The 60,998-nt window shown below is 35.5% G+C and overlaps 2 protein-coding genes across 2 annotated transcripts; one reads left to right on the top strand and one right to left on the bottom strand.

Annotated features, from left to right (window-relative positions):
• The first annotated feature begins 5,056 nt into the window (after positions 1–5,056).
• Positions 5,057–23,727, top strand: LOC109095251 (protein Dok-7-like). The gene is made up of 11 exons (XM_042759222.1): positions 5,057–5,591; positions 5,717–5,762; positions 7,299–7,529; positions 10,051–10,251; positions 13,605–13,724; positions 16,335–16,442; positions 18,398–19,233; positions 21,498–21,552; positions 21,916–21,996; positions 22,109–22,255; positions 22,608–23,727. The coding sequence occupies exons 1-11, from the start codon at positions 5,538–5,540 to the stop codon at positions 22,745–22,747; spliced, it is 2,019 nt and encodes a 672-aa protein (XP_042615156.1). The 5' UTR covers positions 5,057–5,537; the 3' UTR covers positions 22,748–23,727.
• A 101-nt stretch (positions 23,728–23,828) lies between these two features.
• Positions 23,829–28,351, bottom strand: LOC109095241 (alpha-2-macroglobulin receptor-associated protein-like). Its single transcript, XM_042759228.1, is given in 9 exon segments — positions 23,829–24,934; positions 25,106–25,282; positions 25,451–25,533; positions 25,628–25,783; positions 26,966–27,086; positions 27,208–27,332; positions 27,382–27,405; positions 27,784–27,928; positions 28,159–28,351. Coding segments are annotated over 9 exon segments (1,062 nt in total). The 5' UTR covers positions 28,321–28,351; the 3' UTR covers positions 23,829–24,865.
• Between the last annotated feature and the right edge of the window lie 32,647 nt (positions 28,352–60,998).

The following is a 60,998-nucleotide window of genomic DNA, read 5'->3' as shown; positions in this document are numbered from 1 at the left end:
AGCATTTGACATCATTGATGTCAGATCTGCGCATCAGATTTATGCCAAATAAGTCAAGTCTATATAGAACATGACATTGCTTTTTCCAATATATTTTTATGTTTGTTATTCATCAACATTCCTGCAAAAACTGTGCTCTTTTAATTAATATCTTAATATTTGCTCCTCTCCCCTTCTGACTATCCTTCCTTAGTGAAAATTGGTCAGAGAGAGAGGACCAGTGTTTCCAAATATTCCCACAGGAGGGCGCCCTCCGCCCCACCTCCCGCTCCTCCACCTCCACCTCCACCTCCCCCACCCAGGGTCAGAGGGGGCAGCAAGCGGGCTCCTCTCCATATGCGAGGTGCTCTTGACGTGGATGGGATCAGATGTGATGACCTTCGGAATGGAGAACTTGGAGGCTTGGAGAGGGTGGTTGGTGATCTGAAAACCAGCAAAGGAAGAATGAGAACAGGAGTTTACCAGAACTCAGGCCAAGCTGAACTGTTGCCTGTGAAAAAGTGTATTGATCCAAACCCAAAAACTGCAATTAAACCTTCAGTTAAAATTTCAAGCAAGAAGAATAGCCACAGCAAGAACAATGCAACTTTTGTCTGATCAGACAGTAAAGAGGTAGAGCTTGATAACAATTAACAATCTACTTCTAACAATACCTTGATAGATTTTCCAATGCAGCAGAAAACAGATGATTCAGGACCTTCACCTGCAATAATTTAAATAACTTTCAACATGGAGATTGTAGTGAATTTTCATGTTTGTTTTTGATTTCACTTACTGGGCTGGTATAATGTGCTTAAACAGCACATTAAGGTGTATAAATATGACCTGTGAGGAGCTGTTTGGGACTGAGCTGGACTGGCACGCTGTGGATTGCTTTAGGACTTCATCTGTTTTACTTATGGATACATTAATGTCAGGTCCAATGTAACAGCACTTATAATAAAGCATAATAAGGTGTCATACTTCTACTTGTCTCTTGTTTAATGTTTCCTCCTTGTTCTTCTACCAGTGAAATCTTCTATGCTGCTGTCTAGTTGAAACAAGGTGACGCTTGTGTCTCTAAAGTTCACACAGATAATTTTATTGGCTACTGTTCAGTGCTGAAAATGGCTGATTGACCTGTGGATGTGAAGGCACTGCTTGTTGCCAAGATGTATTTCAGGGATAATTTTAAAGAGGAAGGAGACGCTGAAAAGGGAAAGACTGATGGAAGGAAAAGATCAATACAAAATGCTGCAGGTATTCTAAGGACAAGCAGTGTTTTCATTTGCTAAACCACAAGCTAATGCACTGATGATTCCTGCACTCACACAGCAACTATCTTCAATAAATTTGAATGAATTTTCTGTCGCTGGTCAGTGATTTGAATCTCTGAATGTTTGTTGACTTCATTAGTATCAGTGTGCATTGAAGAATTTAAATTTCATTCATAAAAGAAGATCCTGAGTGCTGAGTGGCAGCGCTTTATTGGCATTGTTTTTCCTTTCCTTTGCCATTGTGTCCTTGAGTAAAACCTGATGAAACTGAAGTTCCCCCAGGGATGCTAAACATTGCACTTCTGTCATCCCCCCCCCCCCTTGCCCAGACAGTTCAATAAACAAAAAGGTAAATGCAACAGCAATTCATAGCAATTTTACATTTTGGTAAATTGATGGCTAATTTGTAATTTGTACGATCTCATTTATACATTTTCATTCGATCTGCTTGTGCCCCACAGATGGTTAGGTTTAGGGGTAGACCTTCATGCTTACGTTATCTTTCTAAAAACTGAATTACATTGTACAAATTAATATGAAACCTTAAAGGTTTGTAGAGTAATTCACAACAGCTTCGAACACGGCTCAACCAATCAGAATCAAAGACCAGAACTAGACACTCCGCTTTGCGTCAACTTGGCTCAACCAATCAGAATCCATGACCAGAACTATCCATTTTATAAAGAGCACTTTTTAAACAGTTGTGAAGAAATTTAATCAAAAGAATTACCCACTCAGAGAGTATGCAATTTTGGACATTTCATTTCCTGAATAAATGTTTTTTAACAAATTAGTTTGTGTGAATGATCAAATGACTCGACAATAAAAAAAGTTACTTTTCTTTTGTTCAATGAATCAGTGTGTTTGAACGAATCAGTTGAATAATGATTAAATAACACAAGTTATCTACTCGCAACCTGCTGGCATATCATGTAAAACTGTTGCATAAGTCCAACATTTACCTAGATTATTAAATAATATAAATTCTTGTTCATTGTTACTTGATGATACCGAATACATTAACTATGTCATATAATGAATGGAACCTTACTGTGAAGTGTTACCCATATACAAAATTCATTTAGGAGTGTTGCACAATTGTATCCTATAGGGGAGTAAAATGCTTGACATCCCAGCTTTCAACTGGCCCTACTGCTTCACGCTTCACAAAGGACAATCAGACTCTTTCTCATCCAGTAGTCTTCTCAGCTCCTTACAACAGGCTGTAGTCATTTTACAACTACCTACACTCCTACTAGCATCTGCTATTTGTCCTCTGGAGTGCATTCAAAATGCTTCAGCTTGACTTGTCTTTAACCTCTGGAATTCTCTCATGTTACGCCTCTGCTGCCTGCCAATACGACGCCATTTCTGACTTTTACACTACTGCCAAAAGCCTGACACCCACTACCTCCAATCTTTCATCTAAACTTCACCCCAGCCTAGCCTTGTCAGGCATCTGTGCTCGCTCAGCTCCCTCATCTCTCCATATGAAAGGTTACGGCTTGTCTAGGTGCAGACATTTCTCCATTTGTTGATCTCTCCATGGTAGAACAAAATACAAAAAAATGTCAAAACAGCAGATTTTTCAATACAAAGCCACAAAGGAACATATAATATACCCTTTAAAGTTATCTTCTCCTACATCCACATTCACCTTTCATAAATGTTTAAATACAGTGGGGTCTGAAACTCAGAGACCCCTGGAAATACTTCTATTTTGCATTTGTCTAGTTTAACAAAACTCTTTTCAGTCAAGTTCAAATGCATAAAACCTCATGTTCCATGCTATCCAGTATAACAAGAATGCTCAAAAGAGCATCTTGTGCTTCATTGGAATGCAATGCAATGCAAATCAGGTTTCTTGCCGCTAAGTACAAACATTTTGGAGGCAAAAGACTAAATATAATCTAAATCTAAATTAAATCCATACATAAAAACAAAAATGAATGAGAAACAGAGCCTATTTTCTTCCATTGTGTATGTTTATCTACGGCTGAGAAGAGAATGTTTCACATGAGCTCTACCGTCTTCTTTCCTACTGGCTGTTGCTCCCAAAAGTTGCTCTTCATTTGCATAAAGTTGAAGGATTCTGAACTTTGTCACGTCGCTGGACATGGCCCATCTGGTCGCCAATAGCCGCTGTTGCTCGTGTTGCCTTAAATCACCAGCTCTCCATTGAAATGAATGGGATTGTGTTGCTTTGCTGTTGCATGTCGCTTGTAGTGTGAACAGGGCTTCAGACTTTGCTGTAATTTTACATTTATTTACCACAAAAAAGCCTAGTAAACTACCATATATATGTTTTACAGTTAACTACTGCAATATGCACTGCATTATGGATATTTTATGCCATTTACAGTAATTTACTGTATATGGGAATTTGCCATACTTTACTGTTTGCTAAAAAGCAGTAGTGCTACTGTAAACTGTCCTGCAGATGAAAAACATGAATCTGCATTCTCAATTTAATGTCTGGGTAAGCCCAAGTGTGGTGAAATAAAATGATTAAAAAAATAAAATATATACACTCTGCTTACACCCCACAAAGTTTAAATGTTATTGGCGCGCAAAGTCCACGCAACAACCTGGAAGAGGTTATATAAACTGAGGCTTGTGTCGGGTGTGCGCATCCCGGGCTTCCCCTCTGAGTTAATCGCCAGAGGTCAAGAAAGAAAATGCATTATTTATTATGGCTTTTTGTTTGTTAATAGAAGCAAGGCCTCTTCAAAGTCAGTGTTCTCTTAAGTATCATATTTATTAATTTTTTTTTTTTTTTTTATAATCTCTCTTTTTTCAGTGTTGATTGTAAATTGATTGCATAAGTAATCAATCTAGCAGTCATTCTAGATCTATGATTTATTATGTTCATAACATATAGTGATTAGTCAATAATAACAGACGTAAAATAATGATTCTTCTTTTTCTCTCTTTTGCTTGTTTCAGCAGGAGCTAACTACACCCCAAGGGCTATTTTAGGACCTATATCTGTCATAACTAAAAAGTTACTTTAAAACACTGCCAAAAAAAAAAACAACAACAAAAAAAAAAAAAAAACAAGCAAACAACAACACCACCACCAACAACAAAAAAAGTTTAAGTTTGGCGAAAAGTTACTCTTTAATGTGATTGTACATTCAGGCAATTAATGGAGTTCCCTGACAAGGTTGTGCAAAAAAGCAATACTGTTTAAACAGTACTATACTGGGAATAACTCCTGTTGCAGAAGTTGTTACCTTGTCTGTCCATGAACAAATTTGAATGAGATAAACTCATGACCATTTCTCACACATTTCCCCTCTTTTTTGTTTCAGATCAGTTATCAGTGGTTATGGAGGCCATGCAGCCAAGACCAACTAGGATGCATGTTGTCATATTTCTTTTTGTTGCAATGTTGTCATGATCTCTGCTTTGATTTGTTGTTTTGAATTCAGTTCTCTATTTTTTTTTGTAATGTTCCAGAATAAAGCACAACAAATAAGTAATGGATGTACTTAATAGCGACAGTGAATAAAAAATATAGTTGTACGTGGACTCAGGTCACTTATTTGAAATTTTTATTAAATTCATTCATGTAAAATATTCAAAGTTTTTATAAAATAGTATAAAATAAATTACAGTAAAATTACTGTAATAGTATTATACTGTAAAACTAAGTTACAGTAAGGATATAAAGATATAGTACTGTAAAATTAAGTTGCGGTATTTTACTGTAAAATGAAATTGCAGTAAGGGCATTATACTGTAAAATTAACTTGCGATCAAATACTGCAAAGGGGGAGTTACAGTAACTTACTGGCAATAGTGATACCAGTAAGTTACCGCAAAAATACAATAGAAAGTCTAACATTATGCCCCTCTGAGTGCTACATCCTGTAGAGGGGTAGTTATCACCTTACCGTTTCATTTATGTGGTTAAACGGTTTTATCATTGCAGAGATTATCCACTAATGCCATGTTTGTTTACATGTCTCTTAAAGCACAAACTTGACTGTCTGAGCCTTGCAGGAATGCTTGGATCTCTTGGCCAGGTGTTGTAAATTTAATTGGCAGCATTTAACTTGCCAACTTGACCCAATGAACAACTGTAAAAACCTTTTTCTTGTAGTGTAGGTCTGTGTCAAGAGGGTGGGTGGCCCAATGCATGTGTGAGTTATGTGGGTGAAAGAGAGTTTGTGCGTGTTACAGCAGTGCAGACAGTTCTGGTGGTTATTTTGAAAGTGACCCCCTCTCTGCCGCGGACCGCTCACAGCTGTCGGGACTCGGGAAGCATGACACAAGATGACGGATACGGTTGTCGTAGAGGGACAAGTCAGAATTCGAGAGGGAAAAAAGGTGGTTAAAAGCAACCCAAACTACTTTTACTGTATCGCTCATTATTATTCAAAAACTCGAATCTTTGTTTGTTTGCACATACGAACAGTATTTCTGTTTGTTGTTTTGTTTCCCCGCGTTTACAGTGGAAAAACAGATGGGTGATTCTTCGGAAACCTTCGCCGGTAGCAGGTAAATAAATACTCGGAAAACTTTTACGCTGTTGTTTAACAGTGTTCAAATGATAAAAATGAATTAAAATTGTTTTGTTCCATAAACGTGCTTTCTACTTAGCAAAGACATGACAAAGCGCTGTCACTGTGTTTTTTTCTTCTTCTCTCTTCTCGTGACGGTATGTGAGGTATTGGCATGCATGGTCGTTATGAACGATATCGGAACGACACTCTCGACGCACGTGTCACGATGTCGCAATTCATTCTGGCTCGAGCTGTTTTTGGACCAACAGTAACAATGTAGCTTCAAAAGTGTAGTGTAGTACAAAGTTGTCACAAGAGCTTTCACTGACGGTTTCCCGTTACACAAATGCGTTGACAAATCTCTAGCTTTGTATGTTGCTTTTCAAACTTTTTTTTTTTTTGGTGAATTATATCTTATAAACAATCCAACAAACCAATACCATCATATTTTTTGCCATATGAATGTTGACCCATGTATTTTAAATTCTATACATTTATAAATGCCATTATTGGATAGTGAAATCAATAAATCCATATAAGCTCCACAATAACAACACCATTTACTTTTTGTTCTTTCATTCATTATTTTGTGTTTCATAATTGTTTTACTTTTTATGCTTCTTTTTCAATTTTGTTTAATTCAGTGTATTGTACTTTATTGGCAGGTTCAATTTTGACAGTTTTTGTTGCTAGTATAGATCCAAGGTGTTGTTCAACTAACTTTTTTCCTGGTTAATAATGTTTGAAAGCTTTTTAACATTTTAAAAATTAACTTACCTTTTTTATTTACATATATGCGTGGTCTGGAATTAAAACATCTAGACTTGATGTGTCCTATGATATCCATCAGCATTCATAATGCAAGTCATACCCTTACAGAACTTCTTTAGGTGAACTTGGCTAGCGGATAGGTCATTTTTGGATCTCTGCGGCCTGAAGCTGTCATTGTTTAATAGGTTAGTCTCCAGTTGCTTTCATGGATCTCTGTGTCTTTTGATGGGTGTTATGACAGCTGCTTGACTCCCTGCATACTGTTTTAGAAGTCTAGTGATGGGTCTGTTCTCTTGTACAGAAGCACAAAAACAAAACATCACATTTTCAAAACAGGCAACAAGTGGAGGCATTGTAGAGACTTTAATGCTGTCACACGCAACACTAGTTTATGGAACGAGACAGTTTTTATTATGGCTCAGTAATTGCGTCCCAGGCATCTGTTATTTTGTCAGTTGTAATTCCTGATGATTATGCAAATTATATCAACTGCTGTAACTGTAGTGCAACACAGTAGTGAAATGAAAAGAAAAAGTACAAAAAGTCTTTTTATTTCCTGAAAGCGATAGTATCTGAATGATTTTATGTGACATGAATGATACATTTGGTACATTTATAGGAATTCCAAAGAGCTTTGATGATATTGTGACAGTAAACATCCAAAAAAAAAAAAAAATCATTTTAATTTTTGATAGTAGTTGTTTGTGTAAGATGCATTTCTGATGTTTTTGAATGATTTGTAATCTTAACTCTGTCTCAGACTGCCTGTCCTTGCTGGTGTATAAGGGGCGTGGAGAGAAGAGTAAAGGACAGCGGGAGAGGAGTCGAGCCACGTTGAGGGATATCTGTGGGCTGGAGGCTCTTCAGGGGTTTGATGGAGTGAATTACGTGCTCAGTCTGCTCTGCCTGAGCCAGTCTGTCATGCTGGGCTTCGACAACAAAGCGTCTCTTCTGGCCTGGGATGCTCGTATCCGCTACAGCCTTGGAGAGGGTGAGAGGAAGAGAATGTGTGTGTGTGTGCACTGATCAGATGGAAATGGGCATTAGTTAAAATTCTGTCATCATTTACTCACCCTCATGTCATTCCTAACCTGCATGCTGTTATTTTTTATGTGGATCACAAAATTAGAATTTATTTGAAAAATCATATCATAGCCATCCAATGACTGTTCAAAGTGACTGAGGGCTGTCCAGCTCCCAAAAGGACAAAAACAACACCACAATATATATATATATATATATATATATATATATATATATATATATATATATATATATAAATATATATATACATTTATTAAAATTATATGACCTATATATATATATATATATATATATTTATTTATATTTAATTCTTACTTTTTAAATATATTCCCATAGAACTTTTTTGAATAAATGCCCCTCTTACTTTCACATTGTGATTTATCAGGAAACTGATAGCAGGTAATAACAAACTAAAATATCCCACCTCATAAGTACGTCTTCATTTATTAACACAGACAGTGTGGTTTTAAAAAATTTCTTTGGATAGATTTTATATGAATTTTTATAGTTTTATAATTTAAATACTTTGAATAAAATGAAATCTTTAATCCTTAATTCTTAGTTGAAAATTTGTTTTGATTTCTAACGAATATATAATCAGTAAATAAATAATTGTGGGTTGGTGGTGGGACTTAGAGGGCTACCGTTTGATCTCGCCTAGTGCACTTTATCAGTCAAGACTCTGTTAATCCAAGACACCCTCAAAAAACACGTACAGACATACACCTACACCCAGACAGCTGACTCTTTTGCTCTCACACTTACACATACGCTCTCAAGTCGTGCCCTTTGAGAAAGCAGTGAAGTTATAATTGGGAAGCTGTGATGTGTGATACTCCATAAGATTGCTCAGAACATGTCCTTGACAGAGTAACACATACTCAAAAACATAAAATGTAGTTTTCTGAACTTGGTTCAGATGACTTGAGGTAATTTCAAATGAAAGTTTTCATTTCCATTTATGCATCTAAAATGTTGAATGGCAATGAAATAGTCTTATTTACGACTGATGTTTCTCTCATTTGCTTAACAAAAAAAAAACAAACAAACAAAAAAAAACTGTGTGTTCAGCTCTTGTTTAGCAGCTGTTATGCTGACGATGCATGGGTCGTTTCTGCTCTGATACCTCCTCGATTTTTAGGTCCCATGTTTGTTTGTTTATTTGTTTTGCTTCAAGGCAATCAGAACGATGATAGATGGTGCTGATGTTTCATTCTGCTCTGTTGCTCTTATCAGTTTTCTTCTAAACTATCTTAACACACTGTTCTGTAGCAAGTGACCTCACATTGCTCATGACTGATGCATCAGTGACTTTACACTGCCTTAGCTTTGGTTGATTGTGGATAGAGATGTGAGAGCGTGTATGGAATTGATAAATCCTATAATATAAAACGTATTACATGATTAATGTGTGTATTGTGTGTGACAAGGTATGCAGTGGAATATGAGTTATGAGGAAAAATTACATTACACATCCCACTGCTGATGCAAGAAATATACACACATACTGTATCATTAATTATACCTGCTTGGAATGTATTGATTACTTGTCTCTATTATGATAAACTGTGGTATTTTTTTCCTAATGATTTGAACTCTATATTCTTAAATTATGACCAATAAATTATGTATTGAACACAAAATAAATTAACTCCAAAGCTGTCAGTGCCAAAAAAAGACAACTAAATATCCAATAGCCCTGATGATCTATTTAAGATTTCCACAGTAATGGACAATCTGGAAATATCAGGGAAATTATGTTTTTGTCACAATTTATAGTGAATGTTGATTCAATTCATCTCAGTGTTTTTTAAATGTAGGCTATTATCAACAAAATATCTCTCTTTGTACAGTAAAACTTTCTTGCAATCCATAATGTGGTTTGATTTGATTATGATTTGATCTCTTGAGTCAGTTATTGTAAAATAAAATTCATCTTAATGATTAATTGGCAGATTGAATCTAGATCGAACTTATTTTAACAACATTTTTCACCAGTGTTCATAAAGAACTAGAAAAACATTGGAAACTAATTGGTTGAAGGATCTGTTCATTCCTCACAGTGTAGTTTAAATGTATTTCTGATAGTTTCCAATTTGATTGATACTGTTAACTCTTGGTACAAAGAAAATGTGATGAGAAGAATATTGGATTATGAGACATATTACCAAAATCCAGAATATGTTAAAATAAATAAATTAATAAATTAATAAATAAATTATTCTACTACATTTATTTAAAATACAGAAATTTACTAAAACTGTAGAAAAATATATATTTTTTCCATGTACAGTACAATAAGTTTTTGTATTTTTAATGTACTCTGTCCTTATAGCTGACGGGATAAAATTAGGCCTTTCCAGAATGTCTCCAGAACAGCTGTTTTGCTTTAATTGCAGTTGACATGCGCAAATTTTAAGACCTTGTTCTGCAATAATAAGCTCCTTTTAAAGTTGTCTCTCTTTCAGTCCACAGGTTCAACGTCAATGTCCAGCCTGGCACCAAACTAGAAAGTGGCCCCGCCTCGCTGCATTTGTGCAACAACTTGGTTGTCATCGCCAGAGACCTCCCTCCAGCTGTCATCGGCCAATGGAAACTGTCAGACTTGAGGCGTTTTGGTGCTGTTCCGAATGGATTTGTCTTTGAGGGAGGGACAAGATGCGGCTACTGTAAGTTCAAGTTATAGTTCTTTTATTTATTCAGTGCTGTTCTTTTTTTGCTCTTTTCTTTGTTGAATCTCTTTGTCTCTTGATCTTTTTGAGATGCAAAGGGATTCTCTGAAATTATTCTCTGAGAAGAATCCCCTGATGATTGAGTTGAATGTGTGGCTTGTTCTTGAACAAAGTCGTCTCCTTTTCTGGCTCTTTTTCACTTGGTCTTAGTGATATTCCCTGCAGTGGAAGTAGCACAGAGGTGTCTGACAATAGTAAATGTGAAAATCAGATAACCTCATACTCAGTCCCCCACCTCTCCCTCATTTTCTATCTCCCCTATACTTACAGAATCAGTACACATTACTTTTGTGCACCCACACACAGATTGTGGTAATCTGTGATGTGCTCCAGTATAAGATGTTGCGTTAGCACCAGTGAAACCCAGCAGCTGCCTCTCTGGCAAATCCATCTGCAGCTGTTCTGTAGCTTCAGCAGCTTTAACACTCCATCTTATATGAAACTTCCTTACAGTGACAGCCGTGTCACAACAGAAAAAGTGTGTTTTATCGCAGTTATAATCAGGGTAATTAATCTGTCACTCCTAATGGTATTTAGGATGTTTGTTAGATGCTGTTTGAATGCACTGTGCAGGGAACTCTGGGCAGTTTTATGTGTTTAGACAGCAAGGCAGCATGTGAAAGGTCTCCTGCCAAGTGGAGAAACTTGAGGGGGCGGGATGCTTATATTGGACACCAGACTCCAAACGTACCTCTCATTGCTGTAGAAGTACATTAGTACAACATAAGTCACATCTTGTTCTGCACAAAACTGCACCTGCAGAACTTCACTAAAAGCTGTAAATTACAAAATAACTGTTATCATTTAGAAAGTTACACTTTCCATGCAGGTTCATACTAATATTTCAATTTTGATTTAAATAGTAATATTTAAATATATAATCCATAAGTAATTTATATCTTGATATAATTATATATATATCTATATATATATATTTAAATATTTAAATATTTTGATATATGCATTTAAAAAATTGCTAGATTTTATATAAACATTATATTTAAAAAATAAACAATAAGTATTTATTTTGAATATTATTATTAATAATGAATTAATTTATATAAATTAATATGTAAAATATGTTTAAAAATTAGAATTAGAATCTGCTTTAAAACCACTACGAACTCCTTATATGTTCTGAAAATGTATGGAAATCCATAAAAAACAGACAAGGGAACGCATACTAAGACTGCCAACTTCACATAATTATCTTGTCTGGAGTATGTATTTGTTACCCAGTGCTTCAATTCATTATAGTTTGGCAACCATGGACTCCGATTGGTCTCTGCCACACAGAGGTCGTGTCCCTCCCACTGCCATTAGTGTAATTTAGCAGTTGGTTGATCTGGGACAGAGTGAATTAAATTGAAAATATGGCCTTGTTGCTGTTTCTTGCGAGATTCAATGTCACAGGCCACACGCGGTGACAAAACACATAGTGGCATTGCAATTAGTGAGCGTGTCAGCTGTCTCATTTGATTCCAGAGAGTGAATGTGTGTGAGTATGTTCACTGGCTTAGTTTGTCAACAGACTTGGACAGATTGTAGATCACTGTTTTCACTGCTGTCAGGTAGGGCATTTGTGGAACATTTGCCTGGTATCAACAATGAAAAAACATGTCATGAGATTTAAAACAAGTTGAAACTGACAATGCAATTCTGTTTAGAAGCTTCTGCAAGTGTTTGAGCTTAACCTGATTAGAAATGTTGAACATGAGCCATACATTTAGTTGCACAACTTTTTACAGTTTTTTAATGCAGTATATAGTGTATTAGAAAATGAACTTTTTGGACTGTAATACTGGTTTATTTTATTGAATACTGTTAGTATATGGCTTACTATAAAAAAAAGCGAAACAGAATGCCTTTATGCAATGATAAATGTTTCAAACAGAAGTTGCATCAAGTTTGTGTAAAACATCTGGCACTTTATAAATGCAGGAAAATTCTAAAAACAGTGCTAATACTAACGATTAATTTGTAATGGGGGAAATGGAAGGTCTACTGCTTTGCATTGTGGGACATGTCATCTCATGCAATGCACTCTATTCAGTCCCACTATTATTTTTTTCAGATTTTTCATGAACCGTAAAAAAAAAAAAAAAAATATATATATATATATATATATATATATATATATATATATATATATATATATATATATGTATATATATATATATATATATATATATATATATATATGTATATATATATAAATATATAAACTATAGCTTTACAATTTTACTATAAAAATGCCTTTTTATTCTCTTGACATGGTAAATAGCCACAGTCATGGCCACATGTCTCAAGTATTAATAGCCTGCCAGTGTGTTTATGAATTATGAAACCAAGAGCTAAGGGTCTTATGGTTATTTTTATAATGGACTGTCACTCAGATACTGCTCACCGTCTACACAGTGAGGGATTTGACAGGACTATATTTACCTCCATGAAAGACTGTCTAAGTCTCTTTCCTCATCATGTCATACAAAGAAAAACAGTAATAATCTGACTGTGTATGAATCATTAATGCATCTTCCAGCAAATAAGGCCTTTGTTACCCCACTTTACCCATTGTAGTTGAAGGCTCTTTAATAGCTTGTGTTTTTCAGTAGCATTCAGTCATGCTTTTGCCAGCACTTATTTTAGTTTGAAAGGTGCTGCAGGCTTTGTAGATGCTATTAACATTTGTATGGAGGAGGTCTGGGCACCAAAGCAGATTTTCTTGGTCCACAGTCCTCCTCTTATTTCATAAATTATGCTCAATTAAATTTGCAAAAAAGAAACTTTTTTCCCCCTTGTTTCAAAGAGTGTACTTCTATTAGATATATAACTTCCATTAATCTGGATAATATAATCTAAAAACCTAAAGTTCTACAGCACACATAAACAAAATAATCAGTATTGTTCATAAAAAAACAATATCAGCCAGTCTTTAGTGATAAACTGTCACTGTCTTCTATTACCCTTTACAATGAACTTTAAATGTCTGATGCATTTGTTTGTATGACGTATGAACTCATACAGTTTTTCTTGGTTCCATTGTCTTGAATTAGCCTATATAATTAATTCATTCTAAATCAGTGAAATGTGAATGTTCTCATCTGCTCAGAGGAATAGCTTGATGTTCCCCCATTTGTAATAATCTTGTGGTCATTACTGAAACCAATCTTCTATTCAGTGCTATGGACAATTAATATCAATCTGAATTCGGAATGGTGCATTATGAGGTTTGATTAAAACAGGCTCAAGACATTAAGGAGCTATTTCTCTTCTCTCTGTCTCTATAGGGGCTGGTGTTTTCTTCCTAGCATGTGCAGAAGGAGAACAGATCAGTTTTTTGTTTGATTGCGTCGTTCGTGGCATATCGCCAAGCAGGGGCCCGTTTGGACTGCGTCCAGTCCTGCCAGGTGAGTTCATATTTTTGGAGGTATGTGATGTAAGATCTCAGTTCAGAGATTTCAAAGTTGCCATGTCCTCACTGTTGGCCTCATTAGCTTGATGTGCGTGAGCTGTCAGCTGTGTTTAAGCTCTATGTATGATTGATATGTGGTGTCAAGTTCCCCCTCTCTCGTTATCTCTTCCAGAACACTTATGTTCTGCTCAGATTGACTGTACTGGTTTTCTGACTACTGGTTTTATGTTTGGAATCCTAGAGACTCTAATTATGTTCATATAAAAATGATAATATTAATCATTAAATTAGCTTTTTATTTTCCTTGGGTTTAATTTAATAGGTTCCTCTGATCTAATCAAAACCCAGTAGGCAGGTATTATTGAAGATGCAGCCCTTTATTTCACCACACAGGCATACACTTTTCAGAAATGTGAAATTAAAATAAACAATAAATAATTAGAAAACTTTACTGATTTAGAATCATGTAATAAAAAAAAATCATTTCATTATTTAATGTTTTTGACGAGGCATTTGAAATGTGTTATCTAATTTAGCCCCTTGCAGATTTTTATATCTAGCTGTAGCAGGTTGTTGCAGTCAGTCATATTCATTAAGTTAAGTGAATTAATAAGTCTTACTTTGTAATAGCAGTCGCTTTTTGAATCTAGGAACTCAATGTCTCCATCTTGACGGAGGATAGTAAAATCTATGTGCTGCATGTCTTTTTAATGTAACCCAACATGACTTCCCGAATACTGAATTATTGTCCTAAAAAATCAATGTAAGATTCACATTTAGTTTATTGATCAGTCCTAGATAGATTTACCATGTAAGCATAATAGTATATTAAACCTTAATGGGTTTGACATATCATTTTATAGATTAGACCGCTACGTTGGAACACAGAGAATCGTTTAATTGAGCTGCTGAGCCAGTGATATTGAGCTAAAATAATACAGTCTAGCTGGAAGGTTGTGTGCTGTCATGATTTGTGTGAACAGAAACCTGTGTAGAGCTGACATACAGTCAGTAATATGAAAGAAGGATATGGATATGAAGTGGCTTAAAGCTTTTAGCTAAAATTAGCACAGTTGTGGTTAAAATGGCTTTCTAGATAGTCAGAGAGCATGTAGGATAGTTCAAACCCTACAAATATTGGTCCACGAAGCTCCAGTATTATGCCCAGGCTGCTCTGGGGCTGTTCCTTGTAATAAATGTACTGTGTAGCTTTGGAAAAAATTACTACTCATTTACATAGACTCATTTACAGAGGTAATCCATTCTGTGTGGCCTTTGTTTCGACAGGAGGGTTTTCCCCCCTTCATTACATTGATATTGTGTACCACAGCCTTAAATATATAATTATTCAAAAGTGGTAAAGATATTTTTGTATTTCTCTGTGGACCAACAACAAAGACACAATAATGTTATGCACAATGTTGATGATGATGATAATAGCTTGCTTTGTAATCATGGTGAAAAATTTTCCCCAGTACTTTTGTCTTCAATAAATTCTCCCCATTTCTGTGATTGCTGTAGGAAAGTATAAATATATTAATCAAAAGCCTTAAAGTTTGTTTACGTCTGTTTATGACAACACTTTTTCTGAATTCTCAGATTAATGTAATGCCACATTACAGTAAGTTCTCGTCTATCGTCCATCATACTGAGATGTCAGGGCAGTTGTTCTGGGTGTCATTAATTAAGTGCATTTGATGTTTTTTTAACCTTTGACATTCAGTGAAGGTTGTGCAAGAGTTTGCCAGTGTTAAATAAGTTGTACAAGTTACTCTTCTGTTTCAGCTTCTCACTTTATTCTGTATTCTGCAGAGGAATTTCACAGAACAGATCAATTGTACAATGACATACCTCTTTAAATATGCAAAAAGCAAATGCTCTTTCAGCTTTTTATCTTCACACTCTTAGGACTGTTCTTCAGCTTGCAATTTTGGTTTTGCTTGTTAAATATTGATTTTTCAGTCTATTTGCTGCCCATAGCATTACTTGAATGTTTGTTGCACTGTTAGATCAGCTTGAAATTGACTTTTCATGCTAATAAGATTCCAAAAGTATCTACCACTAAACTGTGCAAAGTCTGTGAGTCTTTATGCCTCCATATTAACTTTTCTATGCTTCTGCTGTTCCTTTCCTTTTTTTTGTTTCAAGTGTGTTTTTTCGAGACCCCTTCATTTATTTGTTCTCCCCTGACTGATTTATTGTCTGGGTACTTTGTGTTCAGTGTCCTGATAAATTCTATTGTGAGAGAGAATTATTACCAGCCTTCTGCCATATTCAATAGGAGGTCTCAAAGCTTCCCGTGTGTGAGTGTGGATACATGTGTGCATGAGTGCTTGTGTGAGAGATTATTGCTGTGAGGCAGTGTCTGTGATGTACCAGTGGAAACTGATAAATGTGGCCAGTGGCTCCAGTAATTCTGCCAGAAGAGACAGTGATACAACAGTGATGGATTATATATCTGCTCAGAGACAAATCAGTGCTGTCTGGTGCATGTTTGTGTTTCATTTGTATGTTCATGAGGATATATAATGGTGCATGAGTGTATGAATGATGAATGTTCATTGTATTGGTTTAATTAAAATTGAATGAGAATCTGTTTCCATAGACCCCAGTGCTAACCCGTCATCTAAAGAAGACAGGATTAGCCAGGAGGCCAGTGAGCTAGAGAGACGACTCAGTATGCTGTCGATTTGTAGTCACCACAGCAGTTCAGGTAACACACATAAATATACATACAAATATAAACACAGGGGAGGGTGTTTTATTTAAAATAAAAGTTTTTTTTTTTTTTTTTTGTAAATAATGGTTCATAAAAAAAAAAAAAAAAATCTGTAATGAGTTAACATCCTCATGTCATTCTATTTTTAGTGGATCACAAAAGATTAATTTTTGAAGAGTCTTTACATATTTCATTCCATACAGCAGCAGTACTGTCTTTCAAGGTCCAAAAGGACCATAAAAGCACTATAAAATGATCATAAAAGCATTCACATAAAAGCCACTCAAATGCTTTGTGTGGGGAAAAAAGACGGAAATTGAGGTTGTTATTTGTTATTATCATTATATGTCAGAGGGCAAGGTTTTATAAGGGATAATGTAGTCAAACTAAAGCCTGAAATTTCATCCTGAAGGGATTTATTTGATGACTGACTGGCTTTATACTACCGTTTCATATGGCTTTAAAGGGCTGGTCTAATGCTATTTCATGCATTCTGACTTATTTACACTGTTAAAGAGTTGGATCCTCATGCTAAACATGGCCAAAGTTTCAAAAACTAGCCTAGTTGGATGTATGACAGAGTATTTTTGTGCAAAATACAGTCCTTCAGGGTTGGAATAAGTTTCGGAACGTTTTTTTTTTTTTTTTTTTTTCCTCAAGTATGGCCCTGCATGACGTCATAAAGGGTGGGATTCCTTGAATGGGCACTTCTGCTAGAAGAGCGCACACACACATCAACAGAGAGCGAGAGCAGCCCATCAACATGCTTTATTCTGGTTACAGTAGTCGTCGGCAACTCTGCACAGGACTTAATCGAAAAGGATTTGTCATTTTGTTTTTAGACCATAAAATTGTGCAAGTGTGTTTGTTTGTGTTTTGGTGACATATGTTTTATAAACAAACTAAATTATAAGTCAATAAAGTTTTTGATTCTGTTTTATGTCGATGTCACAGCTTGCAGACGATCGCTACATAAAAGGTTTGTTGGACTTGAATCGGCACTCCGCAGATCGATCGTCGGGTGTTCAACATCAAGTACTGCAAGAGCGATTTGAAAGCATTGCAGAGCCGTCAGAAACGTGACGCGAAAACTCTGCTGATCACGGATTGGCCGGAGTCACTACCTACACCACTGAACTTGCAACACAAACACAAAAGAACCACCAAATTTAAATCAGCACAGCCAGCGAAGGATCGAACGCAACTGTTTTGAATAACAGCCAAATTAACAACCAAAAATGGTCTGTTTCGTTGTCTGTTGAGGAAGTACAGATGTTCCTCACACTGATAGCAGAGGTGCGGATCCAGTGAGAGCTTAATGGAGCGACGCGGAATGAAAAAGTTTTTCAGGAGTCGCGGAAGTAGAGGCGGCGCAGCTATAACAACATGTGAATAATCCCTCCAACTCTAAAGCAATACTAAACTGCAGTGGAAACACAAACCGAGCCAAGGTGTGGCATGCCATACTAAGCCATGCCGATCCAAATCATACCATGCAGCGGAAAAGCGCCATAGAGCTCTCGCGTTACTTTGATGTCATACACTGATCGATCTGTGCAGAACCGAGTGCTCGTGACTCTTTAGCTCCGTCCACGGCATGCCTCCAGGAGCTCGACTGTTTTCAGAGAGAAGCGTAACTGTATCTGTCTTTCATAAAGCTGATAAAACTAAAGACTCTTTGGAGATATGAAGGATGCAGTACTACTCTATAGGTATGCAAAATTAACATGAGGTTGGCAGAAACTGTGTTATGTCCCCTTTGAAAGACTTTATGCACATTATCAAAATGTGGTGCAAAGACTTCAAAAATTCTCCTTTGTGTTCCACCAAAAAATAACTGAACATCTTCATATAAAATTGTAATTGGTTTTTGTCTCACTCCCTTTTTGAAATGGATGCATAGTGCTAACATTTGGTAATCCCTATCTCTCTTTATCATAATTGGTCAGCCTCCACCTTCAGTTATGGCGCCTCCTTGGCAGGAGATGATCGGAGCATCTCCAGCTCCTCCTCTGAGACCAGCCATTCTGATAACAGCCTAGGAAGCCGCCTGGCGATATGGCCTGAGCCGGTCAGACACCCCACCCCTGTCGAACCATCATTATCATCATCCCTGTTAGGGGTTACAGGATCTAAGAGTAGAGCCTGTTCTGTCAGCACGTCCAGTGATGACCGTCTATATGGAGCGATGATGGGAGGGCTTCGTCCACCATCCAAACCTCCTCACCCTAGAGGCCTTCAAGAGGCGGGACGCCAAAGCTCAACAGACAGTGGTATCGCCACCGGAAGCCACTCTTCGTATTCTGGAAGCTTCTCCTCCTACACCGGTAGTATGGATATTGGGCATGGAGAGACTGATGAGTTTGGATCCTCAACAAGCCTCCCTCAAAACCCCAATTCAAACTCTAACTCCCTTATCAACACTCCAGTACCGACAATTCCACTAATTCCTGAGCACAAACCATGTGTTTGTCAACTCAGAGAGGCTGCTCAAATGCAGGCCACCGTGTACCAGGTACCCAACCCACCTCTGCAGCATTATGACATCCCCCGCAAGCTCCTACAACACCAATCATCCAATCAGGAACAGTTTTTGACTGTTGCAAGCCATGGACAATGGCCTGAATGTGGAGCCCCGGGACTAGAGGGCATCCATGCAGATGCCACCCCCAAACAAACTGTCCTGCAAAGATTCAAGTGGTGTGGCGAAGGAACAGCGCCCCCTGAAGGTTCCACCACACCACAATTACAGCCTGCCACCTGTCCCGACTGTGGGGGAGGAAAGGTAACAAGATTAGTTTTTTGTTGTTGTTGTTTTTTTGCTCTTTGTGTCTGAGCTGTTCCGCATTTTTCAGCTGATTCGGTGAAACACTATACTGAAATGTTCTTTTCAGAGTTTCTTGTATTACTAATTCAGAGGTGCTGCAAGACCCCCACAGAATCAACTGCATGAAACAGACAAATGTTGTTTGATTTCAGGAAGAACAACTCATATGAGTGTTTTTTTTAATTATTTTTTTATATAGTGACTTAGAAAACATACAGCGCAAACTATGGAAGCCAGTTTCCGCCACTAAATAAAAAATAAAACAAGGTAATTGCAACTTTTATCTCACAATTCTGACATTTTTTTTTCTCAGAACTGAGTGATATAAACTCGCAATTGCGAGTTATAAAGTCAAAATTGCGAGTTATAAAGTCAGAATTGCGAGATAAAAAGTCGCAACTGCGATAAAAAACCTCAGAATTGTGACTTGTGACTATTTCTCAGAATTGCGAGTTATAAAGTCAGAATTGTGAGATAAAAAGTCGCAATTATCTTGTTTTATTTTTTATTCTGTGGCAGAAACGGGCTTCCATAACAAACAATGTGGGCAGATCCCAGAATAAATGACTCTTAAGTTCTTTTTAGTGAATCAAACTTAAATCAGTGTAGTATGACAACAGACACATTGTTTTTTTTTTGTTTGTTTTTTTTTGAAGAAGGATGTACCCACCAATGCTGCATTTATTTAATCATACATATCAAACATTATGAAATATTATTGCAATTTATTTCTGTGTTGGAAAAGCTGAATTTTCAGCATCTTTACTCCAGTCTTCAGTGTCACATGAGCCTTGAGAAATCATTCTAATATGCTGATTTTGTGCTCAAAACACATTTCTTCTTATTTTAATCAATATCTAAAACAGTTGTGCTACTTAATATTTTTGTGGATACTGTGAATATTTTTTTCAGGATTCTTTGATGAACAGAAAGTTCAAAAGAGCAGCATTTTTTTGAAATAGAAATCTTTTGTAACATTTATAAATGCCACTTTTTATCAGTTTAATGCCTCCTTGCTGAATAAAAGTTACTGACCCCAGACATTTGAACACAAGTGTGTTACCACATTTTTGTTGGTTATGTGGAGTTGTTCAATATAAGACAATTATAGGACTGCATTAATGTCACCTCTTAAAGGACTGTGTAAACATGCCTTTTCCAAAATACAATGGCATTTCTTTTGTCCATTTATTCTTTAACACTTCTAAAAGTATCATTAATGGAATGGTTACAGAATTGGTATTGCTTAGGTGAATTGGAACCAGAATGGTTAAATTTATTGCTTAAATACTCCTAATGGTCTTTATAAATAACCTGTTAGCCCCCACATGCTGAAAGAAACTTAGTGAAATTAGATGTAAAGAAATTACACAGCAAATAATGCAAATCAGTAAAGCTTATCACTCCCAAACAAATGTGCTTTGATTAAACCGGATTACTGCATGGCTATTTCTTAGTGCATCTTTTGTCAAATTATGCAGACAAACTCTCCTCTAGATTTGGACTATAACTTTACCAACAAAATCAGACTTTTTCAACAGATCAGGGCAGTGTTGATTGAGCAGTTTTCAGTTTTTTGTTATGCACTCCTCTAATCACAGAATCCAGCGTTCCAGCACAAATCCAAAGACTGTTCCAGCCGTCTGTGTCTCTGGATCATGCTCAGCCATCACTTTGATGCATCAGTGGGGAGGCACAACCAGTTTGCAGAATGAATTTAAATGTGTTTGTCATCTCGCCACATGCTCCGGGTTGAGCTATAAAAACAGCCTGCTTTGACCAAACAGCAAACTAAAAAATCCTATCGTTTTCCTATTCAGGGCAATCAATATTTTGCACTGAAAAACATTCCACTCAGTATTGTGGCTAACAGCATTCAATAACTTTTTTTTTACAATAGTGTTAAAATTTCAGCTGCTTATTGTGGTCAGAAGCATGTCTTCAGGCTTGTACTTGGTGTTGGTGTAGTCAGTCAATGCTAGTTGTTTTATTTCGTTTGTATGGGTGTGGTCAGCTGGTGGTGAAGTGGTAAGAAATATGCTTGAGAAAAATGTTTGGTTTTCATATAAACAAATTTTTGGTTCAACAGTGACTTTGAAATATTTTTGTCATGTACAGAAGAAGCAGAAATGGCTGGCTCGGCCAATTTAAGAAAATAAATACAGCATTAAACAAGTCTGCTGCTGCTTTGGGATTTCCAAATTATTTTTGTGTTTGTGTAGGTGGAGGAGAGGAGCATGTGTGAGATGAGAAGCAGTTCTGAGGAGCAAACTGATGGTGAGCATTATATATTTATCTGGTTTAAAAAAAAAATATGATGGTAAAGGCCTCCGAGGACACTGTCCTTCAGGTAACAATACATGGATGTCATTTCATGCCTCACTCATCCCTGAGTACATAAAGCTTTCAACCAGACCTCTGTGTCTGTATCGACTGATAAAGTGATTCTAGTCTCAGCATTGTCATGTTATAGCTAAACATAGTAACCATGAGGAGAAATTGTGATGCTTTGTCACTGGATATCTTTTGTTTATGATTAAGAATTCAATGATTTGGAGGATATATGAAGCTAAGTGTGTTCTGATTCTAAATTAATGGCTTACTTGTGATTCCTTCTTGTTTTTTGTTTGTCCTGCTCAGCTGATCTAAAAGGCAATTATGAACAGATGGCATTCATGACTGATGCATCCAGGTGGCAACAGTTCAGAGCTGGAGAGTGTGGTAATTGAGACGCCCCTTCTTATACAGTTCATCACCATCTGATCGCTGCATTTTATATGCTCAGTTTCATTGGTAACTGTGCTTACATTGGGTTTGTGTTGTGGTCTTGCAGGAGAGACTGGACTGACAGTTATTGACAAACTTCAAGGTGATTCTGTTAACTATGTAAATATCCCCATCAGTCCTATGTCTAAACGCCAGCTGCACTACATGGAGTTGGATCTGCAGGACCGTCCAGAGTCAAGCCACACTGTCAGAGGTACACTGTGTTCCTCTCATATTCAATCAAACCAAAACTTATTCAGACACCAGATATAATTTTGGTATTTTTTTTACTAGTGGGTGCAGGACACTATAGTTCATTTTATGTAAGTGAGGATAGCAAAATAAAGTAAACTGTGACATATTATACCCAAACCTTCGTCATGCAGTGGACTACCAGTAAAATTTATAAAAATTTGGGACCAAAAATTATTCAGACACTTTGACCTGACCATGTTTTAGGTGCAAGGACTATTGACATAAATACAGCCTGTGGAAAATGAACAGAACTTGCACATTTGAAAAAATAAGTTGTTAATAAATGTTTTTTTTTAATTCTTTGTAAACAGCGGTTGGCTCCAGTACTAAATACGCCTACATTGACATCACTGCAACGGAGACAGCACAGAGGGTGGGAGCCCAGCATGCTCAGGGCCGAGAGGAGAGACTACAGAACCAAGAACAGAAGAGGAGAGGAACACTCACCTGAACATATAACAAAGTGGAGTCAAAACGTCTGAGACAACATTGAAAAAAATTCTTTAAACCTAGTTCTTGCATTTTATTTATTTATTTTTTTAAAGAAAAATGTATATATTAAATATGAAATATTTTAAGATGCTGTCATATTTTTAGGTCACTTTTGTGAATCATGAGAATTTTTTTTATTTATAATTTCTTCATTTTCTTGCATCCACTGAAGTACAAAATGTGGATCATCAGGTTTTACACAACCTTTTGGAGCAACTCCATGCCATTTGTCATTTTTAAATCAACAAAGAAGATACCAAATATTAAGAAATTAATAAATTCATATGCATTTTGCAGTTTTATATATATTTTTTTCTTAAATTATGCTGAAAAATGCAAAGTAGAATAATTTTTGGTAGTTGTTTCAGACTGCACTGGATATCATTGGTTCTCAACCTGGGGTCCAAGGCCCACTAGGGGGCCTCAGTATGAGTCAAATACATAGAATTTTAAGTTTTATAAATTTTATGTTAAAAAGAATGTTAATGTTAAAAAATTTTAAAACTCTAATCTAAAATCTAAAATGAGGAATTGGAAAATACATACAACCAAGATATAAACTTTTCATTCATAAAATGAAAAATATAGGAGGGCCTTCAAATATTTGGTTGCACAGTGGCCTTCAGTTGAGAACTGCTATACAGAATATACTAATTGTATTTCTGCAATGTAATCTCTGTGCAACTTTGTGGGTGAATGTATTATTTTCCATGATTAAAATTAGCATGGAATTAGAAAGGATATAAATTTGAAAGCAGACCCTAAATGCATCAACTTTGACTGGTGACTGTAAATATATACTTTCTTTTGTGACCAATTTTGTTCTGTACATTTACTCTTGTAATTATTTCATAAGAAACATAATTTTTTTTTTTCAAATATTTTCAGAAAATTTCTATATTCACTACAGCAGTATAAATAAAAATGATACATCAGTGACTAGAGCTTCTCATCCTTAAAATGCTTGATGCAACCATTTACATCACTCTATGGCAGCTCAGCATAGCAACCAGTTGACATCATGTCATAAAAAACACAGGTCTTGGGCAGTTTGTTTTATTATGAAATGTGTAAAATGAAATTAGTAGAATGTGAACAAATATTATTTTTTTTCACATTCCTGATAATTCATTACAATGCTGGATCAACATATTTATATTTTTAAGATTAAATCACAAACTAGTTAGTAGAAAGAGTGCCAAAGATTAAAAATTGAGTGCATGATTTATATTAGAATTTTTGTGACAAACGTCTAAATGATGGAACTGTTTAAACTGAGGATGCTGTTTCAAGTCTACCTTGGGACAACACTGTCAATCATATTAATGGACTTTGTATTCAATGCTATGTAGAGATTCAGTCAATATAATGGCTCACTCGAGGTCTGCCTTGCCAAATCCAGCTATTTCAGTGCTTGAGCTCTGCTTTTTTTTGTCTTTCTCCATTGCATTTTAGCCTTTTCAGCCTGTTCCACTGAAGCACACCTTTTTCCTGAATCTGCCAAGTTGAGCTGTTATCAAAATATTAAATCATGCATGTTTAGGGGTGGCACCGTTGTTCATGAATGAGTATTATTGAGCTTAAATCTTAGGATGCTCAGGACTGGGGTATAAAAAAACAGGAAGATTATTGAAATGGAAGCTTTTAACAGTTAACAGTTTACACTGAAAACTTTGAGCTTTTTTTCATGTGTGTGTACACATGTGTGAAGGAATGTTAAATTATTTTCTACACATATTTCAGCGTGCATTTGTTTGTTTAGCAACTATTATTAAATATAAATAATAAAGCCACAAACATATCTGGCCAAAATTAATAGAATGCTTGTTGCCATTTACTGTACAAGCATAAAACAGGAAAGGAGCAACAAAAGCAGAACTCATCACTACTCAGTTCCATTTAAAAATAATTTACCCCATAGCCTAGCTTCCCAATGAAAATGTTCAATTCATGTACAATGTGCCCTACCTTTATAAGCCTGGGCCATCTGTGTCGGATAACATTTTAGAATAAAGCATATGTGACCTCTGAACGATTATAGCTAACAGTAGTCCTGTCATGGTGACAAAAATGGTACTCAGAGTTCATTGTGTTGCAGTCCATTTTGGGAAATCTTATTCGTCAAGTCTTGCAAGTGTTTCTTCATCTAAAAGAAAAAAGTGTGACAGCATTATTACAGACTCACACTCCATAACCCTAACATTGTTCTTAATGACTATGCAAAAAGAAATTATATATGTTTATGATATGCCTGAAAAAATCCACAAAGTACAACCACCTAAAAATTGTCTTTCTAAAACCGATTTTGCAGCTCTACCTTGTATCCCATTTCTCGTGCTTTCTCAGCAAGAGCATTGTATTTCTCTTTGTTTCTCATTATGTGTTCTTCGTCTCCCAGGGCCTCCACATGCCTCAGTTTCTGATGAGACAGTTCCAGCTGCTCCTGATAGTGCTGGTGCTTCTCAACCTTTGTTTCAAAGTGTCTAAGTTCCTCCTTAATGAGAGAAGAAGGGAAAAAAACAAGACTCCAGATAAGCAAATAGAATCAAATATTTTGGGGAAAAAAGGCAGTGCATATTAAAACTAAACTGAAATGCAATATTTAGCAGTAGCAGTAGCTGTGCAGTAATAATCTGAATGTTCTGACACAAGTAAAGCTTACTTTAAGAGAGTCAAGTTCAACTTCAGTGAGATTGGATCTTTTTGCCATCTCCCAAAGTTCTATGACTCGTGGCTCCTTAAATTCTGCCATAGACAAAGATATGCGAGTTAGAGAGCATTAGAAAGCCATGAGGCAATTCAATTATTAAAAAGATTCAACTTTAGCAAGGGTCCCCACCACTATCAGCACTGTAACCCTCATGGGTGATCTTGCGGAGTCGTTCAAAGCCCTGGTTAAGGTCCCTCATTCTCTGCTTCAGATCTGCATGCTTCTTATGGACAACATGTTCCTTCATGTCACCCTCCAGAGGACTGATTACGTTTTTATGGATCTCTATGGAAAGAAGTGCAAGAGACATTTATTGACCAGGTTCTGAAAGTTGAAGACAAAGACTGTGACAATCTGCACAGGAGATTAAAATTTAAACAGTCCCATTATTAAACTACTGGGGTGCATTACCCAAAAGCTTCTTTAGCCAACTATGGTCACAAGTTCCATTATTACAACATAGGTAATAATGAACCTTCACAAACAAAATCGCAAACACCAAACTGTGGTTAGAAATATAGTTTATGACGTGGCGATTCATTCTATTTAAAAAAATAGATAAAAATAAATACATATAAACACACACACACATGCACGTTTGTTTTTGTGAAAAGTGGGGACATCCCATAGGCGTAATGGTTTTTATACTGTACAAACTGTATATTCTATCGCCCTACACCAACCCTACACCTAACCCTACCCCTTACAGGAAACTTTGTGCATTTTTACTTTCTCAAAAAAACTCAATTCTGTATGGTTTATAAGTGTTTTGAAAAATGGTAGACAAAGTTGTGTCCTGATATGTCACAAAAACACGCACATATATTTCATTCAAATATTTAATTCATATATAATTTACTGTTAAAAATCAGTGCCATGTTTGAAGAGTATGATGACGTATGATGTAATAGTGAACAAAAACAGTGAATTGGTCTTTAGATGCCATGTTTGTTACAGCAATATCTCAGAAAAATGATGAAAGCTGCTGACTGAATGAATCACGAGTATACAGGAGTAAAACGTGCAACATGTGAACAACAAGAACCTAATATTAATTATTATTAATGATCTCAAATCAATTAATTAGCAGAAGTTATTACTCCATCACCTGCATTTGTGACATCCTTAATGTGAGTCCTTTATTGTTAAACCAAACAACTGAAGTGTGATTGAAAAATGACTCTGGTTTCAGTAAAGGTTTGAGGTTTTCCCTCAATAAACTCTTAATTTGCTGCTTATTAATAAGGTATTTGTTAAGTTTAGGTATGGGGTAGGATAAAAGGATCTAAAATAAGGCATTAATATGTGCTTTATAAGTACTGATTAACAGTCAATATGTTAGTAATATGCACGCTTATAAGCAACTAGTTAATAGTGAGAATTGGTCCTTAAATAAAGTGTTACAAAATGCTATTAGAGATCCTATGTTATGAAACCTTGGCACTAAAAACACGACCAAACTCTAACCTTCGGTCCGGCTGACAGTGTCCATGACAATGTTATACTCGTTGATTTTGTCTTTGTGGTGATGGAATTCTCTCTGCAAGGTCTGGAGCTCCTCGTCAGAGAACTTTCCAGAAGTCTTGGCCTGAGGATCAAAGGTTAAAGAGAGAACGTTTAAGCCAAGTTAGTAATAAGTGAACAAGTCTGTAAGCCTGCAAATGAGTAACACATTCACACTCCAGTAGCTGTTCTGTCCCATCAGTTACCTTGTTCCACAGCTTGTCCAGCCTCGGGTCATCAAATGTATCTCCATCTTTAACATCATGATCTTTAAGTCTGTTGCTGTCCAGTGCCCGGGTGTCAGTGTTTTATGTTTTTTTTTTTTTTTTGTTTTTTTTTTTTTTTTTTTTTTGTTTTTGGTGGTGTGTTGCCCGGGTGTCCCATTCCATACTTTGCTAGAATAACTGTGCAAAGAAATATATTTATTATATTTAAGTTATAGTCATTATAGTTACCGGTTTGCTATATATCATACCTATTGTTTTTTGTTTTTTTGTTGTTGTTTGTGTTGTTTGTTTTGTTTTGTTTTTTGGTTTTTTTTTTTTGTTTTTTTATTTGTTGTGTTTTTTTTTTTGTTTTTTTTTGTTTGTTTTTTTTTGTTTTTTTTGCCCCCCCCCCCCCTCCACAAAAAAAACCCAACATTTTCTATTCAATATGTCCCATCCCAACTTCCACTAGCATTAGGAAATGCATCACCAAAGAGAAAAAAATAAAAAAGTTTTTTTTTTGGTCAAGTCTGTGTTCTTAATGACATAACCCATGAAAAAACAGCCAAATCCTACTATTAAAATTGCGTCTGAGCTTGGCTTCTCTTTCTCCATCCTCATCCAACCCTTCTGCTTTGAGTTTTTTCCACTGAAGTTCATCTTTCTCCTGGATCTTCAAGTCACTGTGCAGTTCTGAGAGCCGCACCGGTGCAAGCTGCATCTGAAGCAAGAGATAGTGATGAACAGATACAGTGAGAAACATTCAAATATTCAAAAGAAAGCATATTATAAAACCTGAGCAGTCATTACATATATAAGTAAGATTTATAAGGTAAGATTTAAACACAAAGATAAAAGAAGGACAATCAGAATATCCTATAACACTGGCCAAAATGAAGTATTGTATATTTATAATATACCTGTATATTTTTAATCTGTCAAATGACTTACTCTTATCGCCTTTTCCCAAACCTGGTTTAGTTTGGCAATCCTGAATTCCACCTGATTGTCGTTTTTATCAGATGCCTTTTGTTCATTCATTTCTTTTGAGTACTTCCCCGCAATTGCTCCGATAACAAACAATGAAATCAAAATTATAAGCTGCATTTTCATTCTGACACACAAGAAGCGAATTTAGTTAGAAAAGGTATGAAAGTATGTAATGCTTTCTGGAGCATCTGCAGCGCTATTCAGGAAGGGCTTTCGACGAATCATATGGCGTTCACGTGATTGAACGCAAGGCTACACATTGCATCATGGGTCTTGTAGTTTTAAATTTCTCATACATTCGCGATTTGGAGCGAGTGACTCGGCGTATAAAGACTTCAAATCCCACACCGTGCTGCTTGCTCGTTACCTAGTAACAACGCGTAAAGAGGCTTTGAGCCATAGATCGATCCACGCACTGGGAATGAGGGGATGCCCACTTGCTGCCATCTGCTTATTGAAGCTGCCCACAAGATTAGATTTTAAGTCTGATTAAATCACAAACTCAGATATCCCAAAAGTCTAATATTATTTTTTAATTCCTGAGTGTTCATCCATCTGTTGGGTTTTAAATATAATAAATAATATCCAATGCCTGGGAAGCAAAATTTACCCATTAAAATCCATAAAAATTAAATTTGTCTTTGCCAATTTTCCCAATTAGAATGCTAGTAGTAGTACTAACTGCTTGGAGATGATACAATGATTGATATAATGCAAACAAGATGAGACAAGTTGAGATTCCTCATAAAGGCCATAAAATGCCTGAATTATCAGGACATTACACGTTTGTATGTTTGTGCCAAATTGTGCTACCAGCGCTATCCCTATTGTAGGATTAAACCAAAAAAATGAAACCCAATATAGACTAAAGGGTATTTAATTACGCATCTTTATCTTACAATAGCAAAGAACACTACTTAATCCTCATTGCTTGGTTAACCCATTTACCTTTGATGATAAAATAATTGGATACATTTATTAAACGCTGATTGTTATATATTTTGTGGAACAGATACAGATGACACAGAAAACAACAGAGGTAATGAAATGAGATAAATGCATTACCAGAAATTCATTATATTTGGCTTATATAATAATATGTTCCGCTTGGAATATTTAATTTTGACATGATAAGTAATGTCCAAATAATAACCACCTGAAAAACACTTACTCATGCAAACGATTACAAAGTGATTAAAAATGTAGCCTACTGCAAGATATGTTTAAGGACATCACTTGTTTATAAAATCGCTGAAAATATATGAAGTGGATTTTGTAATGCTTTTCAGGGTACAGTATGAAAAGGCAGTTGAGTGATCAAGGTTGTACCATCTTTGCTCACTGTCACATGTTAGTCATTGACCTTTGATTCTACTCAAAATACCTTTCAGAGGAGCATACAAAAATGTCCCTATAAAAAGTACACAAGCTGTGTCAGTAAAAGCACTTCATATGTTAACGCAATATAGACGCCTGCTGTCTACCCACTTCAGAATAACTCTAAAATAGCTATAGACAGGCTCTAAAAGCTGCCAGGGCTGAGCATATCTGCAAATTCATAAAAAATAAACAAAACAAACCAAGGTTTTTATTTAGCACAGTGGCCAGATTAACAAATAATCAGACATCACCCGAACTAAATATTCCCTCACAGTTTAGTAGTAACGACTTTATGAATTTCTTCACTGATAAAATTGATAGCATCAGAAATACAACAACAAATGTAGAATCTACAGCATCTTGTAATTCAGCTTCATTCATTGCACCCAAAGAAATATTACAGTGCTTTACAACTATAGGACAGGAAGATATAAATAATCTTATCACTGCATCTAAACCAATAAAATGCTTATTAGACCTTGTACCCACTAAATTACTGAAAGAGTTGTTACCTGTAGCAGAAGAACCACTTCTCAATATTTTTAACTCGTCGTTATCTGTAGGTCACATCCCAAAACCCTGCTGGTGGTTATTAAGCCTTTTATTAAGAAACCACAACTGGATCCAAGTGAACTGGCAAATTACAGATCAATTTCAAATCTCCAGTTTATGTCTAACATTTTTGAAAAAGTTGTATCTGCTCAATTGTGCTCCTTCCTGCAAAAAAAGAGAAAAATATCTCTATGAAGAATTTCATGACTTGTTTCTTGCGTCAGACCAAGGCTGCATCTCTTTACTAGTTTACTTGATCTTAGTGCTGCATTCAACACTATAGATCATGACATACTCATAGATCGATTACAAACCTTTACAGGTATTCAAGGGCAGGCCTTAAGATGGTTTAGAATCATCACAATTAATGGCAGTGAAGTATGGAGTGCCGCAAGGATCTGTCTAAGGCCCTCTGCTATTTTCAATATACATGTTACCCCTTGGTAATGATATTAGAAAATATGGGATTAGTTTCCATGGTTATGTGAATGATACTCAAGTATATATTTCAACAAGACCAGCTGAAACTTTTTAAATTATCTAAGCTAGCAGAGTGATTTAAAAATGTAAAAGTTGGATGACCAATAATTTTCTCCTATTAAATTCGGATAAGAGATATTACTTATTGGACCAAAAAACAGAATCTTTTAGATTACAATTTGCATCTAAACGGATATACTGTTACTTCTAATACAGTAAAAAATTTGGGTGTTATATTAGACAACAACTTGTCTTTTGAAAATCATATTTCACATTATAGAATCAGCATACTTCCATCTTAGCAACATTGCCAAGCTACGAAACGTTACCTGTTTCTGATGGAGAAAAGCTAGTTTATGCATTTACGACCTCTAGACTGGACTATTGTAATGCACTGCTAGGTGGTTATTTCTGCATCATCTTCAATAAACAAGCTACAGTTAATCCAAAATGCAGCTGCTAGAGTCCTTATCAGGCAGAAAATATGATCATATTAACCCCATTTTACAATCTCTACACTCGCTACCTTTTAAGTTTCGTATCATTACCAAATATTACTACTAACTTATGCCCGAAATGGTTTAGCTCCTGCGTACCTAAACTAGTCTTTTATCACGCTACAATCCATTACACTCGCTAAGATTGCAAAACTCTGGACTTGTGGTAGTTATCGTAGATAAACGTTTGGGGTTCAGACACACTCGATCTGTTTAAATCTAGATTAAAGACACATCTCTTTAGCCAAACATTCACAAAATGTATCTCATAACCTCGTACTTCAGTTATATCTGATCAAAGGCACATTATCATTCTTTGCTTGGTTTAAACACATTATCATTTTTTGCTTGGTTTGAAAAGCAGCTATGCTAATTTTTCTCTGTTTGCTTCTCTGTTTCTGCCACAGGATGGGCATCCAAATATAAGGAATTACACAAGCTTCAATCTGGATCCAACCCTTATAAAGACCTGAAATGACCGAACACCTTAGAAGAGATGATGCCAACCCCTCAGAAGACCTCAGATGATGACAACAGAAACGAAATGCATGATTTTTTTTTGTGTTTGTTTGATTGATATAATATTTTCTTTTATTTTTGTTAGTGTTTTGTTTTTGTTTGTGTAATTGTCTTTAATTAATTGTTTTTTTTTTACATTTTTGCCATATGGACATCATCTTGACATAGTCACCATTGATAAGCTACTCCTAAATATAATGTAGAAATTGTAATTTTCTGTGAAGCTTCTTTGCAATGATTTGTATCGTGAAAAGTACTATACAAATAAACGTGAACTTAATTGAATTGTATGAATTAGACCTTTAGATGTTTATGCAGATCATCAAATTTTTTTTTTTTTACTATATAGACATGCTTTCTAAAAAGTATATATAACATGTTCACCGAAGACATCCTTGGACATTGTATTACAACAGCAAATTTCAGCTGCAGCCACCACACTGAAAAGACCTTTAAGAGTGGCCTTTTTAAAGAAGACCTTGATTTGACAAGCCAATTTATCCAAACCAAAACTCTTACTTCTCATGATTATGTTTTAATATACTGTGATGTGAAGGTAAACACTATCATCATCATCATCATCAGTGTTCCATGGCTGAAAACATAAGAATAATAAATAGAGACATATCAAGTATTTCTTGATTTGTTTGTATTTATTATCCAGGTATGGAGCTATGTTTTTACATTTAGACAGTTGGAGTGGTGCTGTGGTTTGCATTTCATCATTTAGTTAATTTGTATAAACAGAGTATTTTGTGCAAGGTTTGTACTCAGCAACAGTGGGGAAATATAGCTTATTATGTAAGCTCATTTGGCTGAATGAAAAATAAAAGTAAATCAAACTAATCCTTGGCTCGCAATGGTGCGGTTGCTCAGATAATTCTTCATTATCTTTCATGTTGCTCTAAATTGAACATTTCTCCCCCATAATGTAGTATTTTCTCATGTATAGCATTATTAATGAATACAAGCAAAGGGCACTGAGCAAGGAAACTGGAGCTTAAAGTGATTCCATTACATAAAGTTTGATGCAGTTCTTGGTTTCTCGACCTTTAATGTAGTTCAGAATTCCATTAACGTACAGCAAAGATGGTCAAAGGCCTTTGTGTTTTGCTGCTAGAGAAGTCTGTAGGCGCATCAAGCCTAATGAATACATTCAATCACAGACAACGGGAACAAACACCATCATTAAGTGAGCAAACATCACATTTAAGGACGTTCTCCTCCATCCATTTGTCTTCATTTAAACAGGCCACAGAGAATTCTTCGGATAAGTCGTCCACTTCTTTTTGAACATTATGACATTATACAGCTGTAAGAGGTGATGGGTGATCACTCATTAGCTATCAGAATACAACACACACTAATGACTACTGCTTTTTAACATCTTCTCAGTTTTATTTTCCATATCTTTTAGGCAGAATATTCACACAGGCTTTCTAAGATATCAAGTCATTAAATATTCTGATATGACCCTCAGGATAAACCACAAGGCAGATAAGAAACAATATCTTTAATGTTTTCTTCTGGAGATGAAATTAACCACTATACTATGTTTTGGAAGCTGGTGTCCTTCCCAGCCTACCTTAACCAGTTTTATCAGAAAGACTAGACATGCTGTGCCCCCAGTTAGATGAACACCAAACTGGAACAAACCAGCTTACATGCAGTCTTAAAAATAAAAGTTCTTTATTGGCATTGATGGTTCCATGAAGAACCTTTAACATCCACAGAACCTTTCCTTTGCACAACATTCTTGAAAATAAAGGTTCTAAGAGTTTTTTTTGTTCACAGTGATGCCTCTGAAGCAGGGTTGCCAGGTCTGCGAAACAAAACCACCCTAAAAGCTAAAACCGCGGACTTGGCAACACTGCATAGAAGAACCATTTTGGGTTCCCGAAATTATCTTTCACTGAACATTTCTTAAGAGATGTTTATTTTTATTTTATTTTAATAATCTAATTAACCTTTTGCAATGAAAAGATTCCATAGATGTTAAAGGTTCCTCAGTGAACCAGTGAACCTTCAGTGATGCCAACTAAGAACCTTTATTTTTAAGAGTGAACAAGAAAAGTTTTTCAGATTATTAAACTTTCCTTCACACTAAGAAAAAAACTGAATCATTGAAAACTTCTTTGGAGGACCGAAAATGTTTTCTCTGTGGCACTGCTGTGAAACCCCACTTTTAGAAACTTTATTTTTAACATGAAATTTATGCTGGTCTAAATTGGTCATCTCAGCAGGGGTAGAACCTCCTATTACTTGAGAAAGACTGTCATTCTGTCTACATGAGTTTGGAAAAATTATATGTAGCCCTACCAATTTGTGTCCAAAATGAAGAGCTGTCACTATTCTTAAAGTCTTTGAACTTGGTCTATTATTCATCACCTGTAGATGGTGCTGAAGTTTTCTTTCAGTCATGGGAGAGAGAACGAGTATGAGGAGAAAGTGAAAGACAAAGCACATAAGTCATCTAGAAGACTCAGCACGCACTTGTCTAGGAGTGTTTACAGGTGTCTGCACGCACACACGCACACACACACACACACACACACACACCACACACACACACACACACACACACACACACACACACACACCACACACACACACACACACACACACACACACACACACACACACACACACACACACACACACACACACACACCACTATAACCAAATCAGTCTTTCATATCAGAGGCTCCAACAAATTGCAGCTCAGAAAGTTCTACACTAGTTCCATCAATACGAATCCTTCCAGTTTACAGTAGTTGAATCAACTGACACTTTATATTGAAGTGCAAACTTCATATTTACACATGGATACAAATCTTTTTAAGTGAAGGAGCAAGAGAAATGCTGTCAGTAGCCTAAAGGGTTTTTTTAATCTCTGTCCTTTATTCAATATCATTCGACACCTTTATGCTGCACACACTGTCCTCACCATTCAATGATAGCAGGTAATTTTCACCAAACAATGTTTTGCTCATATGCCTCAGGCACAGTCTTGTTCAACCTTTATTGCTCTTTTCTGGCCCAAGGACAATCTCCATTTGTAATAATAATCCTACTAATTGTTGACCCACAATTGTCTTTAGTTGTTTTTAAAATAGGAAATCACTGTTTTTCAATTTATTTTACCCATTTATTCCATTCCATATTTTTAAGTTCCATATATGACATTACATTATCACTCACAAATGTGCTAAACTTCAAAAAAAAAAAAAAAAAAAATTTAGATCATAGATCATATACAGTATATGCTATGATCTCAAATACTGTTATTAATATGCCCCTTTTATAAAGTTACACAAATCTTGCTACATTTTGTCAACACTGCCAGATACTTGTGTAATATACACAAGCATTGTATATGTAATTATCTGCAATAATTAATGTTTATTATGTGAAAACTTAAGGCTGTCAGCTTAGTCTTATCGTGGCGAAAATTCAAAAGATAGAACTGAAACTTTTATCCAGTTGTCTCAAAGTATTGAAGTGACTGCTCATTGGTCTGTGAAGTGAACAAAGAAGGGAAACTGCTTCAAAAGAGTAAATATAAAAAAAAAAAAAAAAAAAAAAAAATTAATAAATAAAAAAATCAGAATGAGAATGAGAAAGAAAGAGGGTAAAAGCACAGCTGGGAGTTAGACAATTAAATAAATATTCACTGACAATGAATTCCATTTTTCCAAGTAGATGGATTGACCTAGACAGAGAAGTATGACAGTAATTGAAAGGCACAAACACAATACAATGTGATGTACCCGTATCAACCTTCAAACCAATTCACACATTGCCTTCACGAGAGCTTGTTGCATGCTCTAACAAGTAGAAATTCCATAAACGATTATGCATTATGTTTACTTTTTTTTTTTCCCAGTAGAAACTAGACCATGCACTTACCAGTAGGTTAAGAGTATTTTTCACCATAGGAAACATTTCAAGGTGATATTTAAGAAGATTTCCACTGACATAAACATTTAACACAGACCAATGGTTGTGCATTTAAGGCCCTGCATTGAATAGATAAGTGCAACTGATCTCACGGTCTATACAAAGTTTTCCTTGTTTATTGAGATAAGGGAGGCGAGCAGAAGCACATTGCTGCTGCTTGCCCTGTGTATTGATAGTATTGATTGGTTCATGGTGGTGGCCCGTCACAGCCAATTGAGCAGCGGAATGAGGAAACAGGGCGTCTGTGGAGTTGCACCCTGCAGAAATAAAGCATGGTGTAAGCAACTCTATGAGCAAGTAAAAACTCTATTGTTCAAGTAAACTTGGATCCAAAATCCAGACGTTTTTGATGGTGCTTTTAAAATGCTTTAAAGAATAAAGTACAGGCCCATGGTCCTGATTCCTCCTTTCTATTCAGCCTTCATTCAAAAGTACTACTTGACAATGAACAGCATTTGTTAATGCAAAGAGTCTATTACACCTTAGTGGGCAGTGAGTGGCTTTATTCTTTATTTTAAAAGGGGACGATGCACATTAATTAACTGTGAGCACTCATGTCCATAATGTAAATGTGCCCAGATTTAGCTTTTAATTAATTTTAATCTGCAGTCCTTGGCAGGTTGGTGGTAAAAAACCAAAGTCCATAAGTACATAACACATAAGAAGAAACACAAACATTTCAGCAAATATAGTCACAAAGACAAAACACTTTAAATATAAAAACCAGAAAACAAGCAGAAACCACTACTTAAAATTATAAAGACATGTTTGATTATCCAATAACCACTATTTAATCAATACAGAAACAGAAGCAAAAAAAAAAAAAAATGTATGGTATTCCATGTATGTGCTGCCCTATAGGAAAATGCTGACTGCCCAGCTTATATAGACTTGAGTATTAAAGTTATTCAGCCTATTATTTAGTTTTCACTGAAGAGGAATTGGTAGCCATGGTCATTTGGTCCACACAAACTAAGATAATTTGTGACCCTTGCAGACTTACTGCCTTCTTGCTTAATTTCTATATTCACTATAAACTACTTCACTTTTTTAAAAACACAATGTGCCCAAAAACTGGGAATGATCAGGACCAATGCTGGCAGAATTAATGAACAATTAATGAGTGAATACATTTCTAATGACAGAAATGTCTCAAACTGTAACTCCAAAGGCAAAAGTCGTGGCATTCCATGATTAGAAAGAGTATAAAATGCTCTGAATACATGCATATAAATCTATTGGCACCTGCAGCCTTCGTTATTTCTATGAGGCATATTTCAAGGACAATACAAAAGCATTCTTTCTTTCTTTCTTTCTTTCTTTCTTTCTTTCTTTCTTTCTTTCTTTCTTTTCTTTCTTTTCTTTCTTTCTTTCTTTCTTTCTTTCTTTCTTTCTTTCTTTTCTCTTTTTCTCCCCTAGTTATTTTATTATTATTATTGTTATTTAGGTAGCTTATTAACTCATTAATTAATTATTCTATTAATTTATTATTATTATTATTATTATTATTATTATTATTATTATAATACAATCATTCATTTTAATATTTGGAATTGGACTGCGCCAGCTCCAAATCCTTAGCAAAGATATAATTCCCAATAAAGACCATACACAGTCAATTAATTCCCCCCCCCCCATACTTCTATATATCATAATTTAATATTTAAAGACACATTTCAGATTATTTCTACAGTTGTGATTCCTGTGTAAAGGCATTTATGCTGCATCCTTCTTTCTTTATTTTATCTAATCTATTCAAGGAAAAAAAAATGCTACTTATGATATTTGCACCAATTAGGCTACTACAGTAAAAGTCACAGAGATCACTTCAACTATATGGATGGATTGGCAGTCTGAAGGCTGTAATTATGCAAACAATCCTCTCTGGAACAGACAGAGAACAGACAATAACACCTTAAGCAAAGAGACAGAGAAGGAGAGAAACAGTTCATCTTTTATTCATTGCATCATGCCGGCTAACAGAACGTCTCAGTCTCACACAGATGACGAGCTTAAATAAAAAAGATAACACACTATGCTTAAAACAGAAATAACAGCAGCAGTGCACTTTAGCACACAGACAGTGATCCCATAGTTCATTCAGCACCATTTCATAATTTAAACCTATTTACTTGGAAAAGTAAACACAGATAATGTGTTTAAACAGACCCAGCATTATACAGAAATGTTGATCATTTCTTTAAAACCAACAACAAAAACCTCCATGCATGCCTGTAGAAAATTGAGCACAAATACAGAGTTCAGTGCTTTAGCATAAATCTGGTCTCTATCATCTTCCTCTTCCTTTCTCTCATCCATTGTTTATGTGGAACCTGAAGCCAGTTCACCAAAGCTGAATCTAAAGGGTGCTCTCTCAAAGTCCTGATGCAGTGATCTTTTAAAGGGCTACGCAAATGAAAGGACTCTCGACTACGGCTCGCTGAACACTAAAATTCACACCAGTGCCAACATTTTAACAAGACAACCTTCATCCCAGAAGGTCTCTTGGTGATGAGCATTACAACAGTGACAGAAGAATTTTCCAGGTGTTGCAATAATCCTCATCATCATGTCCTCTTCTTAAATCACTACCGCTGGGCTTGATACTTTCTGCTTGACTAGGTGCTGATTGCAACGGCAGAGTAAAACAGGGAAGATGTATAATTGTTCAATTTCAGCCCAATGGGAATGGGAGGGTTGCTGAAGGAATTAATAATTGACAGGCTAAGGGCTTTGGCCATGGAGACGGCTTAAGTACCTCAGAAGTGAGAGAATAAAAGAGGAAAGAAAGTACATGAGAGCCATTTAAGAACAGAACAGAGAATTCTTAGAGAAAAGTTTTTTTAAGAAAAAGACTATGTATAAATGTATGCATATATGAATAAATCTGATAAACATGAAGACAAAGAGTGCACTTATCAGCATGCAATATGAGTTGAGTCAAAAGAGACATAGGCTCTACTTAAATGTCTGACTCTAGTAGCTTTGAGACTGAATATTACGTGTGATCTCTCCATTCAGCACACACAGCGCGCGCGCGTGCGCACACACACACATCCACCAGCCTCATCTGTAGTCCTCTGTCACCAAGGTTTAGTAGAGAGTGAAGTGGAGAATTGAGAAAAAGCGAGAGCGAGATAGACAAAGAGAAGGTGAAAAGTTGTTTGATCATGAGTAGTTCAGTCGCTCAAAAGCAATATTCAAAAACTCAAGCCAGATGATCTGTTGTTTATTGCCCAAGCTCACTAAAAATCAGCAAACTAACTACAGCCAAACAGAAACATAAAAGAGAACATCTGTGCGTGTTTTACCGATTTGCAGGAATCGCTCATCCAAAAATGTGTAAACAGTATTTACAGTTTTTTTTTTATTTTATTTTTTTACAATCCCATATTGCTGTAAAACACAAATTCTAAACCAATGTGCTACTTGTTTCAACAAGACAACAACAATGGCTGATAAAAACTAAAAGTACTTCACATCAGGGTTTTACATTTAAATACATTTTGTGAAACATCCTTCACAGTTTGAGCCTTTTTTTTTTTTTTTTTTTGTGAACAAAATGCATTCATTTACATGCTCAATCATGAAATAAAATGCACAAAAACATTTTGTATACAAAATGCACTTGTGTGGACAAAATACATATTTCATTCCAAACTGGAGCATTTTGTAGTCAAAATGTATTTTTGTGAAATGCAAGATCCACAATGCAGGAGCTTTCTGTTATTCACAAAATTAATAGTGGTTTCCCCCTTTCAATATGCACATGAAATGGAAAGCATCTGTCTGAACACTCATGATTTTGGTTCAGAAATTTGTGCACAAAATATACTGCTGAGTTTACATTTCTGATGTTGAAATGCAACTCGCTTTTCATCTTTCTATTAAATGTAAAATGCAAAATGTTATAGTGCATGGAACTTTTTATATATATTTTTATACTTTTTATATTGCAATTTGTTTCATGTAATTTATTCAGACCACAAAATGTTACACTTGGTGTCCCAGTCCCATAGAATCTCACCGAGAGACAACAAATATTATAGAAAATAGGTGTTTGATCAACAGAAAATCTAACTAGATGATTTCCATATCCTCCTCACCTAAATAATCAACAAAATGAATCTTCACAAAATTTTAAATAAATATGGAATAGTGTACCATGATGTTCACATTCATGTAAGTCTATCTACTTGAAGTGATTTGGCTGAACACAGCTGATTGGTTTATCAGCAGTGACAGATAGTTTTCAATGACTTTTGCAGTTGGCAGTAAAGATAAGCCTTATCACATTCTGCAAAATGCTAATCCTTCTTAATGCTGATGATCTGTCTGTTTTCTCTGTCCTCACAGACAACCTCGCTTAAAATATGACTTCAGGTCGCTCTCAGATTACATTTACATTTTACATTTATTACATTTATGCATTTAGCAGACGCTTTTATCCAAAGCGACTTACAGTGCATTCAGGCTAACATTTTTACCTAACATGTGTTCCCTGGGAATCGAACCCACAACCTTTTGCGCTGCTAACGCAATGCTCTACCACTGAGCCACAGGAACACTACAATATATACAGATATATTGTGAAATATTATATGTCTTGATGGCCTGACATTTACTAACAAGATAGGAGACTAAATGACAAAATTATCTGAATACTTACCATTGTCTGAACTTCTGCACGAATGGCCTCAAAATTTTAATCAGATCTTATCCTTGAAGACTTATTTAAGAGAAGACAGAGAATGATGAGAAGACTTTATATTAAATGACTAATGGGGCACATTTTTTAAACATCCAAGCTTTGTAGATGATAAGACGTGCATGGAATTAGTTTTGGGAACCATTTAATCATTATCTTTTTCAGAATCGTTTCAACATTTAATTTCGGCAAGAGCACAAATTATGACAGAGCATGATAACAAATCCCACAATATCAGTGCATACTGTTTATAGTCAACACACAATACCAACAGAATTTCAATTTCACTGGTTTGTGCAGGCAATTACAGCAGATGGTAAGTGCCAAATGCCAAAATAACAGGAAAGAAGTTACTGACTAGAAGTGGGAGTCTTTACAATGGGAATCCTCATACAAGTAACACTGCAGGCAAATGAAAAATAGAAATTCATAGCAAAATGTCTGATGCCGGTAATTGTTTGGTGACATGGCCTATTCCAAAACACTTTATTTATGATGAAAACATGTCCTCTCTTTCTCAAAATCTATGGGCTTCTCTGTTGTGTTATAAAAATTGTAATAATCAAAGAGAGACAGATATTTGCTTTAGAAAAATATGTATTGTGCAAAGCAGTATGCAAATGAAAATAAAATGCCCTAACTACACAAACAATCTTAGACATTCGGGAACCCATGAATGACAGTTTAGATTTGTTTTTATCCACCTTGAAGGCATTAATATTTAACACTGAGGAAAAATGTAGAACTAGTTGCTTTTTGTTAGCTCCTGACTTAAAGAACTGAGCATCATTTGGACAGAATGACTTCCTGTGTTTCGGTTCTGTTGGCCTGAGGCGCAGTGGTGTCAGCTATATAGAGAGAAAAAGTCTGTGTGGGTTTGGCAGTTTGTCAAGATACTCACTCTGCTGGTTCTCAGGTAAGTCAGTGTCAAACAGAGTGACTGGGTCAGCATAACACGATGAAAATGCTGTGTGAGCTCGCCCTGAGAAACTATGTGTCACCATGACAACTACTGGATTTCTTCAAGATAATAAAATAGAAAATATGCTGCAATGTCATTAATTACTACAGTAAATGTCAATGTAAAGCTTTAAAGGTATGCCATGGTTAGGTTTGGTGAGCTCAGTGGCGAGGCAGTAAAACAAGATGGTACCTATGAGTCTGCAGTCTGGCACTGAACTTATAAAACCTGTCATATCTTCATAGCTCACATTGTCACCTCATTTGGCGATTGCTGCTACCTGCTGTGATGCACTGACATGACTACGGCACAAACAGACGGCACAGATGGGAACTTTGTGTGTGTGTGTGTGTGTAAGTTTTTTTGTGACTGTGCTCATGTGAGTGTGATAGAGAATCCTATGTGTGCTTGTGTGTGTTTTGTAAAGAGTGTTGCCACGTCAACTTTAAGCATTGACACTGCTACAGTTTTGCCATTAAGGACAGATTCTGAAAAAAAGAAGTGGGTTTGCCCTTGAACGACTCTATGAAATGTGTGGTATGTATCACACAAGCTATTTATGTAGTCACACGACACATATACAGCACACACACAAATGTACATAGAGATTAAATACACATATCTTTGATATACAGTGGGTATAGAAAAGAATCACCTCCCTTTAAAATAATCACATTTTGTTGCTTTGCAGCCTGAAATGAAGACGGACACAATTTTTGTTTCATCCAGCTGTATTTACTCAGTGCAACTTATGACATCCAAACGAAAAATATAACACCAACAAGTCAGAAAAAATAACTTTTAAAAATTACAAACTCAATCAGGTGTAGCTAATCACCTTTTCAATGGCACACAAAGCAGAAAAAAGCCACACCTCAAGAAAGCCCACATGCACTCATGAACGAGCTTTGCCAAAACGCACCTTAAAGATTCAGAGGCTTGGAGACTAAAATTCTATTTATTTATTTATTTATTTATTTATTTATTTATTTATTTATTTATTTATTTATTTATTTATTTTGACGTGTTATATCTTTCACCTGGAGTAAATACAGCTTGATAAAACAATGACTGTGTCCATCTTCATTTCAGGCTGCAAAGCAAAAAAAATGTGGTTATTTTAAAGGGGGGTGATTCTTTTCTATACCCACTATTGACAGCCAGTGATTAGTAAGGATTTTGTGTAAGAACAGCTTTGATATCATATTTCAACTATCCATCCATTCATTCTCCAAACCGCTTGTCCTCTGTAGGGTCACAAGTGATATCATATATACCATAAGAAGAAAAAAAAAGTGTTTGAAGTGACATGAGGATATTAAAGTGAGTGAACTCTACTGGACTGTGTGATTTCTACCCCAGCCTTTTGTACAGTTTGATGGGATAATATGCTATCTGCTTTTTTTTAATAAACAAAAATGCTTACTGATCAATAGCTGTCAAGACCTGTTGCCATTTTTATATATAAAATGTTAGCATGTTTGATTTATTTAAAATCTACTTCAAAAATCTGATGGGCACAGATACATTCTTCTGAGAGAACAGCAGGAAGTCCAGTGTTTCCTACTACTTCCATCTCAGTATTCCACATGCATCACTGCTCCATGAGTCTACAGCCCTAGGGAAACTGAAAAAACTAAAGCTATGGTAAATGGGACTTAAGCTGGTGCTTTAGTCTTGAAGTGATTTTTTTTTTTTCATTGGAAAAGATTTACGTGACAGCTCACTGAACTATACAATGAGTTTTAGAAGAGTTTTTAATTAGTTTAGTAGTCCAGTGTGTAATTTAAAGAGCCATGCTTTGATGCCCTATTAATGTTGGAACATTGCTTTAAAAAACATTTTAGTCCCACTGCTTAATTGATTAAAGATTGATTTCTTCTTCCCCAACCCATCCAACCAAACATCAATATACCTTTTAGCTATGGAACATATAGGACAAAATCCATTCAAATTATTTATCTCTTTTTTTTTAAATCCCATGTAACAGCTCAAACAAATGTGAGGATCACGTGATCATAAATGGCAAAACTGCTTTCTCAAAGAACCTTTATATGCACTCTTCGCTACCGGTCTTAATGAAGGGCAATTTGTGAAGAGACTTAGTTACTTGCTTTTATTGGAACGTGATGTATTGAACTCATGGTTTTATTTGGTTATTTTTTTTTTTAGTCAAGTGTTGTATTGAAGTCAGGTGTTTTTATGGAGAAAGCTTTTAAATTGATTTTGCCCCTGTTTTGCTTGGGTTTTTTGAAAGAAAATTGTTATTTGGAAAGTTCAAATGCACCTATAACCTCAACAGACACACACAAAAACACATTTCCATTAGCTGGACTCTTTCTCCAAAATACAGAAATATAATCTTCCTTACTGTTAGCAATGAATATGTCAGAGTATGAGAGCTTCAGTGTCATAATGTCTCTTGGATGGAGCATTGCACATTTACTAATGGGGCCTTGTCCACAGTCCCTGTAGTCAAGAAGGTGCTCCGAAGATCCAAGTGAACTTGGGAAGTTAGCAGATGATGAACAGGCTACTCAGAACATTGTCCATATAAACTGCCATTAAAGATGCAGTAATCAGTGACTGTAAAAATGACTGTAATCAGTAAGGACTGTATTAAAAACTGATTTGAACCTCTTTTTAACCTTAAAATCCGTTAAGGCAAAACTTTTTTTTTTTTTTTTTGCTTTTCCTTTGCTTATGACAGCAGTTATGTTCTCAGACCATAGGTGATTCTGCACAACTCATTGAACATATTAATTGGTCATTGCTGCCTGGGAAGATTTTGTATTGTTTCTTGAAATGTAATTATGAAATTCACACTAATGATATACAATATTTTATATAATTTCTGAGACATCTGTGCAATCAAATATAGAAGTAAATACCTTTCGTACTTGGTGTGGTTGGAATTTATGGTGTCAGAAATAAAATTCACTACGACATAAAGAGGATGGTAATATAGAATCATGGCTAATTGTCAAGGGTAATCACCCATAACCATGGTCGAACCCTCAATAGATAAAATTACATTTACAGATTTGTCCACTGTAGTGGACACCAATAATCAGAGGTCCCATTAGGCCCTACACATTGGCGATAATCTAATGTAACAACCATACACTTGTTTTGTCTATTTTTCCCTGATGTGAACTTTTGAACTTTCCTCTAGGCTTGATACAGATACTTTCTTCTTTTTCAGACCAGATGCTGTCCAACTTCAATTATTATTCCATCTCATTAGTTTGGGCTGTTTCATCAATAAATTGCTTTTGTTTGTTTTTCTGTTTCTTTCTCTCTCTCCTCTGATTGACCTCAGGCCCTAAGTAGTCATCAGTCAAACAGAAACAATAAATGGCTTTTGTAGCCTACAGGAACCAGTGCTTAGGCAAACTTGTCATGTAAAAAATGTATGACAACACAGACAATGATACATGAATGTATTAATGTAACATAGCCACATTGTCGTTCAAAGAAGAGATATGAGTTTATACTTTAAGAGGTTGTTAAACACTAAATGAAGAAGAAGAAGAAGAAACACTTTCTAGCCTTGTTAATATTCACAGGGGACTTTGTGATTAATGTGTAGGGTTGGGAAGTGAGACAGCACAGTTGCACTGTGCCGATATGCTGCTTTAACAGACGTCTCCACGTGGTCTGTAACATCATAACATAAGGATAACATCAAAAACCTAAAGACGTGCAGCTGCCCCATGGCACATTTTTAAATAGCAGTTGCTGAACTAAAAGCATTTTAGAAAATAGTACTTCAATCTATATAACAACTTGGCAGATTTTTTTAAAGAGCAGGTCATATGGTATTTTAAAGTGTCCTAATATTGTGTTGGAGTCCCCTAAAACAGGATTAAATGCATCTAAGGTCAGAAAACATTGTAATTTTCTCAAAATATGCATTTAATATTAGAGTCATTTGCTAATGATTTAGAAACGATTCGTTCCAAGCAAGTTCGGAGCAAACCCCTCCCTTCCATAAGCCTACTCTGCTCTGATTGGTCAGCTGGCTAAGCCTTTTGTGATTGGCACAGAGAGGTGTCCTTAAGCCAGTTAAACAGTGCTACCATTGACAAAGCACCTTTAAATAAAACAATAATAGTGCTCAATCCATTCTTAAAATAATGACATAAAATACAAAAACACTTATGCAAGCGAATCGTGCCCAAAGCAAAAGTTTAGCTGCTAAACTGTGAACACTTGGTGGATACGTTGATAAAAAACTGATGAACTGATGTAACAATACAGTTTGTAAACCAAAATATGTCTACTGTAATATTTGAAGAACGACAGACAAAAGACGCTCTGTCTTAGTGCAGCAGCCTAACACTCGCTAGTCTCTCCTGCATTAACCCTATAACTGCCGGTGCAGCACAATAAACAGCAATTTCACAATGATTATAAAGTCTGTGTGCTACATTACATTCTTTATTATAAAACGAAGTAATTAGAACAATGTCAGTCTACATTTATCAACACATTCTTAGGAAATAGTGGGTTCACAGCGAATTATCAGAACTATTTCAGTAAGACAGTAATATTGTGCTTGAGCTGGAAACCTAAAGCTGCACTAGGTATACATCACATATTAGCACAGAAACTTTTTTGAGCACTCAATTGAAAATGTACACAATGTATCATTTGTAATTACAGGTTGTGGTTCGGAGAGCTTGTTAGTCTAAATTAAGAAGATTAGAAGTCAACGAAGATAAAAGCCAAGATTAGAGAAGAAGTCCTCGGTAAAATGAAATGCACACAACAAAAGGTTTGAACTGTATTTCTGTAGTATCCTTGAACACGGCGTCTTCTTAAACATGATGTAAACACACTAACGAGCAGAAGTGTTTGTGGGCAGATCAGACTCTGTTCTTATTTCTCAGATTGCAGGGATTATGCAAATGTTTTACCCAGTGACGTATAACCATAACAGGCAAAAGATTTGAAAATATGACGACTCGTTAAGGCGATTCAGAATCGACTCTCTCTTTTGATAGACAATATCTTTATTTATCGTGCACTTTTTTGATTAACAACTTTGCAGATTGTTTTAATTTAAGGATAGCTACATTATAAACTGCAAAAGAGATATTTTTCAAAAACCCATATGACCTGCTCTTTAAATTTTGCCTGAACCAGGTCTGATAACAATCTTTCAGTGTCAATTTTAAAGTGACCCTAAACAGGACATTCACTGAATCTGAAATGAGGCAACAGATTAAATATTGATGGCCATGCATAGTGTTCAAAATACCTTACTATTTCTGGGACTTTTTAACTACACTGCAACACAACACTCTTTTTAAAATATCATTGCTTAAACATGGTTCACTCTGAAAGGACCTATTTTGACCTTTTGAAATCCTTCATCAACCCCCATGCAAATGAAAAGCCTGACAAATAAATCAGTTTATTAACACTCTGATTATCTGCAACATCTGATTTGTCCAACTGTGAGATCAGGTCTCGTTAAGAACTTTTTATTTACAGTATTTTTACTTGCATTTCATATTTTATGCCTTTGTATATCTACTTTGCCTTTGCATCAGTTTGCTCTCAGTTATCTCAACCCCTTTTTAACCTACATATACTGATCGACAAAACCTATTAGAAATTAATTTAATATATTAATTGAGCTTGAGGGAAATGAAAAGAGAAGGAGTCCAACACCAGATTCATATCTCTCTCACAGACTTTGGTTAGACAAGATGTCTTCTGGAAGATTTAAGGAGCACCAGATCACCATGATGTATTTTTCTCTACTAAAAAATCAAAATGGACTGTTCAGTGCTAAATCTCAGATGGCGTATAGACGTGAAATAAGAAGATTTACTAGCACATGCTGTTGATGGATTGTGATGGCACATTTCAGCATTGATTTTCATCACATAGTAATTTCTGCTTGTTGGATCAGTCACCCAAGCATGAACTGGCAAGTCAGTTGGTCGCATAATCCATTTCAATTCAGAAACTTCCGTGCTAAAAATAATGAGCGATGCTGTTTTATCAAAGCATTGGGCCAAATTTATATAGCAATACAGAGTAAACATGGAAATGGCAAAAAGCTCTTATGTAGATAATCACCCAGAACAATTGTCTAAGAACTTTAATTGTACATAAATGGCAAAGTGAAAACATATTTATAGTGGAATCAAAAAGAATAGCTTAACATATGAGTAATGCAAAAACGTGTGCCATTTTTTTTACCCACTGAGGTACTTGCAATACTAAAAGTAAAAACACAGAACAAAACAAAACAAACCTCATTAAAAATAAAGTGAAAAAAGTGAAGTGATTTAGGGCATGTTATGTTGATGAGTACATTTTGTTCGTGATTTTTATTTATAGTGTCCAAAGTGCACACACACAGCAGTGAACACACACACACACAGCGTGAACACACACCTAGAGCAGTGGGCAGCCATTTATGCTGCGGCGCCCGGGGAGCAGTTGGGGGTTCGGTGCCTTGCTCAAGGGCACCTCAGTCATGGTAAAACTGGCCCGAGACTCGAACCCATAATCTTAGGGTTAGGAGTCAAACTCTCTAACCATTAGGCCACGACTGTTATCCACCAAACCTTCCAGGACTTTTTGAAGCTCGTATGGGTTATAACATTCCTCTCATGATCCTAATACAGATTTTATGTATGTAATCAGGGCCTGTGTGTCCCAACTGTTCTACTGCCCATTCTTTCATTCACACAGATCTCTGAAAATATTACATTCTGAATTATATTCTGAAAATATTATATAATTATTATTTATAAAGGAAATGCTAAAATATAGAAGTGTATTTAAAAATATATATTACACATTTGCATATAAACTTATAGATTTATACATGTTGCATATATAAATACATATAACTGACATATATTGTTGCAACATATAATCCCATATTATAAATCACCATATAGATATTATTAATATATGTACAAATTTTACTATGGGGAATTTATATATGTATAAAGATTATATCTTCATCTACCCAGAGAATGTATATATGGCAGTATATGTCATATACATTTGTTTATGGGCATGAACTCAAAACCTTCCCAGCAAAGTGTCAAAGAAAGAAAGAAAGAAAGAAAGAAAGAAAGAAAGAAAGAAAGAAAGAGAAACCAGAATGACGTGTCATGTCTTGTGCATCTGCCGTTAATTTGAATAACTGAATTACAATTAAACTCTTGTGTTTATGAATCTTCAATGAGTCAGACATCAGGACAAAACTGCACATGTGGGACGCCACATTTTGCTGTACAGATAAACCTAATTACTCTGCAACAATACACTGTTACTGAAATGTTAATATGTGGAATGTGCATGCCGCAATTTTAACTTTTTAATTTTTTTTTTTTTTTTTAATCTGAATTTCAAAAGCTGAACACTTTCCTCTGTGTGACACTTTTATATGAATCTATCTGAGCAGCAGGCAGTTGGCACTGGCTGATTATCACATTTGTGTGTTTTATATGGATGTGTCAGCTGGCTCTGGCTAGAGGCTTTCAGCAAACTCCTGTATCATTTCAGAAGGTTGCTGTTGTGTGTTTATGCCATGTGATAGTGAGAAACGAATGGTGTTTTTACATAAATTGTCGTTTAGTAGATTTGTTTCACAATGAGGTGATAGAAGGGCAAACCAATCACTATCAACAACAACTGCACATCTAAACTAATTATGTTGAAAATATTTGCAAGAGTCATTAAAGCAATCCATAATTCCTGGATCTGTGTGGCCAGAAGAATAATGATACACCAAGCAGGAAATACAACATGTTCTGAAAACCGTCACAGCACAAAAATGGCTAAAGATCCAGATAAGCAAAACTGTGTGGAGGAAAATTCCCCTGTTGTTAGAAAAAGAAACTTTGTAAGCTGTTCATTATGTAGTTATTACATTACACAGTTATGACATTACTAATAGCTTCAGAATACCAGAATACAGAATAACAGCTTACAAAGCAGTCTTTGCATGCTTATGGATGTTTCATGTTTCATATTTCATGCTCGGAAATTCATATTGCATCAGGTGCATGGTTTTTGCCTTTTCAGAGCTAAACTGTTAACTAGGCTGAACAATTAAGATGTTGGGTATGCTGGTAAAGCATTAGCTCTATTTTGTATTACTTTTAGAAGGTGTTGCATTTACTGTCTGCATCCATATATGAAAAAAAAACAAGTCTCACATATATTTATGTTTTTAATACTTTTAATTTGCCACACATAAATGTACAAAATACAGAAATATAGAAACGATAACCTTGCAAATAATCACAGTGTGTCCTGGGAGCCTGTGTTAGAAGATTAGTAGATTCTGCTTGTCTCATTTGTCAACTAAGTACCTTCATTTAATGACATGTTATGATGACCTGGCTGAATTAAAACCTTCACAGAGATAGACAGTCATCTATAATAATATCAAATGCAATATGCAGTACTGAAGTAGGATTTTACATTGAAATCAAAGATTAAAAATAATCTTGTTTGCCTTTTTGCGCTGTGACAGTCCCTTTAAAATCCCTTCCTAGATTGAAAATCAGCTAGCCTGAATTTGCACACATGGAAACCCCCCGAAATACTGTTGAATAAAAGTCTAGCTTAATACTATTATGTGTAAGCATATGGAACGCACATAGGGCCCTTGAGAAAGGTTTGAGAAGGGACCGGAGACACTGACCCCAGAGAAAACCGTGCTAATACCCCTTGCATAATTCAAGGCTACAATCCACCCCCAAGAGGCTTGACACAGGTCTCCACATGACAGATGAGAGCTTAAATCATTCATAATTTGCCTAGTGCAGAAGAAAAAGTGAGCGAGAGTGGGATAAGTCTTGGTACATTTCTGAAGTAAAATCATTAGTATCAGTTGGAGCCTTTGATCTCCCACAAGTGCTTAGTTACTAAATCTAACTGACTCAGAAAAGGTGGGAAACTGACAAAAACACTAACAAAAAAACAGGCACATGCAAAATTAATGAAGTCCCTATATGAAGCCAAGTGGAACACTGGCATCATAATAAATTAGAACAAAGCTTAATGAAAAGGTTAGAAATTCATTTTCAGTTTTATCAGTAAATTAAAATGTAAGCCTTTTGTGTGTGTGTGTGTTAGCTGCCATTCTGTGGGTTGGCCATATAGTAGCTTAATTCCTCTAGGAGTTAAACACCCACATCTGATCATTTCATTGCCCTCAAAATCGCTGTTTCTAGTTATATGTGTGTTTGTGCCTGTGCGTCTCCACACTAAGTGAGTGAGAACCAGCTCTGACTATATTTTATCTATGAATAGATTGAATTCAGGTAAATTGGGCCACTTTTGTCACAAAAGCAGCTCAATTTATGTGTTTCTCCCCATTTAATATAAAATAAGTCCCATCCCGTTCTGATGTCTGTGGATATAGTGGGTTACCTGAGTGTCATTGTGGGTGACATTTTCAAATGTCACAATCATTTTAGAACCTGTCAGCATGTGAAAGTGTAAAGGGATGTACTTCTGTATATATGTAGGAATATGTATTCATAAATGGCATGAAGTGAAAATGAAATGAAAATGAAAGGAAGTGGCAAAGTCTCTTCGCTAGATTTGGGTCTTTTAAATTCATGTTCCAGTTCCAGTTCCATTTGGTTTTTATATGGTTTCCAGGCCAAAACGTAAAGTCATATGGAAAACAATTTTCTATGCAAATAACCAAGGTAAGTAGCATATTATTATATCTATAATATAATTTGGTTACACTTTATTTCCATAGTCCACTTCAGACATTCTACTAACTAGAAGTAAATTTGCAACTACATGCCAACTAACTCTCATTAGAGTATTATGAGACTGTTATAGTTAAGGTTAGAAGAATAAGTCGACGTACTTGCAGAGTTATTTATAATTAGCAGAATGTCTAAAGTGGACTACCAGTGTTACCTATGATTTATTTTAACATACTATTTATTAAAACAAAGTAATATTTCATATTTCAAAGATTGATTGATTTTTTTTTTTTTTTTTTTTTAGAAGTCATTGCCTCTCTGACTTTTTGGAAAAATGCCTCTTAGTTATTTTTGCATGTGCACATACAGTACATGTCACATGCATGCTAGTGTCTTTTCATTGTCCTATGATAATCAAGTAATAATTAGTGAACTTCCTGTCAGTGAATCCCTACAGTTTTCACACACTGCACAATGTGAAGACAAACTGGCATGAATATAAACTCCCAGTCAAGACATTGAGTCAGTCACGATTCTTGTGTGAAATATTCATTGAAACAATGTATGACAAACATGTCAGTTGTCATTTGAATGACAAAATAAAAGATTAGTTCATGAGTGTTCAGTCCCACGTTGATCTACATAACGTTGAATTATTTAAGCCCATCAAACACATAACATTTACCAATCAAACAAAAAGATCAAGCAGTAATTACTTTTCAGAAGTGAAATTCAATTTTACATTATATATTAACTGTAATGAGTACAAAGATGAAGACCAAAAAAAGAAAAAGAAAAAAGGAGGAGAAAAGCATGTTGCTAAGATAACGCCGCTATACTCTGATGAACATTAATGTACACAAGCTATATAAATGAGAGAACCAGCATTTTAATCAGTACACATGAGAATGAATCTTACTTTGCAAATTATGGAAGATATGTAAATGTAATTGCAAGCTTTTGGCCTTTAATGCTGTTCACAGGCAGAGAAAAGAAAATATGTGTCTCTATTTTTAGACTAAGTAGAAAGACACGTCTCTATAAGAGTAATGAAGAGACATATACTTGAGTGATTAATATATGCTAAATGTCACAAAAATATTTAATCTGACACTTTAAGACAGACTAGAAGGACACAATGTGGAAAAAGAACATAAGAGAGAGAAAAAAAGAGTTTTATGCTTTATGTAATCACATCTGTCTCCTGTATATAATTTACAGTGACCTGATTACTGCACTGTGCTCTTATTGGGGTCAAGAAGAGAGGACTTTACACTTCTATTAACCCTTTTTTATCTTGTTTAAGAGGCCATACTCGAAATTAATCAAACATATTTCAAAACCAGGTGACAACATGCATCTTTTGTAATTAAAGTTGATCTTTAATGTTAATTTATGTTAACACAATGCTAGCAACATAAAAGCCAGATATTTTGTTTGCAGAAGATTTTATTAGGAAAAATGGCAGTTAATCCAGCTAATCCAAACAAATGCCAAAAACAGATTGATTGTTTTTGAGTGTTGTATATATTTTAATATAAAAGGTGTAAGATCAGTTTTTTTTTTTTTTTTTTTTTTTGTGGGACCTCTGTTCTTTTTGTATTGTGCAGCAGAGAGCACTTCATAAAAACACATGGTAAAATGTAATATTACAGGTCAATAGGTGTGTAAGGGAAACGGGTCAATTTAGCTCAAAGGGAGTCATTTATGATTTTAAAGGTAATTTAGACAGAATCACTGTTTTACGGCTGATCACAGAGTCAGCCAGCAATTCATTGAACGAGCTGTATAACATCAACTCTGCATTGGATATTAAAATCCAAAATATAGTGAAAACACTATTAATTAGCACAGTTACATGATCGGCAGTTTAAGACATTAACTTGTAAGCACAAAACACAAGATACTTCTCATTCAGTATGAATAAGACTTTATTGGATAAATCTAAGACAATATAAACTAATCTAACACATAAACACACACACTCACACATCCACACAAGTTGCAGGAAGAGAGAAAGTGAGGAAAGAATGAAAATGTGAAATCACAAGTTTACAGCAATATATGCAATTTCATAGACCTGAACAACCATCAATCACTTAATTAACCCTCGAATTGAGTTCCTTAATGAGGTTAAAATTTATACTAAATGCACCAGTTCAGCTAGAATCTGGAGGTACTTGCGTTGCCTGTATAAGGAGTTCCCTTGGTTGTTCATTGCAGAAAAGGGGGTTTCCCAAGGTTGCTGATTGGCTAGAGGTTCAGTAGCCATTGAAGTGACGTATTGGGAAGCCAGTGGTTGGGCACTGGCTAAAGATGCGGAGTTGTGGGCTAGTTGAAGTTTTGCGGCAGTCACAGACCCGAGGTGAACTCGGAGACAAAACTTAACTCAGAACACGAAACCTCAATGAAAAAGACAAGAAATTAAAGTAGAAGAATAGAAGTAACGAGACTACAGGTTTTTTTCTCATCATGGCTAAGCAGCAGCGGGCGTGCAGGCTGAAGCACACTGGAACGGCGCTCGAAGAACGCAAAATGTAATGACAAAAAGCATGGCTGAAAGCGATGACTAAAAGCAGGCATGACTAAAAAGCACGGCTACAAGCCATGACTAAAAAACATAATTTGATGGTGTCCTGAGTATATAAACCAGGTTGTAGGACACCTCCCAAATGGTGTCTTGACCACTAAGATATTGTCTTTGCTCGGAATGTTGTATGTTTCTCCTCCCAGTTCATAAATCAAATGTTATCTTATCAGTCACATGGTCCAATTCTCCCGCTCTTGCAGAGTATAAATTTGGACATGATTTCTATAATAAGAATGTGATACATTTGACAAAGAATTGATTGGAAGAAACGTTTCAAGCTAGAAGTTTCAAACACACACATACTAAACATGAATATGAACACTTAAGCTATTCAATAGTTATTAAAAATATGTACACAATAAGTGATTAGAACATGATAGTCAAATGTGTGGGTAACATACATGATATGGAGTTAAGCACTGGACTAAAATTTCGTTTATAAGTCTTTTGAGTTCATTTGGGTGCATCTTTATCTGTTAAAGACAGTTTCTGTGCCATTCTGTGAACATAAGGCCATGTTTTGTGAAGACCAGAGAGGTTAAAATGTCTCCTAAGGAATCTCAGTCTGGTTCTTGTCCTGGGTGGGGGAAAGTCAATCCAAAGAGCTTGTGACCATTACTACTATAATGGATTTACATGTGATGGTCATGCTGTGCATCTCTTTGACCATCAATCTTGCTTACTTGCCCCAAAATTGACAGTGTCCTTCCTGAGTTGTTATGATAAATGTGTTCTTTTGTGTTAATGTTGAAAGCTATTCTGTGAAAGAGTTGGTTGGTTAGGCTTGCTTCAGACTGGCTGGCGATATAAACTGCTTTACGAACATCCTGTGTCTTGGTCTTTCTGAGGAATTGAGCTCCACGTGTTTCAACCATGTTCTTGATTGAATCTTAAATTGTCTGATTCGAGGTCTGATACTCTACAGGTGTCTAAAAAAATCTGGCTGCACTGTTTTTAATAATTGAGTGTGCTTTTAATTATTCATCTGAATATGATTTGATTATTTATAGTGTATAATGGTGAGGAGCACAGGTTCAAGGGGAAAGTGAGATGATAATGAGATGAGACATAATGAGATGGACATTTTGCAAAGTTATTTATAAAGAGATGAATAGGGCAGATATGATGAGATGTATTGGTAAACATAAAGTGATGTTTAATGTATAAATAATGAGATGTATCAGGTAGATATGATGCGATGTTTATATATGATTAAATGTAAAGGGTAGATAAGATTAAATGTATTGGGTTACTGATGACACGTCTAATGTAGATATTATGTTTTGTATACATTACTGTATGCATGCTGAGATGCACTGGTAGATATGAAATTTATAATGTACATATAATGTGATGAATAGTGTATTTTAGATGAGATGAATAGAGTAGATATCAGGTAGATATGATGTATAGTGTATACGTATGATGACAAGTAGAGTAGGGTAGATATGATGAGATATATAGGAAGATATAATGTGATGTATAATGTATATCTGGATAGATTTAATGTGATGTATAGGGTAGTTGTGATGCATAGCATATATGTATATGGTGAGATAAAACAAAAATATTATGTGATCTATAGGGTAGATATTATGTAATCTATAGTTTTTATGTAATCCGACATATAGAGGTTCATGGCTTCATGGCTATTCATGGCTGTGACTATCCATAAGAAAGGAAGTGCATCTCCATTTTGTCAAATGAAAAACCAAATAGCTGGAGACCAAATTTGCCAACAAAAAAAAGATCATGTAATTATGAAACTATAATTAGTTTTAATAAAGGATTTCTGAGATTCTTTCTGTGAAGTCAATCAGAGTGGTATATCCAAATTGTCTATGCAAAATTCACCACCATACTGATACTTCTCACTTTCTCTGCTTCTAAAAAATAAATCAGAAATATATATGCTCTTTACTGTGATGCTGAAAATAAATAAATAAATTCTGTTCTATGTGATTTCCCTCCAGAGTCATTCATAGAAACTCTTATCTCTGTCTCTATTGCAGGCCAGTGTCTGTGTGTGTGCATGCGTGTGAATGTGTGTGTGTGTGTTTCGGCATGCATATGTATTTCACAATGATGTTTGTGTGTGTGTGTGTGTGTTTTAGATGCTTGGAGGGTCCCTATTATGTTGTGGTATGGCTGTGAGCAGTACTAAAATAATGTGAATTTCCTGCAGTGTATCCGTCAGTTCCACCCAAACTTTCACTAGCTTGTACTCAGCATTTTTTTTTTCAGAATTTTTCAGGTAACAATAAATGACATGCAGTGCATCTACAGTGGAATTAAATGATTAATGATTGTCAAGTGAAAGGCATGTAGAACTCATGCAGAAAGAACTATATAAGTAGGCAACATATGTTACCAGCAATATATGAGATGCAAATGTAGACACAATCCCATTATGTTGGGGAAATGACAATTAGCTGTCTTCCATGACAAATTTTGGAATGGCCACATAAATGCATACGATTCTGCTCATAAGTTTACATAGAAGCATTCTGTTCTTACAGAATGTATAGTAAGTAAATAAATGAAGAAATAAAGAAGCTGCATAACAGATAAAATAACTTATTTGTGTAAAAAAAGTAAACGTTTTAACAGAATGATTTGTCTGATTAAGTATGTAAATATCAGTTGTGCCAAACTGCTTCATCAGGGCAGTACTAAATAAGTACAATTTTAATTATTAAAAAGGTAAACATCTTGCATATTCTGTAAGGGGTATGTAAACCTATGAGCAGAATATATACAGAACAATAAGCATAATAGCATGGGCATATACAGTCCCTGTAAAAGGCAGTTGGTAAATACTATCCCACTTAAAGTAGTAACTAAACATTTTATTTAAACCCCATATATTGTATATGGAGAATATTTATATTGCACACAGACAGAGAGACATTTAAATAATTTATATGCAGTTCAATTTTGTGCATTTTGAAATGACCTCTTTTAAATTTTGTCATCTGAATATTATCAGTTCTTCTGCCTTAATGATCTATTTCCTCTTATTTTGCTTTCTGTTGCCTTCTTCATTTCTCTCTCAAATTCCTCTCACAGTTTTCATTATTTTAACTTTTTTTTCCTCTATAACTTTAACCTCCAGTAGGGTGCATTCAGTAATTTTTTTTTGATCATGTTATGCTGGCTGTTATGACGTATATTAGGCCCCTGATATGACTCTTCATCTCAGATGAGTGTATACAATTGAACTGACAGTTTAAGAACTGCTTATTACTTTGGGGATTTAATATTTTTTAACAAAAAGTGCACTTTTAAATCTCTACCTTTCACTGAAAGGACATACAATTTTCTTTTCACAGCATCATATCACTCCATCAACACTGTCATCTCTTAAAAAAACTGTATGAGAAAAGAATTAAAGCCCATTAAATCAGCGGGAGATGGAGAAAAGTACCATCTTTACCGTTACTGTCAGAAACAGAAAAATGTCCCTTTTGCGTCAGTCCTCTGTTCTTTTATTCCCTTTCGCCTACAATGTATCTGACTACATTATGCTTTGTATTACACATAATTAATCATAATTAACTGCTCATTTTTTTTTCTGACCGCCACATGGCAAAGAGCCATAAATGACTTCTTCATTTAACTCCACTATGCTCTCAAATCTAAAGAGAGAGACAGAAAGTGGGAGAGGAAACAATTAAAAAAAAAAGGTGGAGTGATGGGGACAAAGAATGATGAGGAAAGAAGAAATGTAGGAGGAAAGTAAGTGGAGGAGGAAGAAAAATAGTGCGAGAGATGAATACCAGATGAATACAAATATTAGAATATGCATGAGAGAGAGAGAGAGAGAGAGAGAGAGAGAGAGAGAGAGAGAGAGAAACATAAGTTACTATGTTATTTAACTTATTGAGTTATCTGAGTTTGCAGATTGTTAAGTTTTTTTTTACGTGCTATTGTTCTGTACAAGAACGCTGATAGCTTATGTGCCCTCTGAGGACAAGTGATCATCCATCCATTAAACTTCCGCTGAGCAGCTTAATCACACAAGAATTAATTAACAACAGCACTGATATAACGTCCTCTCTGCTGCTGTGTAGGAACAAAAACAAAAAAAAAATCATTGTAAAAACTGTGCATCAGACTGAAGGCCTCTTCACAATGGAATGAAAAGTGGGGTGAAAAAAAATACAGCGAATCTCAAAACACCAAACTATTCAAATTGCCGCCCACCATAAAACTACAGAGATGAATAAGAAAGTCAAACATACTGTAAACCAAAACAAAAGAAGGATAAGTCAGAAAGACAACAGCAGCTCCATCAGCTCCAAGCTGATTCTGAGGTCCTTAAATTTCTTGTCAATAGGTGGATGCAGTCATTTAACACCCCCCACCCCAAGACTTAACAAGATGCACATTCACATGAGATGAAAAATCTAAAAATATTTATATCGTATTTGTATAGATCTTTTTTTTTTTTTTTTTGCATGGTGTTTTACTTAATTTATTTATTAATTACATGGAAATGTATTTATTACATGGTGTTTTTACTTAATTAATCTATTAATGTTATTTTTACAGCTTGATGAAAGTCAATAACAGCATGATGATATCGGTTTTCTTTTGTCATTCATGCCCACACATTCTTTCTGGGGTAGATTTTGCAGTCAGACCCACATTAAAAAAATAAAATAAAATAAATAAGACCTTTTTTGGCAATTAATCTTTTAGGGTTTTTAGCTTATCAGACTTATTCTGTACACATCACTTCTAAATGACCTTCTGGCATAACAATGTAACCTGCAAAAAGGGCCAAAAAACACTGAATGAATCTTTTGAGTATACAGCTCAGAATAACTGAGGTGAATCAAAACCCACACCACTAATAGGTAACTGAAAGCTTTTATATGATGTTTTATCCATGCCACTTGGTGTCTGCATAAATCTAAGATGACTGCCCCATTGCTGCAACATAAAGCATTGCTGAATTTGCCTTTAACATTAATGGAAAAATAGCTTTCAGTGTGTTAGTGTCACCACTTGTGCTGGAGTATGGAGCTACAGTTGGAGACACATGACTCAAAAGATTAGCACTGTGATTCAAATGGGATAAAACTGCGTACAAAGGGCACTCCGGAGGACTCTTTGGAATGGAGGATTTTGAAGGCTACAACTGATCTTTGTGAGACGGTTCCTTAATTGGCTCTTCAAGATGATGCAGAACTGCATTCCAAAGAACAGTTTTTAGGTCCAACTTTTGGTCCAAGTTTTTGTCAGTAAATGAAGAAAAATAAATCAATCTACACATTGTTCTGTGGTCTGACATTTCATTTCTTATGTGAATAGGTCCATTAATTAATTTATATAATTAAAGACTTAACTGTGGTGAATAATCATAGGGAATATTTATTACTAACAAAGTTTAACAAAGTGTCTACACTGCAAGGACAAACTTTTTAATCAACAAAGCTGTCTGCACTGAAAACTACTGACACAAAGTCAACAGCTTATTCATTTGAACATAAATGTTTTAGTTTTAGTTGCTCACTCGCTCACAGTTTAGACATATCAGCCATGAAGGAGAAACCTAGTGAAATGCCAATAGGCATTTTTGTGGTATATAGGGTTTTGCTTTATTGAAGTTTAGAATGAATATTTCTCATAGAGTATATTGAACACAATATGCTAGGCATTTACAATGCCAGTAAAGCATGTTGGAGTGAAAAGCCCCTTTGGATCTTTTTCCTTTCATTCCTATTTGCTCAGCTCTTCTGAGATTTGATTTGGGGACCTTTCATAGTGTTCAATAGCAATGACATTATCCAAAGTTCAATACGATTAACACAAGCCTGGCTGGCAATTTGATTGCAAAAACAAGCATGAATTTGATCAAGTTTTATTGGGGAACTTGCAGGGTAGGGGCCAGGTCTCAATCTCTCTACAAGTTTATGAAGGAGATGTTTATCTATTACCCTAGGGAAGTACAAACAGCTCCCAGCGAGCAAGGGATATACAGCAGATTGCTGAGATTTTCTAACCTGATATAACACCTATCAAAGAGACTGCAGCACACACATACTCAGTTGCCTCTAGGTTTGGTGTTTAAAGCAGTGAGAATGTACTACGTACGGAATAGTTTAAGGTGATATCTCATTGACAAAGTATTGCAGCAGAATATTTGGTCACATGACAATGAAATTAAAACTGCTCTGGAAACAAACTACTAAATAAAAACTTTCAGCAGGTAAAGGTGGACTTCCTAACTGGAAAAATAGCAAGAATTTATTTAAGAGGTTGAGAGTTGCTGTGCCATGAATGGTTAATTGTTCATTCAGTCTGCTGGAAATTTATTTGGACAGCAGCATCAATGTGCTGCCATATTCCTAATAAAAGCCCATGATTGAGCCCCTTGACATTTAGATTTGTTTGGTTAATTGTTTATTTGTTCTGCTGGAGACATTTTTATTTTGAAATGTGTTTTTTATGTAAATAGAAAATAAATCAATATAAATAACAAAATAATAAAAGAGCGATTTATTTTAATAAAAGATTGATTGAAATTTTTAATTAGAAATGTGTTTTTGTTAATAAAATGTACATGCACTCCCCCCCCCCCAAATGCACTGAATGGACAGGGAATCCTTCATGCATCACGAAACAAATACGATTAAAAAACAACAGCTGCTCTCAGCAAATGGAAGTATAGTTTTTTTATTTCCACAGTGACAAATGGCCACAGACAGACTAGACAACTCAAAGCGTCTCCACTGTCAAACCCAGTTGCCGTTTTATCAGCATATTCTTAAAGCACACACATACACAGGGTTGTGAAAGTCTTTCTTTTGAGGACAAGGATATGAAAAAGCATAGAAAATAGTCTGTCTTACTTTTCTTACACACACAGTTAGGCACAAATATCTGCATATAGATAAATGTGTGTATACATATGCAGACATCCCAAAGATGACTAAGATATGCATCCATTTAAACAGGCAGTGTTAAATCACTACATCCGAGGACAAATAATGGTAGAGGACATACACAAAAGGAAAAGGTGCCTGTCTCCCCTGGGACCAATTACTTCCAAGCTCAGACACCACTTTAGATTCTCCACACATACACTGTCCTTTAGCTCGAAACACACACACCCACAACAATAATAAACTACATAAATTATCATTGGAAGAAAGGGATGTGCAAAACAGTACTGTATTTTGTACTGTATTATGTTTTACAGTCTAGATAGATAGATAGATTAATTCTCACAATCAAATTCATCAGAGCACACACTGCCAAGGTATCAGCTGTATAGATTACAAACAGTGGCCTTGTTGATGTCTCTCAAACTATCACAATAAATAAATTAGCACAGGGAGGCCACATTTTGTGCGGAGGTGAGTGTTAAAATATGTGTGCACGTGTGGCAGTTAGAAAGGTGGTGTTGACAGGTTACCTGGAGAGTGTGTGC

The sequence above is a fragment of the Cyprinus carpio genome, chromosome A1 (genome assembly GCF_018340385.1).
Source record: "Cyprinus carpio isolate SPL01 chromosome A1, ASM1834038v1, whole genome shotgun sequence".
In the NCBI taxonomy this organism is placed as follows: domain Eukaryota; kingdom Metazoa; phylum Chordata; class Actinopteri; order Cypriniformes; family Cyprinidae; genus Cyprinus; species Cyprinus carpio.
The sequence above is the reverse complement of the archived record's forward strand: the minus strand, read 5'-3'. Positions and strand labels throughout refer to the sequence as shown.

Excerpts from the sequence above, each read along its gene's own strand:
- LOC109095251 (XM_042759222.1), top strand. The coding sequence starts at position 5,538 with ATGACGGATACGGTTGTCGTAGAGGGACAAGTCAGAATTCGAGAGGGA. Across the intron at positions 5,592-5,716 it reads GAATTCGAGAGGGAAAAAAG|TGGAAAAACAGATGGGTGAT; the intron begins GTGGTTAAAAGC and ends CCGCGTTTACAG. Across the intron at positions 10,252-13,604 it reads AGGGACAAGATGCGGCTACT|GGGCTGGTGTTTTCTTCCTA; the intron begins GTAAGTTCAAGT and ends CTGTCTCTATAG.